We start from the raw sequence: 60,894 nt of genomic DNA on the forward strand, positions 1-60,894 counted from the left end.
GTTAAAGTCACAGACATTATTTTAAAAGTTTTAGAAACTTTAGAGTGTTTTCTATCCAATATAATATTACATGCATATCCTAGCTTCTGGGCCTGAGTAACAGGCAGTTTACTTTGGCCACGCTTTTGATCCGAACGTCAAAATACTGCCCCCTAGCCCAAAGAGGTTAACATTAAGAGTATCCATTGGCTCTTCTCTTCCATCATTGAATTCATACTGGAGCAGGGGAGTCGGGCACCTTCATTGTTGATTCTGAGGGAAATTAAAACCGTTGGTGTTCTGATTTCCCATCTGCCATGGCTGTCCTCCATCATTAACTTGTCCTTCTTGTCCATGGGGCATATGTAGCCCAAGGGGAGCATTTCCAGCTCCGGCCGATTGGTACTGTGGCTGAGATTCCTCTTCCAGACACAAAGTTTCCTCTTCCCCTGTGGTAACCTCTTCCTCTTCCATTTTCCCCACACTGAAAACTCACATGCCCAACTGCCCACAGGTCCAGCATTGAGTGTTGTTCCATTCACGAAGGGCTCTGGCGGACCCACCTAATTTTCCAGTCCATGGTTGTGGGTCACCATAATGTTGAGTGGTGAAAAGCACATACCCTTCAGGCACCAGGTTCACAGGTGTGACGAATGTGACTGTGGGGGAGCTGCAGGCTGTGGTTGTGGTGAGCCTGTAGAAACAACTTGAGCAGATGTCTGGATCCTCCAGTCTGTTCCTTTTTGTAGAGTGAGTTGGTGTGGCGAGGGAAACTCCCTCCAAGAACTGTGCCTCCTTTTTCTTCCGGCACCATCATTCCCATCACATTTTCTGAACCACCTCTTCAAAACCAAAATAACATTAAGTAATGATCGCTGCATTACCTCCCAATATATAATGGATGATTAACGCTGAATCACCTCTTCAAAACCAAAATAACATTAAGTAATGATCGCTGCATTTCCTCCCAATATATAATGGATGATTAACGATGAACCACCTCTTCAAAACCATCATAACATTAAGTAATGATCTCTGCATTACCTCCCAATATATAATGGATGATTAACGCTGAACCACCTCTTCAAAACCAAAATAACATTAAGTAATGATCGCTGCATTACCTCCCAATATATAATGGATGATTAACGCTGAACCACCTCTTCAAAACCAAAATAACATTAAGTAATGATCGCTGCATTAGCTCCCAATATATAATGGATGATTAACGCTGAACCACCTCTTCAAAACCAAAATAACATTAAGTAATGATCGCTGCATTACCTCCCAATATATAATGGATGATTAACGCTGAACCACCTCTTCAACACCAACATAACATTAAGTAATGATCGCTGCATTACCTCCCAATATATAATGGATGATTAACGATGAATCACCTCTTCAAAACCAAAATAACATTAAGTAATGATCGCTGCATTTCCTCCCAATATATAATGGATGATTAACGATGAACCACCTCTTCAAAACCATCATAACATTAAGTAATGATCTCTGCATTACCTCCCAATATATAATGGATGATTAACGCTGAACCACCTCTTCAAAACCAAAATAACATTAAGTAATGATCGCTGCATTAGCTCCCAATATATAATGGATGATTAACGCTGAACCACCTCTTCAAAACCAAAATAACATTAAGTAATGATCGCTGCATTAGCTCCCAATATATAATGGATGATTAACGCTGAACCACCTCTTCAAAACCAAAATAACATTAAGTAATGATCGCTGCATTACCTCCCAATATATAATGGATGATTAACACTGAACCACCTCTTCAAAACCAACATAACATTAAGTAATGATCGCTGCATTACCTCCCAATATATAATGGATGATTAACGCTGAACCACCTCTTCAAAACCAACATAACATTAAGTAATGATCGCTGCATTACCTCCCAATATATAATGGATGATTAACGATGAACCACCTCTTCAAAACCAACATAACATTAAGTAATGATCTCTGCATTACCTCCCAATATATAATGGATGATTAACGCTGAACCACCTCTTCAAAACCAAAATAACATTAAGTAATGATCGCTGCATTAGCTCCCAATATATAATGGATGATTAACGCTGAACCACCTCTTCAAAACCAAAATAACATTAAGTAATGATCGCTGCATTAGATCCCAATATATAATGGATGATTAACGCTGAACCACCTCTTCAAAACCAAAATAACATTAAGTAATGATCGCTGCATTACCTCCCAATATATAATGGATGATTAACACTGAACCACCTCTTCAAAACCAACATAACATTAAGTAATGATCGCTGCATTACCTCCCAATATATAATGGATGATTAACACTGAACCACCTCTTCAAAACCAACATAACATTAAGTAATGATCGCTGCATTACCTCCCAATATATAATGGATGATTAACGCTGAACCACCTCTTCAAAACCAACATAACATTAAGTAATGATCGTTGCATTACCTCTCAAATTAATAATGGATGATTAACGCCGAACCACCTCTTCAAAACCAAAATAACATTAAGTAATGATCGTTGCATTACCTCCCAATATATAATGGATGATTAACACTGAACCACCTCTTCAAAACCAAAATAACATTAAGTAATGATCGCTGCATTACCTCTCAAATTAATAATGGATGATTAACGCCGAACCACCTCTTCAAAACCAAAATAACATTAAGTAATGATCGCTGCATTACCTCCCAATATAGAATGGATGATTAACACTGAACCATCTCTTCAAAACCAACATAACATTAAGTAATGATCGCTGCATTACCTCCCAATATATAATGGATGATTAACGCTGAATCACCTCTTCAAAACCAAAATAACATTAAGTAATGATCGCTGCATTTCCTCCCAATATATAATGGATGATTAACGATGAACCACCTCTTCAAAACCATCATAACATTAAGTAATGATATCTGCATTACCTCCCAATATATAATGGATGATTAACGATGAACCACCTCTTCAAAACCAAAATAACTAGTACTGGTAATAGTCACCCGTATTACACACCCAAAATAAAATAGATGATCATTACTGAATCACCTCTCAAAATAAAAACTAGTATTTCAATAATGGTCGCCTGCATTATTACCCAAAATTGAAATTAAAATCATCAATCATTAATTTCATTCATCCTATGCATGCATACAACATGCATTTCACCAATAGTCCGTTACGTACTTTCTCCAAACTAAGATCTGCCTATATCATATTCAACGTGTATGTCTATCATTTAGATTGAGTGAGGTGCCACTTACTTGTTAGAGGGAAACCACACCAGTAAATGCCATTTAATTACAGACTTAGATTAAACGAGTGTCTGTTTACCTTGTTTAATTTGGAGCTCTGGCACCATGGTGTAGAATCTTTCCTTGTCAATCACCATTGGCTCATTGGTGAAATTAGCATTATGACAATATATTTAAATAAATAATTTAAAAACCTTTATTAATGCAATTGCAGACAGAAGTTGACAAACAGGAACATAGCACGCATGTTTCTGAGTAAGTTCTGCATCAAACAAAAGGTCTCAAGTTGTTTTGTTACACCCTCAGTCTAGCCTGGTGATGTCACTACCTACGTCAGTACCTTTTTACTCCTGAGACCAAAACCCTGCCTACCAAGCTATATAAACAATGGCTTTTAATGTTATCTAAAAGTCCACTCCCCAAAGTTGATTTCTTGTGTAATGTTTGACTAGTCTTATCTCCTCCACTCCCCTGCAGAGCTCCTTCTTCACAGTCACACATTACTCAGAGGGGCCTCTTTTTAATGAGGCAGAGAGAGAGAATTAGAAAACAACTGTGGAACAATATTAAAACCTCATCATGTATATATATTGTTAATCTGTAGTCTAGGACCCTATTCATGTAAGGAGGGAGGGGTCTTATAACCCCTCCCCTTCTATTAATACAACATAAGAATAATCAATTATTCTAATACATCAAACATTTTGGTACAACCCTTTTCATGACCCCTAGGTGAACCCGACAGTAGGGAAGAGGATGATTTAGGTGACCAAGACACAGGCCTAGAGCTTGATTTACTTGTCTGCCGGTTATTGTCATGCAAAAGACCTGACCTGAAGGTAAATGACTGTTAATTAACATAAACAAGTTTAGCAACTCCAGGCCTCCACTGTCTACAAGCCTCATACAAACCACTGTCTACTACAAGCCTCATACAAACCACTGATGAGCACCCTTCGAACATCTACATTAAAAAACTGGCAGCATACTGGCAGCAATATCCTTGCCTGTAAAGACCTTTTTGTGCAAAGCAATGATGACGGCACGTGTTTCCTTGCAGGTAACCATGGTTGACAGAGGAAGAACAATGATTCCAAGCACCACCCTCCTTTTGAAGCTTCCAGTCTGTTATTCGAACTCAATCAGCATGACAGAGTGATCTCCAGCCTTGTCCTCATCAACACTCACACCTGTGTTAACGAGAGTATCACTGGCATGATGTCAGCTGGTCCTTTTGTGGCAGGGCTGAAATGCAGTGGAAATGTTTTTGGGGGATTCAGTTAATTTGCATGGTGTCAGGTTTTGGCCAAGACTGTTCGGGGTTTGGTCACTAGATGTCCCCATTGCACCTTTTTTGTACCTTTTGTTTTTCTTGCTCTAATTATTGTTTGCACCTGTAGGTCATTCCCTTGTTAGTATTTAAACCCTGTGTGTTCCTCAGTTCCTTGCCCAGTGTTTGTAAGTTAGCACCCAGCCCCAGCCCAAGCCTTGTTTTATTCAGATATTTCTCTTGTTGGATTTTCCAGAGGTTCTCTGGTTTAGTTCTTGTGTATTATTTGAGTAGTCTTTTGAGGTTTGTTTTTCCCTGCTGTTTTTTACCACTTTGTGGAGTTTCTTTTGTATTTTGGAGGATTTCCATTTTGTGCCTTTTGGCTTTATTTTTGGACATTGTGGATTTAGTTTCTTTGCCTGAAGATTTTGTTCTTTAATTAAACCACCATCTCTAGTACTGCTGTGTCTGCCTCATCTTCTGGGTTCTGACGATTATTAGTGACTGTTTCTCGCACCGGGTCCTGACAGAAACACTGAGCCATTATAATGAACCCAGAGGCAGCCAGTACCCAGGATTTTTTTTTCATGCTGTCCCACCACGAGGGGACTGTCCAACGCCACGAAGCTGCTCTGGTTCAGCAAGAGGCCTTAATGGCTAGACATTCTCAACTTCTGTCAGAGATGCTGACTTCCATAAAGCAGATTTCGGATCGACTTTCCCCGGCAACCGCTTCTGCTCCAGTTCATCCGATTCAAGTGCCCCTGGCAGTTAACCCCCTGGCTGAACCTCGTCTGCCGCCTCCCCAACGGTTCTCAGGGGATCCGAGTGTTTGTAAGGGGTTTTTCACCCAATGTTCTCTCTCCTTTGAGCTGCAACCATCGTCGTTTCCCACCGACCGGTCCAAGATAGCATATATCATCACCCTGCTGTCGGAAAAGGCCCTAGCCTGGGCTACTGCTGTGTGGGATGCCCAAAGTCCCTGCTGTGCCAGCTACTCTACCTTTGCTGAAGAATTCAAGCGAGTGTTTCAAGGTCCTACCAACGGCCCTGACTCAGCCAAACAGCTTCTGACTCTCCGCCAAGGTCGGCGCAGCGTGACGGACTATGCCATCCAGTTCCGCACTGTGGCAGCAGCAAGTGGCTGGAACGACGAGGCGCTCACAGTGTGTTTTTTGAAGGGTCTTTCTGACACCATCCAAGATGAACTGGCCACTCGGGAACCACCGGACAACCTCGAGTCCCTTATCAAGTTGGCTTCACGCATAGACCAGCGTCTGAGAGAGAGAGAACTCAACCGTAGACCGCTCACCCTAGCTCCTATCGGTTCCAGCTCCGAGTCTCCACCTTTATCCTCGCTGGCTCCACCAGAACCCATGCAGGTTGGACGCATCTCCCAGGCTGAGAGAGACCGCCGGATGAGGGAGCGATGCTGTCTATATTGCGGCAAACCGGGCCATTTCCGCTCCACGTGTCCCGGGCTCCAGGGAAACGCACTCTCCCGTGCAGGCCTGGGAGGACTGTAACGGGAAACATAACCTCCTCCCATCCATCCAACTCCCGCCTGCTCATTCCAGTTACCCTTTCCTGGGACGACCACGAGTTTTCTCTTCAAGCCTTGGTAGACTCTGGAGCCGCAGGTAACTTCATGGATGGGGTCTGGGCGAAAGAGAATGGCGTTCCTTCTGAACCTCTGAATGACCCCATAAGGGTTACTACGTTGGATAGAAGCCCTTTGGGATCTGGACTTGTTACTCGTGCCACTACCCCCTTGCGACTTTCAGTTTCCCAACACCAGGAAGTGATGAACTTTCATCTGATCTCCTGTTCCGAGTTCCCTCTCGTCCTTGGTTATCCCTGGCTTCACAGCCATAACCCTCACATCGACTGGTCTGTGGGCACTATCAAGCAGTGGGGTCCTACGTGCCAAGCCACTTGTATCTTCCCGAGTTCCCCGAGTTCCCCTTCCGAGTCTCTAGAATCCATCGACCTGTCCCGAGTTCCCGAGTGTTACCATGACCTCAAACTGGTATTTAGCAAACAGAGGGCCACCAAACTACCACCCCATAGACCTTACGATTGCACCATCGACCTGTTTCCGGGGACCTGCCCTCCCAGGGGTCGGATCTTTTCCCTTTCTCCCCCCGAACGAGCTGCTATGGATACCTACATCAAGGACGCTCTGGCAGCAGGCCTCATGCGTCCATCTACCTCGCCGGCGGGAGCAGGGTTTTTCTTTGTGGCCAAGAAAGACGGTGGATTACGACCTCGCATCGACTACCGGGGACTCAATGCCATAACCGTCCGTAACCGCTACCCGCTACCCCTTATGGCCACAGCCTTTGAGCTGCTCCAGGAAGCAGTTGTCTTCACTAAGCTTGACCTGCGGAACGCATACCATCTTGTGCGGATCAAACCCGGGGACGAGTGGAAGACCGCTTTCAACACGCCTACTGGTCACTACGAATACTAGGTGATGCCCTTCGGCCTGACCAACGCTCCGGCTGTGTTCCAAGCGCTCATAAACGATGTGCTTAGGGATATGCTTAACATCTTCGTGTTTGTTTACTTGGATGACATCCTCATCTTTTCGAGCTCCCTTCAAGAACACACTAAGCATGTCAGACAAGTGCTCAAACGCCTCCTAGACAGCCATTTGTACGTTAAGCCGGAGACGTGTGAATTCCATTCCTCTCGAGTACAATCCCTGGGATTTATAGTGGAACCCGGTCGAGTCCAGATGGACCCCAAGAAGGTAGGGGCGGTAGCGGATTGGCCCACCCCCAAGTCCGTTAAGGAAGTTCAGCGTTTCCTGGGCTTCACCAACTTTTACCGCAAGTTCATCAAGAACTTCAGCTCGGTGGCAGCCCCTCTCTCAGCTGTAACCAAGGGTGGCAACACAAGGTTTCTGTGGGGAAGAGAAGCTGAGACGGCCTTCCAAGGACTCAAGCAGCGCATCCTCTCTGCTCCCATCCTGACACTACCAACGGCGGATGAACCTTTTGTGGTGGAGGTAGACGCATCAGAGGTTGGGGTTGGAGCTGTCCTGTCTCAGAGGGGTGAAGACAAGAAGCTTCATCCTTGCGCCTTCTTCTCTCACCGGCTTACCCCGGCCGAGAGGAATTACGATGTGGGGGATCGTGAACTCCTAGCGGTTAAGATGGCATTGAAGGAATGGAGACACTGGCTCGAGGGGGCTTCTCAACCGTTTCAAGTGCTTACGGACCACAAAAATCTGGAGTATATCCAGCAGGCGAAGCGGTTGAACTCCAGACAAGCTCGATGGTCTCTTTTCTTCAGCCGATTTCAGTTTATCCTCACCTATAGACCCGGGTCGAAGAATCTCAAACCGGACGCCTTGTCACGAATCTACTCTCCTGCCATTCGAGAAGATACTGACATGACTGTCCTTCCGGCCGCTAAGATCGTGGCTCCGATCTCGTGGCAAGTGGAGGATACCGTGAAACAAGCTCAAGCCATCGAACCGGGCCCTGGAGGAGGTCCTGCTAATCGGTTGTTTGTTCCCAAGGCAGCAAGGTCCCAAGTCCTTCTGTGGGGGCACTCCTCTCGCCTCACCTGTCACCCGGGCGTAGGTCGCACCTTGGAGTTCATCCAGCGTAAGTTCTGGTGGCCCACCATAAAAGAAGACGTTGCCACTTTCGTCAAGGCCTGTTCCATGTGCTGCCAGGGCAAATCTTCTCACCTCCGCCCTCAAGGACTCCTTCACCCTCTATCTATTCCCCACCGACCCTGGTCCCATATCTCGTTGGACTTTATTACTGGCCTTCCTCCGTCCCATGGTAATACTACGATCCTAGTCATCATCGACAGGTTTTCTAAGGCGGCCAGGTTTGTTCCCTTGACCAAATTACCTTCTGCCATGGAAACAGCGGAGTTGGTGATTAACCATGTGTTCCGAGTCTTTGGGATTCCGCAAGATATGGTTTCCGACAGAGGTCCCCAGTTCGCCTCAAGGTTTTGGAAGGCCTTCTGCCAACTCATAGGGGCCACGGCCAGTTTATCTTCAGGGTACCATCCGGAGTCCAATGGTCAAACTGAGAGGATGAATCAGGAGCTGGAAACCACCCTCAGATGCATGGTTTCCAACAACCCGTCCACATGGTCATCATTCATTGTTTGGGCCGAGTACGCGCACAACACCTTGTGCTCCTCCTCCATTGGTATATCCCCGCATGAGTGTCAGTTTGGCTATGCGCCTCTATTGTTCCCGGACCAGGAGGCAGAAGTCAGAGTGCCTTCAGCCTCGAGGTTCATCAGACGCTGTCGGCTTACGTGGAAGAAGGCACGTCTTAATCTTCTGCGTTCCTCTCAGCAGTACCAACGACAAGCCAACAGACGTCGCCGTCCCAGTCCTACCCTGTACCCCGGCCAGAGAGTATGGCTCTCAACTAAGAATTTACCACTACGGGTGGAGTCTCGCAAGCTGTCCCAGAGGTTCATCGGTCCCTTTAAGATTGCCAGGAGAGTCAATCCCGTTACTTTTCGCCTGCACTTACCCAGATCCCTTAAGATCAATCCAACATTTCACATTTCTTTATTAAAACCTGTTGTTTTTTCTCCCCTTATCCCGGCAGGCAGACCTCCCCCTCCGCCCCGTGTCATCGGTGGCCAGTCGGCTTATACCGTCCACCGGATACTGGATTCCCGCCGGGTGCAGCGGTCCTGGCAGTATCTGGTGGACTGGGAAGGCTACGGTCCCGAGGAGCGCTCCTGGGTTCCTGCCAAGGACATACTGGACCCTGACCTCATTCGTCAGTTCAGGACCCTCCACCCTGAGAAGGCTGGTAGGAACGTCAGGAGCCGTTCCTAGGAGGGGGATTCTGTCAGGTTTTGGCCAAGACTGTTCGGGTTTTGGTCACTAGATGTCCACATTGCACCTTTTTTGTACCTTTTGTTTTTCTTGCTCTAATTATTGTTTGCACCTGTAGGTCATTCCCTTGTTAGTATTTAAACCCTGTGTGTTCCTCAGTTCCTTGCTCAGTGTTTGTAAGTTAGCACCCAGCCCCAGCCCAAGCCTTGTTTTATTCAGATATTTCTCTTGTTGGATTTTCCAGAGGTTCTCTGGTTTAGTTCTTGTGTATTATTTGAGTAGTCTTTTGAGGTTTGTTTTTCCCTGCTGTTTTTTACCACTTTGTGGAGTTTCTTTTGTATTTTGGAGGATTTCCATTTTGTGCCTTTTGGCTTTATTTTTGGACATTGTGGATTTAGTTTCTTTGCCTGAAGATTTTGTTCTTTAATTAAACCACCATCTCTAGTACTGCTGTGTCTGCCTCATCTTCTGGGTTCTGACGATTATTAGTGACTGTTTCTCGCACCGGGTCCTGACACATGGCAAAGAGGGACTTTGCAATTAATTGCAATTCATCTGATCACTCTTCATAACATTCTGGAGTATATGCAAATTGCCATCATACAAACTGAGGCAGCAGACTGTGAAAAGTAATATTTGTGTCATTCTCAAAACTTTTGGCCACGACTGTACTATCAAAAAATTGTGACTTGATTCTCAAAATTACATTTCAAGTTTTGACTGCGGTCATTACTCATGACTGCCGGTGTGGCAGTCACCACAACACCACAAAACTAGTTAAGCTACCACAGTATCCCCTTCATCTTTTTGGATTGCAAAACTAAAGAGACACACCAGACAAGACTCAGAGACAGCAACAGAAGAATAGGATAAGATCATTTTGGCTCATTAGACAGGTCAGAGTCTATGTTTGAAGTTGTTGAGTGGTTTTTGGCAATACACTGTAGATGTATGTGTTCAAAAGTAGCCCCCAATGTCTTCAAATCCTAGGGGAGAGGAGCTGCTACCCCTGGGGAGAGAGGAGCTGCTACCCCTGGGGAGAGAGGAGCTGCTACCCCTGGGGAGAGAGGAGCTGCTACCCCTGGGGAGAGAGGAGCTGCTACCCCTGGGGAGAGAGGAGCTGCTACCCCTGGGGAGAGAGGAGCTGCTACCCCTGGGGAGAGAGAGGAGCTGTTACTCCTGGAAAGAGAGGAGCTGCTACCAGGAGAGACTGCGACCCTGCTCGGGAAGAGCTTAACGATTGGTGATTGTTGGGGCACGTTTGTCAGGAGCTTCAGTGATGAAGACTGCTGAACTTGCTGATGTTTCACAATATGCCATGTCTCAGTCACCAGGTCTCAACACAATAGAACACAACCATCAACAAAACACCAAATGATGGAATTTCTTGTGGAAGAATGGTGTCACATCCCTCCAATAGAGTCCCAGACAGTTGTAGAATGTATGCCAAGGCACATTGTAAGAGCTGTAAAGAGAGAGGGAGTCAGAGAGAGAACAGGAAGAACCTGATATGAAATTGAGCAGAGCAAACAAAAGTAACTTTCGACGACCGAATGATCATTCCAGACTGTTTCTATTGAGAGAGAGATACAAGGTAAGACAACGATTGTTATGTGTATTAATATAGTTGATGATATTGTTATGTGTATTAATATAGTTGATGATATTGTTATGTGTATTCATATAGTTGATGATATTGTTATGTGTATTCATATAGTTGATGATATGGTCATGTATATTCATATAGTTGATGATATTGTTATGTGTATTCATATAGTTGATGATATTGTTATGTGTATTCATATAGTTGATGATATTGTTATGTGTATTCATATAGTTGATGATATTGTTATGTGTATTCGTATAGTTGATGATATTTTTGGTGGACAGTGTTATAATAGTCCTCTTCTCCTTAAAATGTATTTGATATAAATTAGATGAATTCGTTCTGTGCCCATCTGTGTTTCCCAGGATGATCGCTCCTGCACTATATAGAATCTAAAAGGGTTCTTTGGCTCTCCCCATAGGATAACCTTTTGTAGAACCCTTTTTGGTACTAGGTAGAACCCTTTTGGGTTCCATGAAGAACCCTTTCCACAGAGGGTTCTACATTGAAGCCTGAAGGGTTCTACCTGAAACCCAAAAGAATCTCCTATGGGGACAGCCAGAGGACCCGTTTGGAACCCTTTATTCTAAGAGTGTACTGTATCATAGGTCTATAGACTTGTCTTCTCAAAACAGGTTTAAAACACAACAAGCAACAAACAAACATTTTCTCTTTCTAATCTACTGTGAATGCTTTTCACTCAGGATGGTTTGTTGTGTGAAAGAGACAATAAATATTGTGGAGAGACTAACAGCAACTTACACTTCCTCAAAACAGGTTGTGTGTATTCATTAGTGCCCACCGTAACAAAACGCTTGGCAACATAAACCAATTAGGTCACACAGTACAGCGTTTAGAGTAAACTGTTTCTGTAACATTTTAAAACTGTTGGCTGTGGAGTAAACAAATGAATACAACCCAGGGTGTTGCCTACGACTCGTCATGTTTATACCTGCCTGATGCTGAAACCTGAATGTAGCCTGAGGGGTGTACTATGATACAGGCTTGATATACTGGTTTTCTAAAAATAGCCAGCTTCAGTTAGATTCACGTTCCAGCTCAGGCCTCACCCATAAGAATATACAGAACAGAACAGAAAATATCTCAATGACTTGACATGTTCTGGTTGTGAATTCAGACTACAAGGTGAGAATCCTGCCAGGGATTATTGTAAAGTGTGTAGATAAATTAAATGTATGGTGTAATGTTAGTATAGTGAATGGAAGTAAAACATTCCTAACAGTAGATCAATTAAATGTATGGTGTAATGTTAGTATAGTGAATGGAAGTAAAACACTCCTAACAGTAGATAAATTAAATGTATGGTGTAATGTTAGTATAGTGAATGGAAGTGAAACACTCCTAACAGTCTACTTCTACTGAGACAGGTTGGTGTCAGTTTAATCAAACAACATGGAGCTGACTGGACGTGGTCAAGTCAAATTCAATATATTAATATTCAGATATTATAGTTCTACATCTAACATTTCATATGATAATGTAATTGTATCATAGTTCCACTATAGTGTTGTGATCCTCTACATTTCATATGATAATGTAATTGTATCATAGTGTAGTGATCCTCTACATTTCATATGATAATGTAATTTTATCATAGTTCCACTATAGTGTAGTGATCCTCACTATATGAGCCACGTCACAATTCCAACCAAGTAACCCCATAGCCGCCGATGCGTAGGGTGTGTGCAATTTCACACGTGCAAGGATCGCTTCCCTGCCTTGCTGTTCGCTACATTGGTGTCAGAAGGGGAATGGATGCTGTGAGGCCATCAGAACTCACGGCCCGGACGTGTGAGGGGGCTGAGTGGTCGACTTCCTGTTCGGAGGGGCACTGTGAGCCACATTACAATTCCCACCATGTGGGTTAACACTATTGGTGCGATGCGTAGGGTGTTTGCCTTTCTCACTTAAATCGCCATGAGAACCATTTAATTATTTCTCCAGAGCATTATGGGACTCTAGAGACTCAACCTTTGTAGAATCACAATCACCTTTATTCAATCAAGTTCATTTACACATACAGTACCAGTCAAAAGTTTGGACACACCTACTCATTTAAGGGTTTTTCTTTATTTGTACTATTTTCTACATTGTAGAATAATAGTGAATACATCAAAACTATGAAATAACACATATGGAATCATGTAGTATCCAAAAAAGTGTTAAACAAATCAAAATTTAGATTTTAGATTCTTCAAAGTTGCCACCCTTTGCCTTGATGACAGCTTTGCACACTATTGGCATTCTCTCAACCAGCTTCACCTGGAAAGCTTTTCCTACAGTCTTGAATTAGTTCCCACATATTCTGAGCCCTTGTTCGGTGCTTTTCTTTCACTCTGCGGGTCCAACTCATCCCAAACCATCTCAATTGGGTTGAGGTCTGGTGATTGTGGAGGCCAGGTCATCTGATGCATCTGATGAAGCACAGTGTGGAAGAGGTGAATGACATGCCACCGGGGTCTGACAATCTGGATGGATTTTTTTTTAGGATAATGGCGAAAGATATTGCCACATCTTCAATTTAAGCTTACTAGAAAGTGTGTGCCCTCAGGCCTAGAGGGAAGCTAAAGTAATTCCGCTACCTAAGAATAGTAAAGCCCCCTTTACTGCCTCAAATAGCCGACCAATCAGCCTGTTACCAACCCTAAGTAAACTTCTGGGAAAAAATTGTGTTTGACCAGATACAATGCTACTTCACAGTAATCAAATTGACAACAGAATATCCACACGCATATAGGGAAGGACACTCAACAAGCACAGCACTTACACAAATGACTGATGATTGGCTGAGAGAAATTGATGATACAATTATTGTGGGGGCTGTCTTGTTGGACTTCAGTGCAGCTTTTGACATTATTGATCATAGTCTGCTGCTGGAAAAACGTATCTGTTATGGCTTTGCACCCCCTGCTATAATGTGTGTAAAGAGTTACTTGTCTAACAGAACACAGAGGGTGTTCTTTAATGGAAGCCTCTCAAACATAATCCAGGTAGAATCAGGAATTCCCCAGGGTAGCTGTTTAGGACCCTTGCTTTTTCAATCTTTACTAACGACATGCCACTGGCTTTGAGTAAAGCAAGTGTGTCTATGTATGCGGATGACTCAACACTATACATGTCAGCTACTACAGTGAATGAAATGACTGCAACACTTAACCTCTTGGAAATAGGGGGCGCCATTTTCACTTCTGGATAAAATTGTGCCCAATTTAAACGGCCTCGTACTCTGTCCTAGATCATGCATATGCATATTGCATATTATTATTATTATGCATATTATTATTACTATTGGATAGAAAACACTCTGAAGTTTCTAAAACTGTTTGAATTATATCTGTGAGTAAAACAGAACTCAGTTGGCAGGCAAACTACCAAATAGGAAGTGAAAATTCTGAAATGGGTCTCTGTGAAAGGCATTGCCTATTCAATTGCCTTGTATTTATGGATCTGTATGCACTTCATACGCCTTCCACTAGATGTCAACAGGCAGTAGAACGTGGAATGAAGTCTCTAGCCTTTTCTGGGACCGGATGGGACTCGTTGGAGTGAGAGGTCAGCCATATTGGTAGTACTTGGCTAAGCACGAGGGTTTGTCATATGGTTGGTTGCAATTCGTTAGGTAGACACGAAGAAATGCTCCGTCTGGGACGTTATTGGATATATTTCTGAAAAACATCCTAAAGATGGATTCTCAACTGAGTTTGACCAGTTTATTCGACTTTTATTATGACTTTTTGAATTTTTCGTCCATGCGTAAAATCTTCATGGATACCTGAGCTCCACCATGCTAGCCAAAGTTGCTAATTCGACAGAAGAAATGGACATTCTAAAACAAAACAACGATTTATTGTGGAACTAGGATTCCTGGCACTGCATTCTGATGAAAGTTCATCAAAGGTAAGGGAATATTTATGATGTTATTTCGTATTTTTGTGGACTCTTTGGACTCCAACATGGCGGAGAATGGCTGAGCGCTGTCTCAGATTATTGCATGCTGTGCTTTGTACTAAAGTAATTTTTTTAAATCTAACACAGCGGTTGCATTAAGAACCAGTGTATCTTTAATTATATGTGCAACATGTATTTTTCAGCAAAGTTTATGATGAGTTTCTGTTAGATTACGTGGCTGTCTAAAATTACGCCGGACATTTTGGTGCCATATGTGACCATGGCACAATGTAAAACCATGATTTGTAGCTATAAATATGCACATTTTCAAACAAAACATAAATGTATTGTATAACATGAGGTCATAAGTGTAACGGCAGCCTTCCTTCTCTTCAAGAGAAGAGGAGGTGTAGCAGGGATCGGACCAAGACGCAGCGTAGCTCGTGTTCAACATGATTTAATAATGACTATTAAACAGTGAACACTTACAAAATACAAAATAACAAAATAACAAACGTGGCTTACCGATACAGCCCTATCTGGTGCAGAGAAAACACAGAGACAGGAAACAACCACCCACAATCCCCAACACAAAACAAGCCACCTATATATGATTCCCCAACACAAAACATCTGCCTCTGATTGAGAACCATATTAGGCCAAACATAGAAACGGACAAACAAGACACACAACATAGAATGCCCACCCAGCTCACGTCCTGACCAACACTAAAACAAGCAAAACACATAAGAACTATGGTCAGAACGTGACAGTACACCCCTCCTGAGGTGCGGACTCCGAACGCACCCCCTAAAACTCAAGGGGAGGGTCTGGGTGGGCATCTGTCCACGGTGGCGGCTCCGGCGCAGGACGAGGACACCACTCCACCATTGTCTTTGTCCCCCTCCTTAGCGTCCTTTGAGTGGCGACCCTCGCCCCCGACCCTGGTCTAGGAACCTTCACAAAGGTCCCCCCTAGATAGAGGAGACAGCTCAGGACAGAGAGGTAGCTCAGGACAGAGAGGTAGCTCAGGACAGAGGGGCAACTCCGGACTGAAGGGCAGCTCCGGACTGAAGGGCAGTTCCGGACTGAATGGCAGCTCCGGTCTGGAGGGCAGCTCAGGACTGGAGGGCAGCTCAGGACTGGAGGGCAGCTCAGGACTGGAGGGCAGCTCAGGACTGGAGGGCAGCTGATGACTGGCGGGCGGCTCTGGCGGCTCCTGACTGGCGGGCGGCTCCTGACTGGCGGGGGGCTCTGGCGGCTCCTGACTGGCGGGCAGCTCTGGCGGCTCCTGACTGACGGGCGGCTCCTGACTGACGGACGGCTCTAACGGCTCGGGACAGACGGGCGGCTCTGACGGCTCGGGACAGACGGGCGGCTCAGACGGCTCGGGACAGACGGGCGGCTCAGATGGCGCTGGGCAGACGGATGGCTCAGATGGCGCTGGGCAGACGGATGGCTCAGATGGCGCTGGGCAGACGGATGGCTCAGATGGCGATGGGCAGACGGATGGCTCAGATGGCGCTGGGCAGACGGATGGCTCAGATGGCGCTGGGCAGACGGATGGCTCAGATGGCGCTGGGCAGACGGATGGCTCAGATGGCGCTGGGCAGGCAGGCAGCTCAGACGGCACTGGGCAGGCAGGCAGCTCAGACGGCACTGGGCAGGCAGGCAGGCAGCTCAGACGGCGCTGGGCAGGCAGGCAGCTCAGACGGCGCTGGGCAGGCAGCCGACTCTGACCTGCTGAGGCGCACAGTAGGCCTGGTGCGTGGTGCCGGAACTGGTGGTATCGGACTGGAGACACGCACCTCAAGGCTAGTGCGGGGAGCAGGAACAGGGCACACTGGACTCTCGAGGCGCACTATAGGCTTGGTGCGTGGTGCCGGAACTGGAGGTACTGGGCTGGAGACACGCACCATAGGGAGAGTGCGTGGAGGAGGAACAGAGTTCTGGAGACACACAGGAAGCCTGGTGCGTGGTGTAGGCACTGGTGGTACTGGGCTGGGGCGGGAAGGTGGCGCCGGATATACCGGACCGTGAAGGCGTACAGGAGCTCTTAAGCACCGAGCCTGCCCAACCTTACCTGGTTTAATGCTCCCCGTAACCAGGCCAGTGCGGCGAGGTGGAATAGCCCGCACTGGGCTGTGCTGGCGAACCGGGGACACCATACGTAAGGCTGGTGCCATGTACACCGGCCCGAGGAGACGCACTGGAGACCAGATGTGTTGAGCCGGCTTTATGGCACCTGGCTCGATGCCCACTCTAGCCCGGCCGATACGTGGAGCTGGAATGTACCGCACCGGGCTAAGCACATGTACAGGAGACACCGTGCGCTCTTCCGCATAACACGGTGTCTGCCCGTACTCCCGCTCTCCACGGTAAGCATGGGAAGTGGGCGCAGGTTTCCTACCTGACCTCGCCACACTACCCTTTAGCCCCCCCCCCAAGAAATTTTTGGGGTTTCTTCTCGGGCTTCCTGGCCAGCCGTGTTCCCTCATAACACCGGTTCCCCTTTTCAGCTGCTTTCGCTCTCCTAGCTGCCTCCACCTGTTCCCATGGAAGGCGATCCTTACCAGCCAGGATCTCCTCCCATGTGTAGCAACCCTTTCCAACACGTCCTCCCAAGTCCATTTCTCCTGGTCCCGCTGCTGCCGCTGCTGCCCGTTGCTACGCTGCTTGGTCCGAGATTGGTGGGTGGTTCTGTAACGGCAGCCTTCCTTCTCTTCAAGAGAAGAGGAGGTGTAGCAGGGATCGTGTTCAACATGATTTAATAATGACTATTAAACAGTGAACACTTACAAAATACAAAATAACAAACGTGGCTTACCAATACAGCCCTATCTGGTGCAGAGAAAACACAGAGACAGGAAACAACCACCCACAATCCCCAACACAAAACAAGCCACCTATATATGATTCCCAATCAGAGACAACACAAAACATCTGCCTCTGATTGAGAACCATATTAGGCCAAACATAGAAACGGACAAACAAGACACACAACATAGAATGCCCACCCAGCTCACGTCCTGACCAACACTAAAACAAGCAAAACACATAAGAACTATGGTCAGAACGTGACAATAAGACTGTCATCTGATGAAGTTGTTCAAAGGTTAGTGATTAATTGTATCTCTATTTGTGAGTTTTGTGAAAGCTATCTTTACGGTGAAAAAATGGCGTTGTGTTTTGGGCTATTGTGGTGAGCTAACATAAATATATTTTGTGTTTTCGCTGTAAAACATTTTAAACATCGGACATGTTGGCTGGATTCACAAGATGTTTATCTTTCATTTGCTGTATTGGACTTGTGATTTCATGAAATTATATTATATGATATCCCTGTGGCGCTAGGCTAGGCTATGCTAGTCAGCGTTTCTGATGAGGATGATCCCGGATCCGGGATGGGGGGTCCGTAGAGGTTTTAACAAAGAGCTGCAGTTAGTTTCGGAATGGGTAGCAAGGAATAAGTTAGTTCTAAATATTTCCAAAACTGAAAGCATTTTATTTGGGACAAATCATTCACTAAACCCTAAACCTCAACTACATCTTGTAAAGGATAATGTGGAAATTGAGCAAGTTGAGGTGACTAAACTGCTTGGAGTAAACCTGGATTGTAAACTGTCATTGTCAAAACATATTGATACAACAGTAGCTAAGATGGGGAGAAGTCTGTCCATAATAAAGAGCTCCTCTGCTTTCTTAACAGCACTATCAACAAGGCAGGTCCTACAGGCCCTGGTTTTGTGCACCTGCACTACTGTTCAGTAGTGTGGTCAGGTGCCACAAAGAGGGATTTGTGGAAAATTGCAGTTGGCTCAGAACAGGGCAGCACGGCTGGCCCTTAAAAGTACACTGAGAGCTAACCTTAGTGACATGCATGTCAATCTCTCATGGCTCAAAGTGGAAGAGAGATTGACTTCATCATTACCTGTTTTTGTAAGAGGTGTTGACAAGCTGAAGGTACCGAGCTGGTACTGTACATATGTAGGATCTTCATTTGAGCCAGTTTGCTAAAGCAGGAAAATAATCCTGCAGCAAACAGGACATGTGAATTATTATGGGGATTATAATGAAAGAAGTTGATACATTTGATACATGGTGTTGATAGATTTTTTTTATGGGAAAATCAAGTCTGACATTTGAAAGTGGAAAATACAACCTTTTTAAACCTCAAATACACTACAAGTTGAACGTTTCCTGCATTGCAGGAAAGTTCTTCTGCAGTGGGGGTTGATCAAATTAAGATCCTACATCTGTACACATCATTTAACAAGGTGATATGGTGCTGCTAGTGATAGACAACATTTAGAGACAGAATACAGACAGAATAGTTTACACAAAGTTTCCCTACAACATTATACACAACTAGGTAGAGAGGAAAGAGCTACAAGAGAATGAACAGTGGATATACAATATACAATATACAATATACAATACAGTGGCTTAACAGTTGATATACAGTACAGTGGATATACAGTTGATATACAGTACAGTGGCTATACAGTTGTTATACAGTACAGTGGCTATACAGTAACAGTGGCTATACAGTTGATATACAGTACAGTGGATATACAGTTGATAAACAGTGGATGTCCACATTTACAGTATCAGTATTCATATATCTAAGAGAGATGAACAGTGCATTATAGTTCAGTTATTTAGTTTACAGTTCAGAGATGGCTTGATGTGGTGTGCAGTGTAGAGTGCATAGTCCTTTAGTCTCTATGGGCCAGATGGCCAGTTAGTGAGGGCCACAGCATAGTCCTTTAGTCTCTATGGACCAGGTGGCCAGTTGGTGAGGGCCACAGCATAGTCCTTTAGTCTCTATGGGCCAGGTGGCCAGTTGGTGAGGGCCACAGCATAGTCCTTTAGTCTCTATGGGCCAGATGGCCAGTTGGTGAGGGCCACAGAATAGTCCTTTAGTCTCTATGGGCCAGATGGCCAGTTGGTGAGGGCCACAGCATAGTCCTTTAGTCTCTATGGGCCAGGTGGTCAGTTGGTGAGGGCCACAGCATTGTCCTTTAGTCTCTATGGGCCAGGTGGCCAGTTGGTGAGGGCCACAGCATAGTCCTTTAGTCTCTATGGACAAGATGGCCAGTTGGTCAGGGCCACAGCATAGTCTTTTAGTCTCTATGGGCCAGGTGGGCCAGTGGGTGGGGGCCACATCATAGTCCTTTAGTCTCTATGGGCCAGGTGGGCCAGTTGGTGAGGGCCACAGCATAGTCTTTTAGTGTCTATGGGCCAGATGGCCAGTTGGTGAGGGCCACAGCATAGTATTTTAGTCTCTATGGGCCAGGTGGCTAGTTGGTGAGGGCCACAGCATAGTCCTTTAGTCTCTATGGGCCAGGTGGTCAGTTGTTGAGGGCCACAGCATAGTCCTTTAGTCTCTATGGACCAGATGGCCAGTTGGTGAGGGCCACAGCATAGTCCTTTAGTCTCTATGGGCCAGGTGACCAGTTGGTGAGGGCCACAGCTGTGTCCTTTAGTCTCTATGGGCCAGATGGCCAGTTGTTGAGGGCCACAGCATAGTCATTTAGTCTCTATGGGCCAGGTGGCCAGTTGGTGAGGGCCACAGCATAGTCCTTTAGTCTCTATGGACCAGATGGCCAGTTGGTCAGGGCCACAGCATAGTCTTTTAGTCTCTATGGGCCAGGTGGGCCAGTGGGTGGGGGCCACATCATAGTCCTTTAGTCTCTATGGGCCAGGTGGGCCAGTTGGTGAGGGCCACAGCACAGTCTTTTAGTGTCTATGGGGCAGATGGCCAGTTGGTGAGGGCCACAGCATAGTATTTTAGTCTCTATGGGCCAGGTGGCCAGTTGGTGAGGGCCACAGCATAGTCCTTTAGTCTCTATGGGCCAGGTGGTCAGTTGTTGAGGGCCACAGCATAGTCCTTTAGTCTCTATGGACCAGATGGCCAGTTGGTGAGGGCCACAGCATAGTATTTTAGTCTCTATGGGCCAGATGGCTAGTTGGTGAGGGCCACAGCATAGTCCTTTAGTCTCTATGGGCCAGGTGACCAGTTGGTGAGGGCCACAGTTGTGTCCTTTAGTCTCTATGGGCCAGATGGCCAGTTGTTGAGGGCCAAAGCATAGTCATTTAGTCTCTACATTTAACATTTACATTTAAGTCATTTAGCAGACGCTCTTATCCAGAGCGACTTACAAATTGGTGCATTCACCTTATGACATCCAGTGGAACAGCCACTTTACAATAGTGCATCTAAATCTTTTAAGGGGGGGGGGGGGGGGTGAGAAGGATTACTTTATCCTATCCTAGGTATTCCTTAAAGAGGTGGGGTTTCAGGTGTCTCCGGAAGGTGGTGATTGACTCCGCTGTCCTGGCGTCGTGAGGGAGTTTGTTCCACCATTGGGGGGCCAGAGCAGCGAACAGTTTTGACTGGGCTGAGCGGGAACTGTACTTCCTCAGTGGTAGGGAGGCGAGCAGGCCAGAGGTGGATGAACGCAGTGCCCTTGTTTGGGTGTAGGGCCTGATCAGAGCCTGGAGGTACTGAGGTGCCGTTCCCCTCACAGCTCCGTAGGCAAGCACCATGGTCTTGTAGCGGATGCGAGCTTCAACTGGAAGCCAGTGGAGAGAGCGGAGGAGCGGGGTGACGTGAGAGAACTTGGGAAGGTTGAACACCAGACGGGCTGCGGCGTTCTGGATGAGTTGTAGGGGTTTAATGGCACAGGCAGGGAGCCCAGCCAACAGCGAGTTGCAGTAATCCAGACGGGAGATGACAAGTGCCTGGATTAGGACCTGCGCCGCTTCCTGTGTGAGGCAGGGTCGTACTCTGCGGATGTTGTAGAGCATGAACCTACAGGAACGGGCCACCGCCTTGATGTTAGTTGAGAACGACAGGGTGTTGTCCAGGATCACGCCAAGGTTCTTAGCGCTCTGGGAGGAGGACACAATGGAGTTGTCAACCGTGATGGCGAGATCATGGAACGGGCAGTCCTTCCCCGGGAGGAAGAGCAGCTCCGTCTTGCCGAGGTTCAGCTTGAGGTGGTGATCCGTCATCCACACTGATATGTCTGCCAGACATGCAGAGATGCGATTCGCCACCTGGTCATCAGAAGGGGGAAAGGAGAAGATTAGTTGTGTGTCGTCTGCATAGCAATGATAGGAGAGACCATGTGAGGTTATGACAGAGCCAAGTGACTTGGTGTATAGCGAGAATAGGAGAGGGCCTAGAACAGAGCCCTGGGGGACACCAGTGGTGAGAGCACGTGGTGAGGAGACAGATTCTCGCCACGCCACCTGGTAGGAGCGACCTGTCAGGTAGGACGCAATCCAAGCGTGGGCCGCGCCGGAGATGCCCAACTCGGAGAGGGTGGAGAGGAGGATCTGATGGTTCACAGTATCGAAGGCAGCCGATAGGTCTAGAAGGATGAGAGCAGAGGAGAGAGAGTTAGCTTTAGCAGTGCGGAGCGCCTCCGTGATACAGAGAAGAGCAGTCTCAGTTGAATGACTAGTCTTGAAACCTGACTGATTTGGATCAAGAAGGTCATTCTGAGAGAGATAGCGGGAGAGCTGGCCAAGGACGGCACGTTCAAGAGTTTTGGAGAGAAAAGAAAGAAGGGATACTGGTCTGTAGTTGTTGACATCGGAGGGATCGAGTGTAGGTTTTTTCAGAAGGGGTGCAACTCTCGCTCTCTTGAAGACGGAAGGGACGTAGCCAGCGGTCAGGGATGAGTTGATGAGCGAGGTGAGGTAAGGGAGAAGGTCTCCGGAAATGGTCTGGAGAAGAGAGGAGGGGATAGGGTCAAGCGGGCAGGTTGTTGGGCGGCCGGCCGTCACAAGACGCGAGATTTCATCTGGAGAGAGAGGGGAGAAAGAGGTCAGAGCACAGGGTAGGGCAGTGTGAGCAGAACCAGTGGTGTCGTTTGACTTAGCAAACGAGGATCGGATGTCGTCGACCTTCTTTTCAAAATGGTTGACGAAGTCATCTGCAGAGAGGGAGGAGGGGGGGGGGAGGGGGAGGAGGATTCAGGAGGGAGGAGAAGGTGGCAAAGAGCTTCCTAGGGTTAGAGGCAGATGCTTGGAATTTAGAGTGGTAGAAAGTGGCTTTAGCAGCAGAGACAGAAGAGGAAAATGTAGAGAGGAGGGAGTGAAAGGATGCCAGGTCCGCAGGGAGGCGAGTTTTCCTCCATTTCCGCTCGGCTGCCCGGAGCCCTGTTCTGTGAGCTCGCAATGAGTCGTCGAGCCACGGAGCGGGAGGGGAGGACCGAGCCGGCCTGGAGGATAGGGGACATAGAGAGTCAAAGGATGCAGAAAGGGAGGAGAGGAGGGTTGAGGAGGCAGAATCAGGAGATAGGTTGGAGAAGGTTTGAGCAGAGGGAAGAGATGATAGGATGGAAGAGGAGAGGGTAGCGGGGGAGAGAGAGCGAAGGTTGGGACGGCGCGATACCATCCGAGTAGGGGCAGTGTGGGAAGTGTTGGATGAGAGCGAGATGGAAAAGGATACAAGGTAGTGGTCGGAGACTTGGAGGGGAGTTGCAATGAGGTTAGTGGAAGAACAGCATCTAGTAAAGATGAGGTCGAGCGTATTGCCTGCCTTGTGAGTAGGGGGGGAAGGTGAGAGGGTGAGGTCAAAAGAGGAGAGGAGTGGAAAGAAGGAGGCAGAGAGGAATGAGTCAAAGGTAGACGTGGGGAGGTTAAAGTCGCCCAGAACTGTGAGAGGTGAGCCGTCCTCAGGAAAGGAGCTTATCAAGGCATCAAGCTCATTGATGAACTCTCCGAGGGAACCTGGAGGGCGATAAATGATAAGGATGTTAAGCTTGAAAGGGCTGGTAACTGTGACAGCATGGGATTCAAAGGAGGCGATAGACAGATGGGTAAGGGGAGAAAGAGAGAATGACCACTTGGGAGAGATGAGGATCCCGGTGCCACCACCCCGCTGACCAGAAGCTCTCGGGGTGTGCGAGAACACGTGGGCGGACGAAGAGAGAGCAGTAGGAGTAGCAGTGTTATCTGTGGTGATCCATGTTTCCGTCAGTGCCAAGAAGTCGAGGGACTGGAGGGAGGCATAGGCTGAGATGAACTCTGCCTTGTTGGCCGCAGATCGGCAGTTCCAGAGGCTACCGGAGACCTGGAACTCCACGTGGGTCGTGCGCGCTGGGACCACCAGATTAGGGTGGCCGCGGCCACGCGGTGTGGAGCGTTTGTATGGTCTGTGCAGAGAGGAGAGAACAGGGATAGACAGACACATAGTTGACAGGCTACAGAAGAGACTACGCTAATGCAAAGGAGATTGGAATGGCAAGTGGACTACGCGTCTCGAATGTTCAGAAAGTTAAGCTTACGTAGCAAGAATCTTATTGACTAAAATGATTAAGATGATACAGTACTGCTGAAGTAGGCTAGCTGGCAGTGGCTGCGTTGTTGACTTTGTAGGCTAGCTGGCAGTGGCTGCGTTGTTGACACTACACTAATCAAGTCGTTCCGTTGAGTGTAATAGTTTCTACAGTGCTGCTATTCGGGGGCTAGCTGGCTAGCCAGCAGTGTTGATTACGTTACGTTGCGTTAAAAGAACGACAATAGCTGGCTAGCTAACCTAGAAAATCGCTCTAGACTACACAATTATCTTTGATACAAAGACGGCTATGTAGCTAGCTATGTAGCTAGCTACGATCAAACAAATCAAACCGTTGTACTGTAATGAAATGAAATGAAAATGTGATACTACCTGTGGAGCGAAGCGGAATGCGACCGGGTTGTTGAGTGCGGAAGTTCTATTCGGTAGACGTTGGCTAGCTGTTGGCTAGCTAGCAGTGTCTCCTACGTTAAGGACGACAAATAGCTGGCTAGCTAACCTCGGTAAATTAAGATAATCACTCTAAAACTACACACTCTAAACTACACAATTATCTTGGATACGAAGACAGCAAAGACAACTATGTAGCTAGCTAACACTACACTAATCAAGTCGTTCAGTTGAGTGTAATAGTTGCTACAGTGCTGCTATTCGGTAGACGGTGGACGTTTGCTAGCTGGCTAGCTGCTGGGCAGATAGCAGATAGCAGTGTAGACTGCGTTAGGACGACGAAATACGATAATTACGCAATTATCTTTGATACAAAGACGGCTATGTAGCTAGCTAAGAAGAAATTGCTAAGATTAGACAAATCAAACCGTTGTACTATAATGAAATGTAATGAAATGTAATGAAAAGTTATACTACCTGCGGACCAAAGTGCGAATGCGACCGCTCGCTCCAACCCGGAAGTTGGAGCGAGGGGCCAGGTGGCCAGTTGGTGAGGGCCACAGCATAGTCCTTTAGTCTCTATGGACCAGATGGCCAGTTGGTGAGGGCCACAGCATAGTCCTTTAGTCTCTATGGGCCAGGTGTCCAGTTGGTGAGGGCCACAGCATAGTCCTTTAGTCTCTATGGGCCAGGTGGCCAGTTGGTGAGTGCCACAGCATAGTCCTTTAGTCTCTATGGGCCAGGTGCCCAGTTGGTGAGGGCCACAGCATAGTCCTTTAGTCTCTATGGGCCAGGTGGCCAGAATGGTGAGGGCCACAGCATAGTCCTTTAGTCTCTATGGGCCAGGTGGCCATAATGGATAGGGCCACAGCAAGGGGAAAGAAACTGTTCAGATGGGGGTCTTTAACATCCAATCACAGAGGTTTCAGCAGCTGACAGTTGCGACGTTATTGTTAATAACTCAAACTGCCTTATTCAGATAAAGACAATCTCTGTACAGATGTAGGATCTTAATTTGATCAACCTGTTGCAGGAAAAGTAAAACTTGTACTGTATTTGAGTTTGTTTAAGCTTTAAAAAAAAGTTTCTGAAGATGATACATTACACTTTTCCATTTTAAAATGGTTCATTAACTATAATCTACATAGTAATGCACATGACCTGTTGCTGCAGGATTAATCTCCTGCTGTAGCAAACTGGTTCAAATTAAGATCCAACATCTGTAGCAATATACCTCTCTTTAATGTATGACTATATCAGGATATATATACCTCTCTCTAATGTATATGGCTATATCAGGATATATATACCTCTCTCTAATGTATATGGCTCTATCAGGATATATATACCTCTCTCTAATGTATATGACTATATCAGGATATATATACCTCTCTCTAATGTATATGGCTCTATCAGGATATATATACCTCTCTAATGTATATGACTATATCAGTATATATATACCTCTCTCTAATGTATATGGCTCTATCAGGATATATATACCTCTCTAATGTATATGACTATATCAAGATATATATACCTCTCTCTAATGTATATGGCTCTATCAGGATATATGTACCTCTCTCTAATGTATATGGCTCTATCAGGATTCGCTTTTGACCATTTGACATCTTTTATTTACTGTTGTTTAGGCTGGTTGAATGAGTTGCCTATGAAAGCTACATCTGCAAGAAAACAGGCGGCTGCACCAGTGACTGTAAGTTAAGCGATTTCCTCATATGAAATTAAAAGTATGTTTGTAGCCTACGCAGTTACAAAATGGCTGTTGAAACTGTGGCACATATTTCTCTGTAACATTAAATACATGTAGGAAAGATGGGCAGACTCTCGTACTGTAGGTCTAGGCTACCTACAAACTATTATAAGGTTAGGTCAACGTCAGACATTCAATAGTCAGAGTAGGTTTGAGCTATGACCACTTATCATGCTGACAAACCTGATGGTCTCTGTCAACTGATCTGAACAGGTTTAGGCTGGTCATCTATGATATGTAGGCTATAGCCGAGGTATAGACCTTGATCTGCATATCACTAACAAACTGCTATTATACATTATAAACTAGCCTACTTTACATAATATAACATCTACATATCACTAACAACCCACTATTATACATTATAACCTAGTCTACTTTACATAATATAACATCTACATATCACTAACAAACTGTTATTATACATTATAACCTAGTCTACTTTACATAATATAACATCTACATATCACTAACAACCCACTACTATACATTATAACCTAGTCTGCTTTACATAATATAACACCTACATATCACTAACAACCCACTACTATACATTATAACCTAGTCTGCTTTACATAATATAACACCTACATATCACTAACAACCCACTACTATACATTATAACCTAGCCTACATTACATAATACAACATCTACATATCACTAACAAACCACTACTATACATTATAACCTAGTCTACTTTACATAATATAACATCTACATATCACTAACAACCCACTACTATACATTATAACCTAGCCTACTTTACATAATATAACATCTCTTACTTGTTGCAAATAAACTTTCTGAATGGATCAATGATTTCCCCCTCAGATCATTCATGCCCGTTTTAGCCCTTCTGTCTGTATTCTCAGATACATTTAGAAAATAACAGATTGAAAGACAATAATTAGCCTTCTTTTAATTAATACAAATAATTGTGAGACATGGCCATGTGTTGCTGTACTGTTTATAACTACCTTAACAAACAGTGACTTATTATTATTATTAATATTTTGACAGTTACCATGGAGATGTCATTTCACAACTACATATTCATGTGATTGCATTAAATCACCTGACTGTTTCGATATGTCTGTTAGTAAATGTTTCATAAGAGATAATTAATAAATGATAACAATTGACATTAAAGAATTACTGTGTTAACCACAACCAACATGTTGGATCTCTGTTTAGGGGTCAGTGCTCTAAAATGAGTCTCTCTGGGGAGAGAGAGGAGGGACCTGCCTCTAAAAGGAGTCTCTCTGGGGAGAGAGAGGAGGGACCTGCCTCTAAAAGGCGTCTCTCTGGGCAACATGACACCAAAGCTAAGAGGTGAGATGACAATTTTTGAAATAATTATTAAGAGTTTATTTCCAAAATGCATCACATTTGTTTTTTTAATCAGAAATGGTTGCTTCTGGTTACCTTCAATATTACTGTTCTCAGATTTACAGTTAATCGATTTTAGATGGGTATATCTTTATTAAATTACTATTATTATTATTAAAGCATGTCCTCTTTTTCAAGATGTGGCCGATTTAAACAGCCAGTATACATGTTCTAATTAAGATTATTTTTATTTTTCACAATTTGTTTTTTCTGAATTGTTCTGAATTGTTCTGGGTAATTTGATATGCATCGAAATCTTCATTCATAGGCATCGAATTGAGCGAATGCTGCACAGGTTCACTGAGTTACAAACCAAATGGACAGGTCTAGCTCATTGATTTGTAGATCTGACACAGTTGCTACCTCAGATTATGAGCCTAGCAGGTGTCGTGAATGAGTTATGTAGTACCCACAGAAGGCCACAGGGAGGAGCAAGAGAGCTATAAACCCATACTGTTTTTTGCCTTAAAAACCCTAAACCTAACAATCAATCAAATGTATTTATAAAGCCCTTTTTACATCAGTAGATGTCACAAAGTGCTATACAGAAACTCTAACCCTACCTTTTACCTATTTTAGCCTTAACCCTAATTCTAGGGTAGGGTAGCCTAGAACACTTTTAGAAACTATTTTAGTAATAATATTATGTTAGTAAATACAATTATAGTACTAAATAGCATTTTGATTATTTTGTTAATCAAAACCTGTCTAAGCATTTTGCTTTTATTGTTTTGTTATTTTATTATATTTATTATTGCAAGGCATGACTTGATAAACAAGACACATTAGTTTTATTTTTAAAATGTGGTTTGAACTGGGTGACCTGGTAACCTCTATGTGAAAGTCCAGCAATTGGCGTGGGATAGATGTGGCAGGTTTGAGACTGATCTAAGGAATTATCAAGAAAATACACTTTATTCGCAGCTGCCTCACCAATGTCTGTACATGAATTAATTACTTTTTATTGCTAAATATGTCCAATAGATGGCAGCATAAGACCACGAAGCATCAGTTATAGGCTACAAGCAGCAATATGACTGACGTAAAATAGCATGCAACCAAAGACATGATTTTCTAAAATGGTCACTCATTACTTTAGTCAGCTATATATCTCGTATTGGGGCTGTGTTGCTTTTGGGAGAGCAAAAAATTGTGACTATAGCAGGTATTGAACCCCGGGTAAATTATCACTAGTCAGAACCTCAACCTTAGTATACATGCATTATAAAAAATGATGTTAATATCTGATATTGCGAGTAAACAACCTTGGAATAGAAAAGACAAGAGTGCGTCTTCCAGCCCACCAATAAATTACATCATGCAAGCCTCGTTGTTAGCAAATTTACCTCAACATGCCCCTCGAGAAGGCAGAGTGACCACACAAGCTTTTTAGCTGAGATGACTACTAGCGGCTCGATGCTGGTTGATGTATTTGACAATGAATCTATTGGGAAAATATGTTTTTCTCAAACAGAGGTGACTGAATTTATGTTCAGGTTTATTGATAATCGTTCTGTCTTACTATCCAGGTCTGTACCCAAACAATTTGAGCTTCTACTTCTAAAAATTAACCTGTCCAGAAACAAGTCTCTCACCATTGCCGCTTGCTATAGACCACCCTCTGCCCCCAGCTGTGCCCTCGACACCATATGTGATTTGATTGCCCCCCATCTATCTTCTGAGCTCGTGCTGCTAGGTGACCTAAACTGGGACATGCTTATTAACACCCCGGCCAACCTACAATCTAAGCTTGATGCACCCAATCTCACACAATTTATCAATGAACCTACCAGATATAACCCCAAATCTGTAGACACGGGCACCCTCATAGATATCATCCTAACTAACTCACCCTCCAAATACACCTCTGCTGTTTTCAACCAAGATCTCAGCGATCCCTGCCTTATTGCCTGCATCCGTAATGGGTCTGCGAGCAAACGACCACCCCTTATCACTGTCAAACGCTCCCTAAAACACTTCTGCGAGCAGGCCTTTCTAATCGACCTGGCCGGGGTATCCTGGAATGACATTGACCTCATCCCGACAGTAGAGGATGCCTGGTTATTCTTTAAAAGTGCATTCCTCACCATCTTAAATAGGCATACCCCGTTCAAAAAATTTAGAACCAGGAATAGCTATAGCCCTTGGTTCACTCCAGACCTGTCTGCCCTTGACCAGCACAAAAACATCCTGTGGCGTTCTGCATTAGCATCGAATAGCCCCCGTGATATGCAACTTTTCAGGGAAGTTAGGAACCAATATACACATAGTCAGTTAGGAAAGCTAAGGCTAGCTTTTTAAAACAGAAATTTGCATCCTGCAGTATTAACTCAAAAAAGTTCTGGGACACTGTAAAGTCCATGGAGAATAAGAGCACCTCCTCCCAGCTGCCCACTGCTCTGAGGCTAGGAAACACTGTTACAACCGACAAATCCACTATAATTGAGAATTTCAATAAGCATTTCTCTACGGCTGGCCATGCTTTCCACCTGGCTACCCCTACCCCGGTCAACTGCCCGGCACCCTCCACAGCAACCCGCCCAAGCCCCCACCATTTCTCCTTCACCCATATCCAGATAGCTGATGTTCTGAAAGAGCTGCAAAATCTGGACCCCTACAAATCAGCCGGGCTAGACAATCTGGACCCTCTCTTTCTAAAATTATCTGCCAAAATTGTTGCAACCCCTATTACCAGCTTGTTCAACCTCTCTTTCGTATCGTCTGAGATTCCCAAAGATTGGATCGCTGCCGCGGTCATCCCCCTCTTCAAAGCGGGAGACACTCTAGACCCAAACTGCTACAGACCTATATCTATCCTACCCTGCATCTCTAAGGTCTTTGAAAGCCAAGTTAACAAACAGATTCAAAAAGAAAGGAGGACCAAGGCACTCTTCATATAATTGATTAAAATGCCTTTATTAGTATGGCATGTTCAATAGAAACAAAGTTTTTAAAAAACAGACGCGTTTCGGCTGCATGGCCTTCGTCAGGGAGTACAAAAAAAGAGGAATACAAGGTCCTCTTTTAAACAGCTTATCAATTAGCCCTAATTGGAAGAGGGAGTGGTTACACAATTGATTGGACACACCTAGTAAGCAATACTATGCACATTGAAATACTGTAGCTATGTTATCATAAAAATACAACTCCAAACTAGAAGTATCAGAACACTAAAAGGTAGTTCTAACGTTAAATATGACTGGGAGAAGTGTCAAGAATAAGATAGCTAAATATACTATAGTACACTAGAACACAGCAAAACATGAACAACAACAGTCTAACCATAGCTGAGGGCAATAGAGCAAAATGTCCACTAGATGACAGCAAATGGACCCATCATGACCCTACAGGAAGGGTGAGAAATCCATATCTTCATTTAAACCAGGGTATTTAGTGGCCTGTAGTTTGTAAATCCAAAAACTTTCCCTTTGGTTTAACTGTTTAAGACGGTCCCCTTTTCTAATAGAGGCCGGAATATGATCAATACCCATAGCTTGTAGGGAGGCAGGGTTGCCATGGTGTAAGGACTTGTAGTGCCTTGCCATGGGGTAGTCTTCATTACCTACCCGCGTGGCGTACTTGTGTTCCGCTAAGCGGTCTTGAAGGCGTCTCTTTGTCCTTCCAATGTAGAACACCTTGCACTGTGGACATTCCAATCTATAGATGACATGAGTGGTTTTGCAGTTAATGAAATGCTTGACGTAATACTCCATTTTGGAAGCTGTGTCAACAAAATACTTTTTCTGTACAATATTACTGCAATGGTTGCAATGGTTACATTTAAAAGAGCCCTTGGTGGTCAAGCCAAGTTTTTTGAGAGTCACCCGGAAGATAACTGTGGACTAATTTGTCATTTAGGGTAGGACATCTCTTAAAGCTTATGACTGGTGGCTCAGGAAAGACTTGGCGTAGTAGCGTATCACTTAGGATGATTCCCCAATTTTTTTTAATGATTCTTTAATGATTTTTTAATGATTATTTTAATGCTCTCTGCTTCAGTGCTGTATCTTGTAACAAAATACACTCTCTCCGATGTATCACGAGGCACTCCCCTTCGCAATAAGTTCTCTCTGTCAAGTAATCCAGCCCTTATACCGGCATCTTTCAGGACCTGAACGCTATAGCCCCGATTCAAGAAGCGATTCTCCAATTCAGCAGTTTTGACACTGTAGTCTGTTTCCTGATCGCAAATTCTGCGGACTCTTTTGGAATTGGCCATATGGAATGTTTTCTTTTAGCCTTTTGGGGTGAAAGCTGTCTGCCCTCAGAATGGTATTCCCATCTGTAGGCTTCCTAAAGATAGATGTGTGCAAACAAACTTTGTCATTTTTACAAATGTCGAGTTCCAAAAAATGAATGTTATCCTTACTGTTCTCCATAGTTAGTTTGACGTTAGGGTTAATGCTGTTAAGGTATTGGTGGAAGGAAATAAGTTCATCTTCTGAGCCGGACAAAAACAGGCCAACATCAATATAGCGTCCCCACCATATAATCCGGTCAAAAAAATGGTTATTAGAAGGATCCAAAATGAAGTCATTTTCCCATTTACCCAAGTACAAACCAGCATAGGAAGGGCTGTAGCAAGCTCCCATGGCACATCCTTTGACCTGTTTAAAAATACAGTCCCGAAAGATAAAGATGTTATGATTAAGAGTCCATTCAGTCAGTGAGACAATTAATTCTGTAGGAGGCATCTCAACGGTGGTGTATAGAGACTCCACATCCATGGTGACTAAAAAGGAAGCTGTACCTATATTGTTCAATTCCTTAATTTTGTTCAACACATCTGTGGTATCTTGAAGATAGGCTGGGAGTGACGGCAGAAATGGCTTAATAAAGTAATCAATGTACTTAGAGATGGGTTCTGTCAGACTTTCATTACCACTAATGACTGGTCTGCCTGGGGGATTTTCAAGATTTTTGTGGACCTTTGGAAGAAGGTAAAAAGAAGCCATACGCGGACTGCCATTGAAAAGACATTTGAACTCATTGTCTGAAATGTAACCATTCTCCTTAGCTTCTTAGGATCCCTTTCAATTCAGTTTTTAGGTCCTCTGTAGGGTTGAAGGTAAGAGATTGGTAGAATTCATCATTGTCTAATTGACGGTAGGCTTCTGTCACATATTTGTCTTTACTCCACACTACTGTAGAGCCACCTTTGTCTGCTGTTTTAACCACAATCCGTTCATTTTTGGACAATGATTCAACTGCTTCCCGCTCTGTCTTAGAAAGATTACGTTGTGTTTGGTTGGAGTCAATTTTACCCTTAAACAGATTCTCCACATCAAAATTCAATTTCTTAGCAAATGTATCTAGTGTGGCATTCTGGACGATGGGACACAAAGTGGACTTGGGCTTAACAAACAGATTACTGACCATTTTGAATCACATCGTACCTTCTCCGCTATGCAATCTGGTTTCCGAGCTGGTCATGGGTGCACCTCAGCCACGCTCAAGGTCCTTAACGATATCATAACCGCCATCGATAAGAGACATTACTGTGCAGCTGTATTCATCGACCTGGCCAAGGCTTTCGACTCTGTCAATCACCACATTCTTATTGGCAGACTCAACAGCCTTGGTTTCTCAAATGATTGCCTCGCCTGGTTCACCAACTACTTCTCTGATAGAGTTCAGTGTGTCAAATCGGAGGGCCTGTTGTCCGGACCTCTGGCAGTCTCTATGGGGGTGCCACAGGGTTCAATTCTTGGGCCGACTCTCTTCTCTGTATAGATCAATGATGTTGCTCTTGCTGCCGGTGATTCTCTGATCCACCTCTACGCAGACGACACCATTCTGTATACTTCTGGCCCTTCTTTGGACACTGCGTTAACTAACCTCCAGACGAGCTTCAATTCCATACAACTCTCCTTCCGTGGCCTCCAACTGCTCTTAAACGCAAATTAAACTAAACCAATCATTGCCCGCACCTGCCCGCCCATCCAGCATCACTACTCTGGACGGCTCTGACTTAGAATACGTGGATAACTACAAATACCTAGGTGTCTGGCTAGACTGTAAACTCTCCTTCCAGACTCACATTAAGCATCTCCAATCAAAAATGAAATCTAGAATCGGCTTCCTATTTCGCAACAAAGCTTCCTTCACTCATGCTGCCAAACATACCCTAGTAAAACTGACCATCCTACCGATCCTTGACTTCGGCGATGTCATCTATAAAATAGCCTCCAACACTCTACTCAGCAAACTGGATGTAGTCTATCTCAGTGCCATCCGTTTTGCCACCAAAGCCCCATACACTACTCACCACTGTGACCTGTACGCTCTCGTTGGCTGGCCCTCACTTCATACTCGTCGCCAAACCCACTGGATACAGGTTATCTACAAGTCTCTGCTAGGTAAAGCTTCGCCTTATCTCAGCTCACTGGTCACCATAGCAACTCCCACTCGTAGCACGCGCTCCAGCAGGTATATTTCACTGGTCATCCCCAAAGCCAATTCCTCCTTTGGTCGTCTTTCCTTCCAGTTCTCTGCTGCCACTGATTGTAACGAACTGCAAAAATCACTGAAGCTGGAGATTCCCATCTCCCTCACTAGCTTTAAGAACCAGCTGTCAGAGCAGCTCACAGATCACTGCACCTGTTCATAGCCCATCTGTATACAGCCCATCTATCTACCTCATCCCCATACTGTATTTATTTATTTAGCTCATTTTGCACCACAGTATCTCTACTTGCACATCCATCTTTTGCACATCTACCATTCCAGTGTTTAATTGCCATATTGTAATTACGTCGCCACCATGGCCTATTTATTGCCTTAACTCCCTTATTTGACCTAATTTGCACTAACTGTATATAGACTTTGTTTTCTTTTTTCTACTGTATTATTGACTGTATGTTTTGTATGTTTTGTTCAGTGCTTCCTCTTGCGTTGGCAGTGTAGAAAGGGGCAGAAAGAAATGCACACAGGAGTTTTCCTGTGAGGGGGAGTGGTGGTGAATCCAGGGAGAAAACTAAACTAACCTTCTGAAATGTCATTAGTGGTCTTATGCTGCCATCTATTGGAATTATTTAGCAACTGCGGTAGTAATAAATAATGTGTAATTCCTTACAAAAGTACTAATTACTAAGAATTACAAGATATAACATTTTGTAGTTCATTTTACCACTTACGACCATAAAATAACCATTTATAGCATAACAAACAATGAAACTGACATCAACCAAAAACACCATACATTGCAAGATACATTGCAAGATAAGAATTGCAAGATATAACATTTTGTAGTTCATTTTACCACTTACGACCATAAAATAACCATTTATAGCATAACAAACAATGAAACTGACATCAACCAAAAACACCATACATGTAGTTAATTATATAAAAATAAATATATTTATTTAGATGGGTGACATTATCTGCCAAAGTAACAGTCCTGTAGACAAAGAAGAGCTCTACAGTAGGAACCAAACATTCAAAGGACATTTTCTCAAAAGTGAGGTTACAAGTTTATCAATGTTCAAAGCAGAATTACTTTCCCATTGTTCCTCAACTGTAGTGTATGATATACTATTTTATACCATCCGAGTCTCTGCTTTTATCTTATGTGAAAAACACAGTTTCAAATTTTGTGACATAAGACCAAATCGAGCCTGTCGGTCACATTTGACTGTATAAAACCTAGCAGTACTACTGATTTCTCTGAGAGTGAGGCAGATATATAGCATCTAGCAAATACCCATGACTATTTGTCTCTCTGAAATGAAACCATCAAGTGATAGATTTAAAACAAATACATGGCTGTCATTGAACAAACCCATCCAATGATTTGATAGTGAACAAACACAACAGTCTCTTTCATAATTTCTTTAAGAAACAACAGCAAATTTAAGGACATTTCTGAAAAGTGATATAGATTTATTGCATTTTGGAATTCTTCTTATGTTTCCCCGTCTGAGCTCAGATTAGATGAGAGATGTAATGTTTGTCTCTGTTGTGTTGAAGACCAATCAAGCAGGAGAGACCAGCCTCCCCTGTTCCCAGCTGTGTGTCCATGAAGAGTGACTGGTCTATGAATAAACCTATAAACTTTAGAGCGGGAGACTTTTCTACTGAACAAAGGTAAAAATAACTCATGGGTCATGGTCAGTGAGTTAACTTCTTGTGAATAGGGGGGCGTAAAGTTAGTAAAGTTTATGATGAGTTCTTTGATTAGATTAGGTGACTGTCCAAAATATCTCCGGAGTTTTGGTGAATTGTTGCTACGTATTCACAATGTATAACCACAATTTGCAGCTCTAAATATGCACATTTTCGAACAAAACATAAATGTATTGTATAACATGATGTTATAAGACTGTCATCTGATGAAGTTGTTCAAGGTTAGTGATTAATTTTATCTCTATTTTGTCGGTTTTGTGAAAGCTATTTTGGCGGGGAGTAAATGGCGTTGTGTGTTTGGCTATTGTAGAGAGCTAATAGAAATACATATTGTGTTTTCAATGTAAAACACTTAAAAAAATCGGAAATATTGGCTGGATTCACAAGATGTTTATCTTTCATTTGCTGTACACCATGTATTTTTCATAAATGTTTTATGATGAGTATTTATGTATTTCACGTTGCTCTCTGTAATTATTCTGGCTGCTTTGGTGCTATTTGTGATGGTGGCTACAATGTAAAACCAGGATTTGTAGCTATAAATATGCACATTTTCGAACAAAACATAAATATATTGTATAACATGATGTTATAAGACTGTCATCTGATGAAGTTGTTCAAGGTTAGTGATTAATTTTATCTCTTTTTGTGGGTTTTGTGAAAGCTACCTATGCGGTGGAAACATGGTGAAAATATGCCGTTGTGTGTTTGGCTATTGTGGTTAGCTAATATAAATACATATTGTGTTTTCGCTGTAAAACATTTAAAAAATCGGAAATGATGGCTGGATTCACAAGATGTTTATCTTTCATTTGCTGTATTGGACTTGTAATTTCATGAAAATTATATTATATGATATCCCTGTCCCGTTAGGCTAGGCTATGCTAGTCAGCTTTTTTGATGAGGATGCTCCCGGATCCGGGATGGGTATTAAGTAAAAAACAACACTGTCTAGACATTTCTCCTCTCCCATTTTCCCATTTCTTTTGGTTGTTTTCATAACCCATAAACAAATCCTTATGTCAATTGTCATAGTCCTAAAACACAACATTCACACCCTGTGTGTGCGCGCGTGTGCGTGCGTGTGTGTGCACTCCCTGGATGAGGAGATGTAATCTCATGTTTTGTCCACAGAAAACAACAGGAGAGATCAGAGTCAGAGATTCTCAGTGGTCAGTCTTCCCAGAGTCATCAAACAGACCTGGCCTCCATATTCACTGTATGTGGTCCTGTTATGTACATTTGTTTTTGTTTACCTCAAGTAAAGTTGATCTGTCAATCATTCATTATTGTGTTAATGAATTTATTCTCTTGCTTAACTTATTTACTTGATTTATTTCAGTTGCTTGAAGAGAAAATTATGACTTTTGTGAAGAACGAGCTGAAGATGTTCAAGAGGATTCTTAGTCCAGAACTCCCAGAAGGCTTTGAGAGTCAGAAGCAGGATAAGGAAGTGGTGGACGCTGAAGATGAGAAGAAGGAGAGCAGTGCCAGAGAGGGGGCTCTGAAGATCACACTGCACGTCCTGAGGAAAATGAACCAGAAGGAGCTTGCTGACACACTGGAGAAATGTAAGATCTGTCTGCCTCATGTTGAATGATGTTTTATAACATTTAAAAGCTGTAGCTAAAGTGCAGCTAAAGTAGCTGTGTAACTCAATGATATTGTAGCAGCCTTAACACAACACCTAGTGACCTCATCAAGTAGCAGCAGGGATGTGTTGTGTTGATTAATTTAGAGAGAGAGACAACATTAATAATACCATCAATAATACCAATAATAATATAATCAGTCACACCAGTCTGTAATGCATTTTGAAAACATTTACACATTTGCACAGACAGTTAAGAGAATAAATGATTATAATTTAAACGTTATAACAGTCCTTCAATACTGTAGGCATTAAAAGAGACATAATATTAATATCCTCTGTGTTATTTCTAGATTCAGATGATCCTGCTGTGATTTGCCAACGTGAACTCAAATCTAATCTAAAGAAGAAGTTTCGATGTGTATTTGAGGGGATCGCTAAACAAGGAAACCCAACACTTCTCAATAAGATCTACACAGAGCTCTACATCACAGAGGGTGGAACAGGAGAGGTCAATAATGAACATGAGCTGAGACAGATTGAGACAACAACCAGGAAACAAGCAAGACCAGAGACTGCAATCAAATGTAACGACATCTTCAAACCCTTAACTGGACAAGACAAACTTATCAGAACTGTGGTGACAAAGGGAGTCGCTGGCATTGGAAAAACAGTCTCTGTGCAGAAGTTCACTCTGGAGTGGGCTGAAGGAAAAGCAAATCAGGATGTTCAATTTGTATTTTCATTCCCTTTTCGGGAGCTGAATTTGATGAAAGAGGACAAACACACTTTCATTGAACTTCTTAATCACTTCTCAATGGAAACCAAACAATCAAGAATCTCCAATTACGACAAGTACAAAGTTCTGTTCATCTTTGATGGTCTGGATGAGTGCCGACTGCCCCTAGACTTCCAGAAGAACAAGATGTGTTGGGACGTCACAGAGTCAACCTCAGTGGATGTTCTGCTGACAAATCTCATCAAGGGAAATCTGCTTCCCTCTGCTCTCCTCTGGATAACTACCCGACCTGCAGCAGCCAATAAGATCCCTGCAGGGTGTGTTGACCAGGTGACAGAGGTACGAGGGTTCAATGACCCACAGAAGGAGGAGTACTTCAGGAAGAGATTCAGTGATGAGGACCTGTCCAACAGAATCATCTCACACATAAAGACATCAAGGAGCCTCCACATCATGTGCCACATTCCAGTCTTCTGTTGGATTTCTGCAACAGTCCTTGAACACATGCTGAAACATAAGAGAGAAGAGATGCCCAAGACTCTAACTGAGATGTACACACACCTTGTGGTGTTTCATACCAAACAGAAGAATGAAAAGTATCTTGGGAGAGAAGAGACAGGTCCACACTGGAATAAAGAGAGCATTCTGTCACTGGGAAAACTGGCTTTTCAGCAGCTTATGAATGGCAATCTGATTTTCTATGAAGAAGACCTGAAAGAGGCTGGCATTGATGTCAATGAAGCCTCAGTGTACTCGGGATTGTGCACACAGCTCTTTAAAGAGGAATGTGGGCTGTACCAGGACAAGGTGTACTGCTTTGTTCATCTGAGCATTCAGGAGTTTCTGGCTGCTGTATATGTGTTCCTCTCATTCATCAACAACAATGAGAATCTAATGGATGAACCTCAATCAATGTTCATCTACTTGAATGAATTGCAAACAAACGACGAGCCTGAAGTTACTTTCTACAAGAGTGCTGTGGATAAAGCCTTACAAAGTGAGACAGGAAACCTGGACCTGTTCCTCCGCTTCCTTCTGGGCCTCTCACTGGAGTCCAATCAGAAGCGCTTACGAGGTCTAATGACAAAGTCAAGAAGCAGCTCACAGAGCCATGAAGAAACAGTCAAGTACATCAAGGAGAAGATCAGGGAGAATCCCTCTCCAGAGAGGTGCATCAATCTGTTCCACTGTCTGAATGAACTGAATGACCATTCTCTAGTGGAGGAGATCCAAAGCTACCTGAGATCAGGAATTCTCTCCAGAGCCAACCTGTCACCTGCACAGTGGTCAGCTCTGGTCTTTGTGTTGCTGACTTCAGAAACGGAGCTGGATGTGTTTGACCTGAAGAAATACTCCAGATCAGAGGAAGGTCTTCTGAGGCTGCTGCCAGTGGTCAAAGCATCCAGAGCTGTTTTGTGAGTACATCAAATTACATATAAGAACTAATCATCAGGAAGAAATATTCAGTTTAGAGAAAAATATGTATTATAATATGTATATGATATTGTATTGAATAACATATTGAATCAATGCATTGATGTTCACATTAGTATAACAATATGACCATACAATTCTAGGAGATGGAAGATTATGTTGTTTGGGAGAATAAACCAAATTAATCTGCCATTGTCCTTCTACATTACTCGTTAAATTAACAGTGTGTTTGTGAAGTCATGATGATCTCTTTGTCAGGCTGTCAGGCTGTGGAGTCACAGAGGAAGGCTGTGCTTCTCTGGTCTCAGCTCTGGAGTCAAACCCCTCACACCTGAGAGAGCTGGATCTGAGTAACAATGACCTGAAGGATTCAGGAGTGAAGCTGCTCTCTGCTGGACTGGGGAATCCCCACTGTAAACTGGAGACTCTGAGGTCAGTATTCCTGTAGTTGGTCAACAAGTGATAACTATTCACCAGATCCACATGTGTTTACCAGAAACACATAGTCCTCACCATGTGTTTGGACAGTGAAGCTTACAGTTTTAAATTTGGTGCTATGCTCCAGCATTTTTGATTTGAGATAGAATGTTTAATATTAGGTGACAGTACAGAATGTCAACTTTTATTTTAGGGTATTTTCATACATATATATTTTACCGTTTAGAAATGACAGCACTTTATGTATGTAGTTCTCCCAGTTGAAAAAGTCGATATTATTTTGGACAAATTCATTTATATTGTATGAAAGTAGTCGTATGTTTAGATTTTGGTCCCATATTCCATGCCTGCAGTGATTCCATCAAGCTTGTGATTCTACAAACTTGTTGAATACATTTGCAGTTTGTCTTGGTTGTGTTTTGGATGATGTTTTTCCTAATAGAAACTGAATGGTGAATAATGTCCTGTCATTTTGGAGTCACTTCACTTGTATTGTCAGTAAGAATAGAAGATGTTTCTGAACACTTCTACATTCATGTGGATGCTACCATGATTATGAATAATCATGAATTAATTGTCAATAATGACGAATAACAAAGTTACAGAGGCACAAAGATCAGAAAAAATGCTAACCTCTCCTGTTATTGGTAATGGTGAGAGGTTAGCATGTTTTGTTGTAGTCTCTGTTATTGGTAATGGTGAGAGGTTAGCATGTTTTGTTGTAGCCTCTGTTATTGGTAATGGTGAGAGGTTAGCATGTTTTGTTGTAGTCTCTGTTATCGGTAATGGTGAGAGGTTAGCATGTTTTATTGTAGTCTCTGTTATAGGTAATGGTGAGAGGTTAGCATGTTTTGTTGTATCCTCTGTTATTGGTAATGGTGAGAGGTTAGTATGTTTTGTTGTAGCCTCTGTTATTGGTAATGGTGAGAGGTTAGCATGTTTTGTTGTAGTCTCTGTTATTGGTAATGGTGAGAGGTTACCATGTTTTGTTGTATCCTCTGTTATTGGTAATGGTGAGAGGTTAGCATGTTTTGTTGTAGCCTCTGTTATTGGTAATGGTGAGAGGTTAGCATGTTTTGTTGTAGCCTCTGTAACTTTCTCACTCATTATTTTTCACGATTCATTCATGATCTTTCTAATCATGGCATCATCAGGATTAATTTATTATTGTTTAGAAACATGTTATCTACTCACTTAGAAAGAAAATTTATCCAATCTTCATCCACCATTCAGTTACTATCGGGCAAAAAACATTACCCAAAACAAACTGCAAATGCAACCAACGAGTTTACAACCAAATACTACACTTTTTACCACTTTAATACACTATAAGTGAATTTGTCAGAATACTTATGACTTCTTCAAATGGGGTGACTAGATACATAAAGTGCTTTTATTTCTAAATGGTGAAACAGAAATGTATTAAAATAATCTCAAATAAAAGGTAACATTATATACTGTCACCTCATATGAAACATTTGATCTGAAATCCAAAATATTGGAGTATAGAGACACATTTAAAATGTTAGCTTCACTGTCAAAATAGATATGGTGTGGACTGTATACTCAATACAATCTAAATCTGATACCTCACTGTCTGTCTTTTGACTGATACTGCTTTTTAAACTGGTCTGGTCAGTCAACTCAAATATTTTTACTTTACATGTTTCTATCTAAAAACAATACTTTGATAATTTGTAATTTCTAATAATGATAAATTAATGTATGAATAGATATGGCAGTTTTCAGCACACTGATGTATCTGAAAATGTTGAAAAAATATCCTGCCACTATTTTCACCACCAAAGAAAAGGAGTGTGATTTTAATATGATTTGACTCTTTGCAGGCTGTCAGGCTGTCTAGTCACAGAGGAAGGCTGTGCTTCTCTGGTCTCAGCTCTGAGGTCAAACCCCTCACACCTGAGAGAGCTGGACCTGAGCTACAATCACCCAGGAGACTCAGGAGTCAGACTGCTCTCTGCTGGACTGGAGGATCCACACTGCAGACTGGAGATACTCAAGTATGTAGAGGGTTTATGTCAATGTTCATATCATACATGTTTGACTTATCAGGCTAGTTAAGATAAACATTCTTACCACCACTTGGACAAAATGTGTGTGTGTGTCCTGTATGTTCAGTGTATGTGTGTGTGTCCTGTGTGTTGGACACACACACGCTGGACACACACACACTTGACTCACACACACTGGACACACAAACTGGACACACACACACACATACTGGGCACACACACACACTGGACACACACAGAGACACACACTGAACATTCTTACCAACGCTTGACTATGTGTGTGTGGGTGTGTGTGTGTGTGTGTGTGTGTGTGTGTGTGTGTGTGTGTGTGTGTGTGTGTGTGTGTGTGTGTGTGTGTGTGTGTGTGTGTGAGTTCTGTTGTATCACTCAATGACTGTCTGTTCTTTCTACTTACCGCTACAGTGTGGAACATGGTGGAGAGTACACAATGAAACCTGGGCTTAGAAAATGTGAGTGTTGACTGCTGTGAAGAATATGACTAAGAATAAGTCTTAATTCATGTTAAGTCAAAGTCAAAGACCACCATCATTACTTACTTGGTCAAAGAGTTTCTTTGACAATGTGTGTGTCTGTGTGTGTGTGGCATGTTCGTGTTACTGAAGAAATGTGTGTTTGTGTTCATGCATGCATACAGGTTTGTGTCTCTGTGTGTGTGTGTAATTAATGGGAATAAGTGCGTTTTATATTACCATACAGTATAACATATGATCATTCATTGCAAGTTCAAATCCCAGAGCTGACAAGGTACAAATCTGTCGTTCTGCCCCTGAACAGGCAGTTAATCCACTGTTCCTAGGCCGTCATTGAAAATAAGAATTTGTTCTTAACTGACTTGCCTAGTTAAATAAAGGTAAAATAAAAATAAATAAAAAATTCAACAATTCTCAAGTTACCTTAACTTCTCCTTTTGATACCTAGAAACATCACCATTAAATGAATTAGTGAAAAGTGAGTTAACATTCTAATGTGAATGATGATGATTTCTAATATTGTGTCTGGTTTCATCCATCAGATGTCTGTGATCTCACACTGGACCTAAACACAGTAGACAGACTCCTCTCTCTGTCTGAGGAGAACAGAAAGGTTACATGGAGGACAGAGAAGCAGCCGTATCCTGATCACCCAGAGAGATTTGAGGGCTGTAGACAGGTGCTGTGTAGAGAGGGTCTGACTGGGCGCTGTTACTGGGAGGTAGAGTGGAGTGGTGAAGGGGCTGTTATAGGAGTGGCATATAAAGGAATCAGCAGGAGAGGAGGGTTTAATGACTGTTGTCTTGGTCACAATGACAAGTCCTGGAGTCTGTTCTGCTCTGACAACAGTTACACTGCCTGGAACAGGAATAAACTCACTACCATAGACGTCCCCCCCTCCAGCTCCCACAGAGTAGGAGTGTATCTGGACTGGCCAGCCGGCACTCTGTCCTTCTATAGAGCCTCCTCTGACAAACTGACCCACCTGAACACATTCACCTTCACATTCACTGAGCCCCTCTATCCAGGGTTTTGGGTTTATGATGTTGACGCCTCAGTGTCCCTGTAAATAATAACCTGACACACACACACTGGATACACACACACAAACACACACACACTGGTGTTGTGTCCAAGTCGTGTGGTCGAGCAGTTTGCTGATGTCAACGTTGTGAACAGAGTTCCCCATAGTGGTGGTGATGTTATGGTATGGGCAGGCATAAGCTACGGACAACGAACACAAGTGCATTTTATCAATTGTCAATTTGAATACCGTGATGAGATTCCATTGTCGTGCCATTCATCTGCCGCCATCACCTCATGTTTTAGCATGATAATGCACGGCCCGATGTCGCAGGGATCTGTACACAATTCCTGGAAGCTGAAAAAAATGGTTATTCCATGGCCTTAGTACTCACCAGACATGTCACCCATTGAGCATGTTTGGGATGCTCTGGATAGACGTGTACGACAGCGTGTTCAAATTCCCACGAATATCCAGCAACTTTGCTCGTTCATTGAAGAGGAGTGGGACAACATTCCACAGGCTACAATCAACAGCCTGATCAACTCTATGTGAAGGTGATGTGTCGTGCTGCATGAGGCAAATGGTGGTCACACCAGATACTGACTAGTTTTCTCATCCACACTCCTACTTTTTATCAAGGTATCTGACAAACAGATGTATATCTGTATTCCCAGTCATGTGAAATCCGTAGATTAGGGCCTAATGAATGTATTTCAACTGACTGATGCCCTTATATGAACTGTGACTCAGTAAGATCGTGTTGGGTTTATTTTATTGTTCAGTGTTAATAAAAAGAGCAGTTGTAAATGTTTTATGTTTGATATGATGTTAGCAACACTCTGAAGTCATTCCATCCTTTCACTAAATGGTAGTAACAATAAGTCATTCCATCCTTTCACTAAATGTTAGTAACACTCTGAAGTCATTCCATCCTTTCACTAAATGGTAGTAACAATAAGTCATTCCATCCTTTCACTAAATGGTAGTAACAATAAGTCATTCCATCCTTTCACTAAATGTTAGTAACACTCTGAAGTCATTCCATCCTTTCACTAAATGGTAGTATATCTGAAGTCATCCCATCCTTTCACTAAATGGTAGTAACACTAAGTCATTCCATCCTTTCACTAAATGGTAGTAACACTAAGTCATTCCATCCTTTCACTAAATGTTAGTAACACTCTGAAGTCATTCCATCCTTTCACTAAATGGTAGTAACACTAAGTCATTCCATCCTTTCACTAAATGGTAGTAACACTCTGAAGTCATTCCATCCTTTCACTAAATGGTAGTAACACTAAGTCATTCCATCCTTTCACTAAATGGTAGTAACACTAAGTCATTCCATCCTTTCACTAAATGGTAGTAACACTCTGAAGTCATTCCATCCTTTCACTAAATGGTAGTAACACTCTGAAGTCATTCCATCCTTTCACTAAATGTTAGTAACACTCTGAAGTCATTCCATCCTTTCACTAAATGGTAGTAACACTAAGTCATTCCATCCTTTCACTAAATGGTAGTAACACTAAGTCATTCCATCCTTTCACTAAATGGTAGTAACACTAAGTCATTCCATCCTTTCACTAAATGGTAGTAACACTAAGTCATTCCATCCTTTCACTAAATGTTAGTAACACTCTGAAGTCATTCCATCCTTTCACTAAATGGTAGTAACACTAAGTCATTCCATCCTTTCACTAAATGGTAGTAACACTCTGAAGTCATTCCATCCTTTCACTAAATGGTAGTAACACTAAGTCATTCCATCCTTTCACTAAATGTTAGTAACACTCTGAAGTCATTCCATCCTTTCACTAAATGGTAGTAACACTAAGTCATTCCATCCTTTCACTAAATGGTAGTAACACTAAGTCATTCCATCCTTTCACTAAATGGTAGTAACACTAAGTCATTCCATCCTTTCACTAAATGGTAGTAACACTCTGAAGTCATTCCATCCTTTCACTAAATGGTAGTAACAATAAGTCATTCCATCCTTTCACTAAATGTTAGTAACACTCTGAAGTCATTCCATCCTTTCACTAAATGGTAGTAACAATAAGTCATTCCATCCTTTCACTAAATGGTAGTAACACTCTGAAGTCATTCCATCCTTTCACTAAATGGTAGTAACAATAAGTCATTCCATCCTTTCACTAAATGTTAGTAACACTCTGAAGTCATTCCATCCTTTCACTAAATGGTAGTATATCTGAAGTCATCCCATCCTTTCACTAAATGGTAGTAACACTAAGTCATTCCATCCTTTCACTAAATGGTAGTAACACTCTGAAGTCATTCCATCCTTTCACTAAATGGTGGTAACACTAAGTCATTCCATCCTTTCACTAAATGGTAGTAACACTCTGATGTCATTCAATCCTTTCACTAAATGGTAGTAACACTCTGAAGTCATTCCATCCGTTCACTAAATGTTAGTAACACTAAGTCATTCCATCCTTTCACTAAATGGTAGTAACAATAAGTCATTCCATCCTTTCACTAAATGGCAGTAACACTCTGATGTCATTCAATCCTTTCACTAAATGGTAGTAACACTCTGAAATCATTCCATCCTTTCACTAAATGGTAGTAACACTCTGAAGTCATTCCATCCTTTCACTAAATGGTAGTAACACTCTGAAGTCATTCCATCCTTTCACTAAATGGTAGTAACACTAAGTCATTCCATCCTTTCACTAAATGGTAGTAACACTCTGAAGTCATTCCATCCTTTCACTAAATGGTAGTAACACTAAGTCATTCCATCCTTTCACTAAATGGTAGTAACACTAAGTCATTCCATCCTTTCACTAAATGGTAGTAACACTAAGTCATTCCATCCTTTCACTAAATGGTAGTATCACTCTGAAGTCATTCCATCCTTTCACTAAATGGTAGTAACACTCTGAAGTCATTCCATCATTTCACTAAATGGTAGTAACACTCTGAAGTCATTCCATCCTTTCACTAAATGGTAGTAACACTAAGTCATTCCATCCTTTAACTAAATGGTAGTAACACTAAGTCATTCCATCCTTTCACTAAATGGTAGTAACACTAAGTCATTCCATCCTTTCACTAAATGTTAGTAACACTCTGAAGTCATTCCATCCTTTCACTAAATGGTAGTAACACTAAGTCATTCCATCCTTTCACTAAATGGTAGTAACACTCTGAAGTCATTCCATCCTTTCACTAAATGGTAGTAACACTAAGTCATTCCATCCTTTCACTAAATGGTAGTAACACTAAGTCATTCCATCCTTTCACTAAATGGTAGTAACACTCTGAAGTCATTCCATCCTTTCACTAAATGGTAGTAACACTCTGAAGTCATTCCATCCTTTCACTAAATGTTAGTAACACTCTGAAGTCATTCCATCCTTTCACTAAATGGTAGTAACACTAAGTCATTCCATCCTTTCACTAAATGGTAGTAACACTAAGTCATTCCATCCTTTCACTAAATGGTAGTAACACTAAGTCATTCCATCCTTTCACTAAATGGTAGTAACACTAAGTCATTCCATCCTTTCACTAAATGTTAGTAACACTCTGAAGTCATTCCATCCTTTCACTAAATGGTAGTAACACTAAGTCATTCCATCCTTTCACTAAATGGTAGTAACACTCTGAAGTCATTCCATCCTTTCACTAAATGGTAGTAACACTAAGTCATTCCATCCTTTCACTAAATGTTAGTAACACTCTGAAGTCATTCCATCCTTTCACTAAATGGTAGTAACACTAAGTCATTCCATCCTTTCACTAAATGGTAGTAACACTAAGTCATTCCATCCTTTCACTAAATGGTAGTAACACTAAGTCATTCCATCCTTTCACTAAATGGTAGTAACACTCTGAAGTCATTCCATCCTTTCACTAAATGGTAGTAACAATAAGTCATTCCATCCTTTCACTAAATGTTAGTAACACTCTGAAGTCATTCCATCCTTTCACTAAATGGTAGTAACAATAAGTCATTCCATCCTTTCACTAAATGGTAGTAACACTCTGAAGTCATTCCATCCTTTCACTAAATGGTAGTAACAATAAGTCATTCCATCCTTTCACTAAATGTTAGTAACACTCTGAAGTCATTCCATCCTTTCACTAAATGGTAGTATATCTGAAGTCATCCCATCCTTTCACTAAATGGTAGTAACACTAAGTCATTCCATCCTTTCACTAAATGGTAGTAACACTCTGAAGTCATTCCATCCTTTCACTAAATGGTGGTAACACTAAGTCATTCCATCCTTTCACTAAATGGTAGTAACACTCTGATGTCATTCAATCCTTTCACTAAATGGTAGTAACACTCTGAAGTCATTCCATCCGTTCACTAAATGTTAGTAACACTAAGTCATTCCATCCTTTCACTAAATGGTAGTAACAATAAGTCATTCCATCCTTTCACTAAATGGCAGTAACACTCTGATGTCATTCAATCCTTTCACTAAATGGTAGTAACACTCTGAAATCATTCCATCCTTTCACTAAATGGTAGTAACACTCTGAAGTCATTCCATCCTTTCACTAAATGGTAGTAACACTCTGAAGTCATTCCATCCTTTCACTAAATGGTAGTAACACTAAGTCATTCCATCCTTTCACTAAATGGTAGTAACACTCTGAAGTCATTCCATCCTTTCACTAAATGGTAGTAACACTAAGTCATTCCATCCTTTCACTAAATGGTAGTAACACTAAGTCATTCCATCCTTTCACTAAATGGTAGTAACACTAAGTCATTCCATCCTTTCACTAAATGGTAGTATCACTCTGAAGTCATTCCATCCTTTCACTAAATGGTAGTAACACTCTGAAGTCATTCCATCATTTCACTAAATGGTAGTAACACTCTGAAGTCATTCCATCCTTTCACTAAATGGTAGTAACACTAAGTCATTCCATCCTTTAACTAAATGGTAGTAACACTAAGTCATTCCATCCTTTCACTAAATGGTAGTAACACTAAGTCATTCCATCCTTTCACTAAATGGTAGTAACACTCTGAAGTCATTCCATCCTTTCACTAAATGGTAGTAACACTCTGAAGTCATTCCATCCTTTCACTAAATGGTAGTAACACTCTGAAGTCATTCCATCCTTTCACTAAATGGTAGTAACACTAAGTCATTCCATCCTTTCACTAAATGGTAGTAACACTAAGTCATTCCATCCTTTCACTAAATGGTAGTAACACTAAGTCATTCCATCCTTTCACTAAATGTTAGTAACACTCTGAAGTCATTCCATCCTTTCACTAAATGTTAGTAACACTCTGAAGTCATTCCATCCTTTCACTAAATGGTAGTAACACTAAGTCATTCCATCCTTTCACTAAATGGTAGTAACACTCTGAAGTCATTCCATCCTTTCACTAAATGGTAGTAACACTAAGTCATTCCATCCTTTCACTAAATGGTAGTAACACTAAGTCATTCCATCCTTTCACTAAATGGTAGTAACACTAAGTCATTCCATCCTTTCACTAAATGGTAGTAACACTCTGAAGTCATTCCATCCTTTCACTAAATGGTAGTAACAATAAGTCATTCCATCCTTTCACTAAATGTTAGTAACACTCTGAAGTCATTCCATCCTTTCACTAAATGGTAGTAACAATAAGTCATTCCATCCTTTCACTAAATGGTAGTAACACTCTGAAGTCATTCCATCCTTTCACTAAATGGTAGTAACAATAAGTCATTCCATCCTTTCACTAAATGTTAGTAACACTCTGAAGTCATTCCATCCTTTCACTAAATGGTAGTATATCTGAAGTCATCCCATCCTTTCACTAAATGGTAGTAACACTAAGTCATTCCATCCTTTCACTAAATGGTAGTAACACTCTGAAGTCATTCCATCCTTTCACTAAATGGTGGTAACACTAAGTCATTCCATCCTTTCACTAAATGGTAGTAACACTCTGATGTCATTCAATCCTTTCACTAAATGGTAGTAACACTCTGAAGTCATTCCATCCGTTCACTAAATGTTAGTAACACTAAGTCATTCCATCCTTTCACTAAATGGTAGTAACGATAAGTCATTCCATCCTTTCACTAAATGGCAGTAACACTCTGATGTCATTCAATCCTTTCACTAAATGGTAGTAACACTCTGAAATCATTCCATCCTTTCACTAAATGGTAGTAACACTCTGAAGTCATTCCATCCTTTCACTAAATGGTAGTAACACTCTGAAGTCATTCCATCCTTTCACTAAATGGTAGTAACACTCTGAAGTCATTCCATCCTTTCACTAAATGGTAGTAACACTAAGTCATTCCATCCTTTCACTAAATGGTAGTAACACTAAGTCATTCCATCCTTTCACTAAATGGTAGTAACACTAAGTCATTCCATCCTTTCACTAAATGGTAGTAACACTAAGTCATTCCATCCTTTCACTAAATGTTAGTAACACTGAAGTCATTCCATCCTTTCACTAAATGGTAGTAACACTAAGTCATTCCATCCTTTCACTAAATGGTAGTAACACTCTGAAGTCATTCCATCCTTTCACTAAATGGTAGTAACACTAAGTCATTCCATCCTTTCACTAAATGGTAGTAACACTAAGTCATTCCATCCTTTCACTAAATGGTAGTAACACTCTGAAGTCATTCCATCCTTTCACTAAATGGTAGTAACACTCTGAAGTCATTCCATCCTTTCACTAAATGTTAGTAACACTCTGAAGTCATTCCATCCTTTCACTAAATGGTAGTAACACTAAGTCATTCCATCCTTTCACTAAATGGTAGTAACACTAAGTCATTCCATCCTTTCACTAAATGGTAGTAACACTAAGTCATTCCATCCTTTCACTAAATGGTAGTAACACTAAGTCATTCCATCCTTTCACTAAAGCTCTAAAGTAACTTTTTATTGACAGATGCCTCATGTAAATGTTTTGGATGTTGATGAAAGGAAATCCCATATAGCCTACTGGCCAGGACTTTGTTATGGCATCTTGTGATTGGGTGTCTCAGATCAGGACTTTGTTATGACGTCTTCTGATTGGGTGTCTCAGGTCAGGACTTTGTTATGGCATCTTCTGATTGGGTGTCTCAGGTCAGGACTTTGTTATGACATCTTCTGATTGGGTGTCTCAGGTCAGGACTTTGTTTTGACATCTTCTGATTGGGTGTCTCAGGTCAGGACTTTGTTATGACATCTTCTGATTGGGTGTCTCAGGTCAGGTCTGAGCCATGATCAGAATGTGTCTCTGTCCATTTCCAGCCCTGCCATTTCTACCTGTCCTGATCTAGTGTTTCACCCCTGACTTCCTCTCACCGTCTCACTGTCCATGTGCTCCATGCTTATAGCTCCCACCTCTACTTCACTGTGTTATAATGGACTTATGCTTGTTATGTCACCTCTGTAACCAGCTATCAAACATACTGACCTTTCTGACCCTATCCCATGGCCCTACTTTCCAGAAATAAACATTTAAAGTCCTCTGAGTTTTGCTTACTGTCCATTTACTTATGTATTATGTAATTGCTGTATATTGGAATATTGCCTCAGAGTATCATGGGGGTTTGTATGTGTTGAGATGATCACGTTCCAGATAAATGGTTGAACTGATTCCTGTCTCCCGTCTCATCATTACTGAATTGTTATACAGGCGTGATTATGAAACCTACAAAACATAACAAAATATTGGCGATGAGTAAGTCTGAATCTACAGGAACTATTCTGTCTGGAAGAAGTTGGTTTTTACAACTGTTTAAAACGGTTATTTTCTGTGGTACAGTCTAGGCTAATGTTAGAGCACAGTGTATTGCTACCAGAGGCAAGTGCAGAGTTGAGCTAGCTAAGAGAGAGAGAGTTAGCATTGTCAAGGATGGCAGAAAAGGACTCGAGACGGATGTCGGAGCAGGGAAACATCTTGATTAAAAAGGTGGGAATATACATTGATTTAAGGAAAGGACATTTATTCAACTGTGAAGACGAACTTTGGAATTAAAAACTGCTAAATGAGCGAAGTGAATGAAGATCACGTGACTGAGGAAACTATTGCTGTGGTTGAGGACAATACTCAAGTGAATGAAGATCACGTGACTGAGGAACATATTGCTGTGGTTGAGGACAATACTGAAGTGAATGAAGATCACGTGACTGAGGAACATATTGCTGTGGTTGAGGACACAATACTGAAGTGAATGACAATCAGGATCCTATTTAGCAATGAAAAATGTCTGGAATTGTTGGAACCATTGGACAGTTTGATAAAAATATTGAGCAGTGGAGCTCATATACAGAACGGTTTGAATATTTTGTTCTTGCAAGTTACATTGATGAGGACAACATTGTGCTTACAGTATTTAGTGTAATGGGGCCAAAGACATTTAATTTACTAGTCAGCCTGCTACAGCCAGACAGAACAGGTAATAAGACGTATGGGGATATTGTGGAGATACTTAAAGGACATTTTTCAACGACTAGTTAATGCTGAAAGGTTCAGGCTCCACAGGAGACATCAGGAAGAGGGAAGTTCAGTACCAATGTTTGCTGCTGCATTAAAACCTCTTATGGCTGCAGTCCCGATATCGGGACCAATATGACAACAGCCAGTCCAAGTGCAGGGCGCCAAATTCAAAAACCAGAAATCTCATAATTAAAATTCCTCAAACATACATGTGTCTTATATCATTTTAAAGGTAATCTTGTTGTTAATCCCACCAAAGTGTCCGATTTCAAATAGGCTTTTCAGCGAAAGCACTACAAACGATTATGTTAGGTCACCACAAAACCAAAATAATCACAGCCATTTTTCCCAGCTAATGATAGCTTTTCAAAAACCAGAATAGAGATAAAATGAATCACTAACCTTCGATTATTTTCATCAGAGGACACTCATAGGACTTCATATTACACAATACATGCGTGTTTTGTTTGATTAAATTCATATTTATATCAAAAACTCTGAGTTTACATTGAGGCTACAAGATGCACTAAATGCAAAAACATCAAGTGACTTTGCATAGCCCATCGTTTCAACATGAATACTCATCATAAATATAGATGATAATACAAGTTATACACATTGAATTATAGATATACCTCTCCTTAATGCAACCGCTATGTCAGATTTCAAAAAAACTTTACGGAAAAATAATTGCACGCTATAATCTGAGACGGCGCTCAAACTAGCATACCACAGCTGCAAAGATAGCGTCACTATAAACAATAAAATATATGATAAATATTTCATTACCTTTGTTGGTCTCGATCAGAAAGCACAGCAGGAATCCCAGGTCCACAATAAATGTTTGTTTTGTTCGAAAAAATCCGTTATTTATGTCCAATTGTTAGCGCGTTTGGTAAACATATCCAAACGCTAATTCTGGTCAGCTTCATATCGGACAAAAACTTCAAAATGTGATATTACCGGTCGAAGAAACATTTCAAACTAAGTACTGAATCAATCATTAGGATGTTTTTAACATATAGCTTCAATAAAGTTCCAACCGGAATATTCCTTCTGTCTGCGTGAGCCATGGAACGTCAGTGGCTTGCATGTGGAAGAGGGATGTTACGCGAGTGGCCGCTTGATGGACACCTGACTGATTCTGCTCTCATTCTCTCCCAGAACACCATAGAAGTCTCACTGGAATTTCTATTTATTGCTGACATCTAGTGGAACCCCTAGGCAGTGCAATCCCTGCCATACGTCATTTGGATGGGTGTTCTGATAGGCTGAAAGACCAGGTGGTTCTAGTGTTAAGGACTGGTAGATGGGTGTTCTGATAGGCTGAAAGACCAGGTGGTTCTAATGTTAAGGACTGGTAGATGGTGTTCTGATATGCTGAAAGACCAGGTGGTTCTAGTGTTAATATGGCTGCAGGGGCAGTATTGAGTAGCTTGGATGAAAGGTGCCCATTTCAAACGGCCTGCTCCTTAGTCATAGTTCCTAATATTTGCATATTATTATTAATATTGGATAGAAAACACTCCAAAGTTTCTAAAACTGTTTGAATTATTTCTCTGAGATTACCTTTACTTAATACCCATCCCGGATCCGGGAGCATCCTCATCAAAAAAGCTGACTAGCATAGCCTAGCCTAACGGGACAGGGATATCATATAATATAATTTTCATGAAATCACAAGTCCAATACAGCAAATGAAAGATAAACAGCTTGTGAATCCAGCCATCATTTCCGATTTTTTAAATGTTTTACAGCGAAAACACAATATGTATTTATATTAGCTAACCACAATAGCCAAAGACTCAACCGCATATTTTCACCATGTTTCTACCGCATAGGAAGCTATCACAAAACCGACCAAATAGAGATAAAATTAGTCACTAACCAAGAAACAACTTCATCAGATGACAGTCTTATAACATGTTATACAATACATTTATGTTTTGTTCGAAAATGTGCATATTTGAGGTATAAATCATAGTTTTACATTGCAGCTACCATCAAAAATATCACCAAAGCAGCCAGAATAATTACAGAGAGCAACGTGAAATATCTAAATACTCATCATAAAACATTTATGAAAAATACATGGTGTACAACAAATGAAAGATAAACATCTTGTGAATCCAGCAAATATTTCCGATTTTTTAAGTGTTTTACAGCGAAAACACAATATAGCATTATATTAGCTTACCACAATAGCCAAACACACAACCGCATTTATTCACCGCATAGATAGCATTCGCAAAAACCAGCAAAATATATAAAATTAATCACTAACCTTGACCAACTTCATCAGATAACAGTCTTATAACATCAGGTTATACAATACACTTATATTTTGTTCGAAAATGTGCATATTTAGAGCTGCAAACCGTGGTTATACATTGTGAATATGTAGCATCGATTCACCAGAATGTCCGGAGCTATTTTGGACACTCACCTAATCTGACCAAAGAACTCATCATAAACTTTACATAAAAATACTTGTTGTATGGCAAATGAAAGATACACTGGTTCTTAATGCAACCGCCGTGTTAGATTTTTTAAAATAACTTTACCATAACAAACAGCTTGCGTTATTGCGAGACAGCGCTCCCAAAACGGCAGAGAATAGGAATCAACATTCTCCACAGAAATTTCGAAATAACATCATAAATTGTTCTTACTTTTGTTGAGCTTCCATCAGAATCTTGTACAAGGAGTCCTTGGTCCAGAATAAAACGTTGTTTGGTTTTAGAATGTTCATTTCTTCTGTCGAATTAGCAACCTTAGCTAGCCATGTGGCGCGAACATGCCCATCTTCTCTTGACGCAAAGAACGGAAAATTCCAAAAGTCCCAATAAACGTTGAATAAACTGATAAAACTCGGTTGAAAAAAACTACTTTATGATGTTATTATCACATGTATCAAATAAAATCAGAGCCGGAGATATCCGCCGTGTATACCGAACGCTTATCAGAAGACAATGTCGAGGTACTTCGCGCGCCTTGGTAGACAAAGAAATTCCTGACCTGCCACTCCAAAAGCTCTTGTTCGGCCTCAGATCAAGCTAGCCACCCCATTCCACCTTCCACTGCCTGTTGACATCTAGTGGAAGGCGTATGAAGTGCATGCATATGGATAAATATAAGGCAATTGAATAGGCAGGCCCTGAAACAGAGCCTCGTTTTCAGATTTTTCACTTCCTACATGGAAGTTTGCTGCAAAATGAGTTCTGTTTTACTCACAGACATAATTCAAACAGTTTTAGAAACGTCTGAGTGTTTTCTATCCAATAGTAATAATAATATGCATATTGTATGATCTAGAAAAGAGTACAAGGCCGTTTCATTTGGGCACAATTTTTTCCAAAGTGAAAACAGCGCCCCCCTATTGAAGAGAAGTTTTTAACACAAGAACCACCTGGTCTTTCAGCATATAAATCCCCGCTAGAGAAAGTTGCCAGGCGTCCACTTTATAATATGCATCAGATGCATATCAACCAGCAAGGTGCAAAAATAAACACTTGATAAATAGTGTATAAACTTTTGTGAAGGATTATTTACAAGAAGAAATAATAGGGGAAATATATCAATAAATTAACAACAATTGTTAATTGTTAATTCTACAAAGTAGAAAATAAATCGGACCTGCTGCCTGCTTGGAGCTGTGGTGCTTGGGGAAGAGGGAGAGCAGGACCTGCTGCCTGCTTGGAGCTGTGGTGCTTGGGGAAGACGGAGAGCAGGACCTGCTGCCTGCTTGGAGCTGTGGTGCTTGGGGAAGAGGGAGAGCAGGACCTGCTGCCTGCTTGGAGCTGTGGTGCTTGGGGAAGACGGAGAGCAGGACCTGCTGCCTGCTTGGAGCTGTGGTGCTTGGGGAAGAGGGAGAGCAGGACCTGCTGCAGGCTTGGAGCTGTGGTGCTTGGGGAAGAGGGAGAGCAGGACCTACTACCTGCTTGGTGCTGTGGTGCTTGGGGAAGAGGGAGAGCAGGACCTACTGCCTGCTTGGAGCTGTGTTGCTTGGGGAAGAGGGAGAGCAGGACCTGCTGCCTGCTTGGAGCTGTGGTGCTTGGGGAAGAGGGAGAGCAGGACCTGCTGCCTGCTGCCTGCTTGGAGCAGTGGTGCATGAGGAAGAGGGAGAGAAGGACCTGCTGCCTGCTTGGTGACTGTAGCTTCTTTCTCTGCGTGCATGTGGTTCCTACAAACCTCACATGCCAGATCCATCATGAAATCTCTCCCATGCTGACTGTCTTGTCAAGGCATTGCTTGTACAACACGTGTTGATAGCAGCCATGTCGAGCACATTGTAGAACACCGCAACAGGCCAGAGGCAAGTACCTCATTTTACAGAGTCTAATATGACATCTAATATGAATATAATATAATAAAAGGGGATACTAGTTGGTATCTGGCAGATGGAAGGCTGTTTGTATATGGTAGAGATACTGTATATACTGTAATGACCTGGCTAGATCATAAAGGGGATACTAGTTGTTGTCTGTATATGGTAGAGATACTGTATATACTGTAATGACCTGGCTAGATCATAAAGGGGATACTAGTTGGTGTCTGTATATGGTAGAGATACTGTATATACTGTAATGACCTGGCTAGATCATAAAGGGGATACTAGTTGGTGTCTGTATATGCTAGAGATACTGTATATACTGTATAGACCTGGCTAGATCATAAAGGGGATACTAGTTGGTGTCTGTATATGGTAGAGATACTGTATATACTGTAATGACCTGGCTAGATCATAAAGGGGATACTAGTTGGTGTCTGTATATGGTAGAGATACTGTATATACTGTAATGACCTGGCTAGATCATAAAGGGGATACTAGTTGGTGTCTGTATATGGTAGAGATACTGTATATACTGTAATGACCTGGCTAGATCATAAAGGGGATACTAGTTGGTGTCTGTATATGGTAGAGATACTGTATATACTGTAATGACCTGGCTAGATCATAAAGGGGATACTAGTTGGTGTCTGTATATGGTAGAGATACTGTATATACTGTAATGACCTGGCTAGATCATAAAGGGGATACTAGTTGGTGTCTGTATATGGTAGAGATACTGTATATACTGTAATGACCTGGCTAGATCATAAAGGGGATACTAGTTGGTGTCTGTATATGGTAGAGATACTGTTTAAACCTTTGTGTGATTGTAGTCTGTCACTGTCTCTGGTTTCTTCTTCTGGTCACTGCCGGTGGCAACAGTGGGGTGCATGGTGCTGAGGAAGCAAAGACTTATTTACTTTACATTTGTACACCGTTGCTTTACCACTCTCCGCAGATATGTTGTTTTGCTCTTCCGCCTTTGTGTGTTCACTGTTCCTAGCAGGCTAGTCTTCTCAGTGTGTTCACTATTCCTAGCAGGCTAGTCTTCTTTGTTTGTTCACTGTTCCTAGCAGGCTAGTCTTCTTTGTTTGTTCACTGTTCATAGCAGGCTAGTCTTCTTTGTTTATTTCACTGTTCATAGCAGGCTAGTCTTCTTTGTTTGTTCACTGTTCATAGCAGGCTAGTCTTCTTTGTTTGTTCACTGTTCCTAGCAGGCTAGTCTTCTTTGTGTGTTCACTGTTCATAGCAGGCTAGTCTTCTTTGTGTGTTCACTGTTCCTAGCAGGCTAGTCTTCTTTGTTTGTTCACTGTTCCTGGCATGCTAGTCTTCTTTGTTTGTTCACTGTTCCTAGCAGGCTAGTCTTCTTTGTGTGTTCACTGTTCCTAGCAGGCTAGTCTTCTTTGTGTGTTCACTGTTCATAGCAGGCTAGTCTTCTATGTTTATTCACTGTTCCTAGCAGGCTAGTCTTCTTTGTTTGTTCACTGTTCATAGCAGGCTAGTCTTCTTTGCAATCAACTTGTCTGACAGGGAAATTGATGTGAAGAAGCTGTCCATGGTCACAGTTCTGCCTTTGCCCATGTAAGACTCCACATGACTCAAAACCACAGTCTCAGACAGTCACCCGCTGGCCTGGTTTCATCTTTCCCCAGACATGGAAAGACATTGAGCAAGTTGGTATCGACATCTAACCAAAACTGAAGTCACATGCACCTATTATCAGTTTCTATCTGGTTTCTATTGTCCGTTCATCCATATTTATATATAGTACTCTATCTGAAAGAGCAGATTCTGCATGTAAAACATTGTGTTTCTATATAATACTGTATCTGAAAGAGCAGATTCTGCAGGTAAAACATTGTGATTTCTATATAATACCGTATCTGAAAGAGCAGATTCTGCAGGTTCCTTGACACGTACCTTTATCAAATAACTCTCAACATTCAGGAGGTGCAGCTCTATTTCCAAAGTTCACTTTTTCTTCAACAGTATCCGTGTTGTCCATGTATTTATCACAGGACCACTCCAGCAGCAGCATTGATCTGGCAACTAAGCAACAACTAGTAACACAATCAAATTAAAATCTGCTATTCTGTCATCAATGGATGAACGGACAATAGAAACCAGATAGAAACTGATAATAGGTGCATGTGACTTCAGTTTTGGTTAGATGTCGATACCAACTTGCTCAATGTCTTTCCATGTCTGGGGAAAGATGAAACCAGGCCAGCGGGTGACTGTCTGAGACTAGGAACCTGCAGAATCTGCTCTTTCAGATACGGTATTATATAGAAATCACAATGTTTTACCTGCAGAATCTGCTCTTTCAGATACAGTATTATATAGAAACACAATGTTTTACCTGCAGAATCTGCTCTTTCAGATACGGTATTATATAGAAATCACAATGTTTTACCTGCAGAATCTGCTCTTTCAGATACAGTATTATATAGAAACACAATGTTTTACATGCAGAATCTGCTCTTTCAGATAGAGTACTATATATAAATCACAATGTTTTACCTGCATGTGACTCTGAAGGAGGATTTGATAAAGAGATGCTCCTTTCTCTGCATCTGTCAATTACAAGATGCTCCCATCACTTCATGTACAATATGACAACTGATAGACCTAATATTGTCACTCATCAGATTACTGTAAATGTAATCTTGTCTACAGGCTAACTCTCGTTCATCAACTTGGACAGAGTCAAGGACATGTTTTACATCATTCTAAAGGCCTACTGCAACTCATAGTATGTTTTCATTTCCCTTTACAATACTTTGTATTAGTATTAGAGTTATAGTCAATAGAACAGTCCCATAACAGTTTATTTGTAGAAAGTAAAACATAAAAGAGAATAGTATCAACCCACAAGGCGTGTGGTCAAATGATTTATACTGTGTGGCTCAGTTGGTAGAGCATGGCGCTTGGCGCTTGCAACGCCAGGGTTGTGGGTTCATTCCCCACTGGGGGACCAGGATGAATATGTATGAACTTTCCAATTTGTAAGTCGCTCTGGATAAGAGCGTCTGCTAAAATGACTTAAATGTTAAATGTAAATTTACTGCTGATAAACAGGCATAACACAACCTCATCATCACACTATTGTTCTACATTAAATCAACCTCTTCACCTTCCTTATCATTCAGTTAGGCCTAATTTAAATTAAATTGTGAAGCAAGGTGCACAATTATGGCCCGTTCATCTATTTGTAATTTATTCAGTGAGAAAAGAGAGACTCATTAGTGGCTGGCTGGACATCAACGTCCTACAGCACATTGTCTTGGTGGGTTATTATAGTAGTTAATAGGTAACAATGTCTTGGTGGGTTATAGTAGTTAATAGGTAACTTTGTCTTGGTGGGTTATAGTAGTTAATAGGTAACATTGTCTTGGTGGGTTATAGTAGTTAATAGGTAGAATTGTCATGGTGGGTTATAGTTAATAGGTAACATTGTCTTGGTGGGTTATAGTTAATAGGTAACATTGTCTTGGTGGGTTATAGTTAATAGGTAACATTGTCTTGGTGGGTTGTAGTAGTTAATAGGTAACCTTGTCTTGGTGGGTTATAGTTAATAGGTAACATTGTCTTGGTGGGTTATAGTTAATAGGTAACATTGTCTTGGTGGGTTATAGTTAATAGGTAACATTGTCATGGTGGGTTATAGTAGTTAATAGGTAACATTGTCTTGGTGGGTTATAGTAGTTAATAGGTAACATTGTCTTGGTGGGTTATAGTTAATAGGTAACATTGTCTTGGTGGGTTATAGTTAATAGGTAACATTGTCTTGGTGGGATATAGTTAATAGGTAACATTGTCTTGTTGGGTTATAGTTAATAGGTAACATTGTCTTGGTGGGTTATAGTTAATAGGTAACATTGTCTTGTTGGCTTATAGTTAATAGGTAACATTGTCATGGTGGGTTATAGTTAATAGGTAACATTGTCTTGGTGGGTTATAGTTAATAGGTAACATTGTCTTGGTGGGTTATAGTTAATAGGTAACATTGTCTTGGTGGGTTATAGTTAATAGGTAACATTGACTTGGTGGGTTATAGTTAATAGGTAACATTATCTTGTTGGGTTATAGTTAATAGGTAACATTGTCTTGATGGGTTATAGTTAATAGGTAACATTGTCTTGGTGGGTTATAGCAGTTAATAGGTAACATTGTCTTGGTGTGTTATAGTTAATAGGTAACATTGTCTTGGTGGGTAATAGTAGTTAATAGGTAACATTGTCTTTGTGGGTTATAGTTAATAGGTAACATTGTCTTGGTGTGTTATAGTTAATAGGTAACATTGTCTTGGTGGGTAATAGTTGTTAATAGGTAACATTATCTTGGTGGGTTATAGTTAATAGGTAACATTGTCTTGGTGGGTTGTAGTAGTTAATAGGTAACATTGTCTTGGTGTGTTATAGTTAATAGGTAACATTGTCTTGATGGGTTATAGTTAATAGGTAAC

General features: G+C 42.0%; 1 protein-coding gene across 2 annotated transcripts; it reads left to right on the top strand.

Annotated features, from left to right (window-relative positions):
• The first annotated feature begins 9,896 nt into the window (after positions 1-9,896).
• On the top strand, positions 9,897-51,249 carry LOC139565275 (NLR family CARD domain-containing protein 3-like). 2 transcript variants are annotated; one of them, XM_071385473.1, is made up of 11 exons: positions 9,897-10,967; positions 26,247-26,311; positions 27,564-27,701; positions 35,730-35,846; positions 37,020-37,104; positions 37,228-37,456; positions 37,830-39,630; positions 39,908-40,081; positions 41,935-42,108; positions 42,544-42,590; positions 43,154-51,249. In XM_071385473.1, the coding sequence occupies exons 3-11, from the start codon at positions 27,580-27,582 to the stop codon at positions 43,678-43,680; spliced, it is 3,276 nt and encodes a 1,091-aa protein (XP_071241574.1). In that variant the 5' UTR covers positions 9,897-10,967; positions 26,247-26,311; positions 27,564-27,579; the 3' UTR covers positions 43,681-51,249. The 2 variants fall into 2 exon arrangements, with proteins under 2 accessions (XP_071241574.1, XP_071241575.1); XM_071385474.1 differs by having other exon boundaries at positions 37,836-39,630.
• The last annotated feature ends 9,645 nt before the right edge of the window (positions 51,250-60,894 follow it).

This window comes from Salvelinus alpinus, chromosome 36 (assembly GCF_045679555.1).
Source record: "Salvelinus alpinus chromosome 36, SLU_Salpinus.1, whole genome shotgun sequence".
In the NCBI taxonomy this organism is placed as follows: domain Eukaryota; kingdom Metazoa; phylum Chordata; class Actinopteri; order Salmoniformes; family Salmonidae; genus Salvelinus; species Salvelinus alpinus.

What these genes read in the sequence shown, in the direction of transcription:
- LOC139565275 (XM_071385473.1), top strand. Translation starts at nt 27,580, where the DNA reads ATGAGTCTCTCTGGGGAGAGAGAGGAGGGACCTGCCTCTAAAAGGAGT. An exon ending in GACTTTTCTACTGAACAAAG is followed by an intron (nt 35,847 to 37,019) that starts GTAAAAATAACT and finishes TTTTGTCCACAG; the next exon opens with AAAACAACAGGAGAGATCAG. An exon ending in AAAGCATCCAGAGCTGTTTT is followed by an intron (nt 39,631 to 39,907) that starts GTGAGTACATCA and finishes TCTCTTTGTCAG; the next exon opens with GCTGTCAGGCTGTGGAGTCA.